Raw genomic sequence first — 72,089 nt, forward strand, 5'->3', positions numbered from 1 at the left:
ATGTTTTATGATGGAAAAAAGAAGTAGACTTTTTTACATAATGAAATTGCATCTCCGAATCATTTACCTTAGAATTTCAAGACAAGACCTGAGGCTCAGTTTACAGGTTTGATCTTTCACTTCTCACATCCTAAAGGAGTCCTTTAACTAGAAGGGTAGGGAAAAAATGGTGATTCTATTATATTCTGTTCTTTCAGTTTCATAGCTTCTAGGGAAGGTATCATTTTGTCTGTAGGGATCACTGACATCTACAAATGAATGAAGAACACTGGAGTGAGAAACTAAGATTCAGGATTCCCTTTACATTAATTTCTTACATCAAGCTGTAGTCAGATAACCGGCTGAATACCTTCTTTGTCTCTTTATGTCCTAATAGCTGTGTTACATGGATTATTGGAGACGTGGGTGAAATCCTATTCATGATGAGGGGTTTTCTACTTCCTAGGCTTTTGTCTCAAACTGCCATCTTTTAAGTTCAATTTGACACTGGGAAGACAATATGAACTTGTTTACCAAAATATTTCAATCACAGATCTATACAAAATCTTGTGAATTACACAACTTCTTTGTACCATGGGAGAGAGTGAAGTCCAGTAGAGAAGCTGAGCATCTCACACTAGTGTTTTCTCACTCAACCTCCCTATCCTGTAGGAGAGATGGGACGGGGTCAGTATAGCAGTCCTAACTGTGGCTGTGTTGTCCTGAGTCTAGACAAGGACTTGTCCAGGCATCTTTCTCTTCTATCACCAGAGGGTTTTTTTTTTTGTGTGAACCTAGATACCATTAGTGCTAAAATAGGGCAGAGAATACCTGATTTTTGACTAGCTTCTTCAGTGTCACTTGGGACCTAACAATGGGCCATCGTGAGTACTCACAATCTGCCTGTCTGGTAGGTTCTCAGGAATTCATGATTTTTGCAGTGACTGATGCATTTGCAGCAATCACACTGATTGGCAGGTTATTTATCCCAACTTACTCCTCTATCCTTATAAACAAGCTTCTCCCTTGACAGGTTTACACTGACTGTCCTCTGTGGTATTTTCCATCATTTTAACTATCCCCATGCAGCAATGGCCACCACCAGTGTTAACACACACTGTGGACCACTTTTCCTGTTCAACCACTTCTAAGACTAATTACATCACTAAAGCCTTTGTCCCTAGAGTACAATGTCCTCAATGTTTTGCATGTGTTCTGAGGTACCACGCACCTCTAGGATCTCTTAAATTAGCCCATAGTAAATGGTGTGACGATGTTTCTACCGATGGGATAATTGTTTCCACTGTACTGGATTCCTTACCAGGTAAAAACAAGGTGTGTTTACTTTCCTCCATTGTGGGAATTAAAAAGGTGTTTTCTTTGTCCATAGTGGCATGCTGTCCAACTTGTTTTGTTTCCAGTTCATACGGCATATGAAGCACATCCGGGACAGCAGCAGGCAAAGCTAGGGTCATTTCTTTTAGGACTTGCTAATCCACTAGCCATTACTCCTCATTTAACTTTTTGACAGGCTATACCACACTACTGTAGAGGGATTGGGTTTGTGTTACAACTGTTTGCTCCTTGAGACCATGCTTCAGTGCTAATTCTACCCCTTCAGCTCTCCTTTCCCAACATTTCAACAACCATGTGATCAGTCCTTCCCCTATTTGCAATTTGTGCTACCTCCTAGGTTGTGCAATGCCACGGGGGTACATGAGCAGGGGTTGAGGTGAAAGTATTAGGGCTCCATAACAGCAGCTAGACTCTCCCATTCCAGTCCCCCAGACACAACCTTGGTCAGCCCCTGGAGCGGACACATCTGCCTTCTCCTCCCCTTGTTCTTCTTTAATAACTGTGATGGGGCTGCTTATCTCTGGGGAATAGAACGAGTACCCTCTCATCACTATTGATCAAGAAGGAGGACTGTACATCCCCACCCTAGACATCAGGTTCCCAGATGGGAGTACTTTGTTTACTACTATCCTGGGTTTGAGTGAGTGGTGGGGTTTTCTGGTAGCAGGGAAGGGGGCTATAGGGGTGGCCCCCTGTGAGAAGCTTCTCGAAGCTCCACCAGCTCCACTTCTGTTTGGAAAACTGAGCCAATCAGCTGCGCCTCTGCAATAACATATTGAAGAAGGGACCTGGTGATGTGCAGTCGGACTTGTGAGGAGGAGTTATGGCAGCTGCGTGAACATCAAGGTCAGTGGAGGAACGGAGGAAGAAAGGAGGGAAGAGGTGTGCAGGAGCAGAGACCCCCTTGTATCCTGTGGTGAGATTGCAGGGCAGCCCCCCCGTGCCACCCATGAAGATCTACAGTGGAGCAGACATTGATTTATGGCCTGTGTTTTTCAGCTGGACGACCAAGGTGCTGTGCCCAAAGAAGGCCAGGGACTTGTGGGAAAAAGTAGACCCTGCTGTTGTAATTCAGCACTGGGAAGACTGCAGCATGCGGGGGTGTCCCATGCCAGAGGAGCTCAGGAAGCCTGCAGCCAGTGAGAGGGACTCCAGTCGGAGAAAGTTGGTGTCCCACACTGGAGGAGTGTAAGGAAATGCTGTGGCCCGTAGGAGGGACTCACATTGGACAAAATTTTTGGAGGACTCTCTCCTGTGAGAGGGGGACCATGATGGAGCAGAGGGAACAAGTTCCAGAAGCTCCCCCCACCGAAGATGGAAGAAGCAGCAACACTGAGTGCACCCCCCATTCCCTGCCCCTGTGCCGCTGGCAGGAGGAGGTAGAGATATTGGGAGCAGAGCTGAGCCTGGGAAGAATGGAGGGGTGGGAGGAAGGTGTTCTTGAGATGGGGCAATGCTTCTCACTGTCCTACTCTGTTAAGTGTTGTTAGTGTCTGTAATAAATCTATGTTCTTTTTTTCTTCCCCTAATGAGTCTGCCTTTTGCTCATGACCATAATGGGTGATCTACCCCACCCAGTCCTATCTGGAGTTCCAAGCCTGGCTCATCTGTCCCTTTTCATTGCTGGAAGAGAAGAGGGAGAGAGTGGCTGCGTGGTGTTTGGCTGCCAACCAGGCTCAAACCACGACAACTACATCACTCTTCCTCTGGTTTGTGTATTATTTTCCATTAAAAAACAGTGCATAAAAGAACAAACCCACAACAAAGCCTCCCATAGGGGCACCAGGGAGTTCTTATTTCTTATCCTGTTCTTACTTTATCACTTAAACATTTTATCAAGTCTCATCCCTACATAATCACACTTTGGGATATGGGGTTTACCAACCAACTTGAGTAATGACTTGTACAAAGGCATCCCTTGCTGCACCAATCCCTTATTGAGAGCAACGTCCTGCTGCAATCTCGAGTCCCAGTTCCTAATACCCATTAGAACCCACAATACAGATACCTGTGGTCTAAATAGTTGGTATCCCACTGAGGACAGTAAACTTCACTACTGAATTAAATGAACTCTTCACCACAGGAGAGATGACACATCCTCGGGGTAAGGTTGAGTGAGTCAGTATGGTAGTCCCAGCCATACATTGCTGGTTGCTGGGCTGTGTGGTCTTCTGCACATTTCTCTCAGGTGCTAGGATTGCCTACTCTGCACAGTTGTTGATCACCCTTCAGGTCTCTGTTATTATTATTATTATTTTTATTAGATAAAAGTGGAAATGGTTTCCTACAATTTATTGTTTTAGCCTAGTGGATAACACATTCACCTGTGATGTAAGTCTTAAACAGTCTTTAGTTCAAAAGATTTGAGCTTGCTTACCAAATGAAGCATCTGTAACTAAGAAGCTACAATACATTACCTTCCCCTGAGTATAGTTTGAATTCTTATTTGCTGAATTTGAAAAGTACTTCCCCTATAACCTCTGGCTGACAGCAGCAAAGGGCTGATGGGGGGAAGGGGACGGGCAGAAAGAGCCTTTTTCTTAGTGCTAGAATTTCACTACAGCTGTGAGAGTTATTATCTGCTTAATGATATTAAATTAAATATAACAGTTTTAAAAATCATGGTGAAAATTGCTTTCTTCAAGCTTACACATTCTTACTCCTGAAAGATTATTCAACTTCTCAGATGTCAGGTTTTACATTATTTATCAGTTAACATAAATTGTTAATATATGCCAGTTAATATATAGAGAGGTAGACTCAGAAGTGGAAAATAAACTAAGAAAATCAATGCCAGAATTAGAAGAACAGGAACAAGATGGAAATAAACGGAAAATAAAATGTTAACTATATAACAAAAAACCTCCTCTGAATACAATAGAATTTGATGAATTATCAGTTTATTACTATAAATATATTTAAATAATAATATTAAAGTAATATTAGTTATATTGAGTGATAGAAATACATATATTCTATACTTATAGAAATATTCAAGAGTTTATTTCATTTTAACTAGAAAATTTATTATTTCCAATCATTGAATAAAAGAAAGGACTATTTCCTCAGTTATTGAGCTTCAATCATCTTAAGGGAGAAATCAATTAAGAATGTCTATTACGAAATATAATGTCACCATTAACATTAATCATCAACTAAGTACAGTTGTAATTTATTTATAAAAGTACCAGCCAATGGTCCAGAAAAAGTCATATAAAAAATTATCTATCCTGATCATGCAATGAAATCACATAAGATTAAGTTCATATAATAAATATCTAGAATATGTTATTAATCAAGTATAACCTTGCAACGCAAAGATTTACAAATTCTCTATACAGAATAGTCCCAAAGGTAATTTATTTCACTTCTGAAAACATATTCTTTACTTATTTTTCAGTATCTTATTTTTGGAATAATGCTTAACTTATTTAATAAAAGCCATATATTGCCATGGGTAACACATTCCTTCAGAATAAACCACTTCAAGTTGATTAGATTAGTAATGAAGTGCAGTAAACCTGAATCAGATGTCTGACTGCTGAAGAGCCTAAAGAAGTAATATTATTATCCTAAACCTCAATTTCCTCAATTCAAAGATGTCACTGGTGATTTTAGCCATATTTGAAAACCAAACCAAATGCTATCAATAAATAAAAATATGCATGATTTAGTGTATATAGGAGTAAGATAGTACTATCATCATCCAAAATAAGAGTAACAAATCAGATAGTTTCCTTCCCTAGTCAGAAACTAGACTTTATTGGTAAAAAATGATGTTGCACATAAAAAATTAAATGTGCTCTCTGGTATTCCTTATTCTTTGATTCTATTTCAACTGTACAGTTGTGCTTAAATTTAATTATGATAATAATTCAACTTCTAGAAACTTTTGGGTGACATCAGGTCACCTAGAAGGAACTGGAAATTTCCAATTCAGCAATTGCATGGTTAAATCAAGATTAAAAGAAGCAAAGAAGGATTGCTAGAATAAGAAAACTGAAGTTTTAAAAAATTGCTTTTAAAAGAGATTTATTTACTTTCTGGAATAAATTAGCATATTCTTACACATAGCATACTTTGGTTTAGCCAATGTATTTTAATTTTAGTCTATAGGATTAATATCTATCTTATTTTTACCCTGGGTATCGTTTTACTCTGGATGTTGATCAGAAGCCTGTGAAAAGTGCCTACAGCGCATTGAACCAATTAGAGAACTGTCCCAGATCGTTAGAAGAATTTCACTCTGTTTTACAGCTGAGGCTTAATCTAGGATGCTAATAGTTACAGAAAAACAAACTTTATTTATAATCCAAAACTAAATCTCCCTCTATAGTGAAGATATTATTTCAGAATAATGTTTCAAATTAAAAGTCCAAAAGTTTCCCACTAGAGAAAACTTTCACAAGTTTGGGATCTGCCTACATCCTGAACAACATCAGCTTTTGCTCTGGACTACATGACTGTTTTGGTTATTTGTAGTGAATACTATTATTGAAGTTTAGGACAAAGCCAAGTATTTCTCTTAAATTCAGGCCATTCTCTGCCCCTTATACATATAGATAAAAGGAAAGTATTCAGTGATGAATTGCACATTTGACTTTAGTGCCTGCCCCTTTAATATCATCTCGTCTTTGTTATTTCAGTTTAGACTATAACTCTGGTACCTGAAAAACAGGCTATTCTAATGATTTCTGTCAAATCTTTGTCCTACAAGAATGAAAAAGCTGCCGATAAAATGAAATAGTAGAAAAGTTTCATGATATATTGGCACTTTTTCCTCATAGCTTGTAATGAAATATTTCTTTGCTACCTAATTATCAGTACAGGTTTAGTTTATCTTTTTTTTTTTTTTAATTTTGATTTTGTATGACTTTACATACAACGTGTTTTTGCTCCAATGAATAAAACCATGGAAGCATCAAAGATCTCCTTCAACCTAGTTAAAAAAGAATTATGTACTTGATCAAAAATTAAGTCAGTTAGATGAGAGTCAATGAAATACAACATGCATTTAACAAAGATAAATCATGCCCAATTTACCTGACAAGTTTTTGGACAGAATAATGGATATTTTACAATAGAAATATACACTTGACCTAATATTCCTAGACATCAATAAAGACCTCGATATATTGACACATTACTAGGAAAGCTGGAGAAGGTAAAGATTTCTCAAGTGAAAAAGGAATTATTCAAAAGGAATAAAAAAATTTATAATGATGAAAGGGGACCACTAGTTGATTTGTGCAGGAAGAAATTCCTCAGCAGTCTTATTTAATATTTAATTCTTTTCACCAATGATTTCTACTAAAATAAGAGTGGAAGAGTTAATAAAATTTGCTGATAGAAAATAAGGAAGTAATAATATTTTGGATGATTGGAATATTACATAGATGATGTTGAGAACTTAATTATAAAGTGGGATTGAATTTCTTATCCAAAAATATAGATCATACACTTTGTGTTGTGGTTTGAGCCTGGTTGGCAGCTAAAGGCCACGCAGCCGCTCACCCACCCTCCCCCCACTTGGGAATGGGAAGGGAACTGGAGGGGCAAAGGGAGACCCGTGGGTTGAGATAAAAACAGTTTAATAACAGTAACAGAACAATACGTTGACAGCAGTATCAGCAGGTAATGTACAATACAGCTGCTCACCACCCACCAAACAACACCCACCTGCTCCCAGCTGGCAATCCCCAAACACAAAGGCACCACAACCACACTCCAGGAAGTGAGAGCCCCTCCTGGCCCACTCCTGCCTTTATATAGTGAGCACAATGTCACATGACATGGGATATCAGCCAATCCGGACCCAGTTCTCCAGCTGTGCTCCCCCCGCCCCCGCACACAGGTGAGGGCACTAGGACCTGGGGAGCCCCTGGGGTCTCAGTGTGCTGCAGCACTCCTCCCACTGCCAAACCAACAGGAACTCTAGTCTAGCCCCAATCAGGACACTTTGGCATCTTAAGAAGTCTTCCTGGTACAGTATGGGGCGTCTTTGATTAGGAAAGACACTTAAAAGAAGATAGATAAGTGTATAAATAATTCAGAGGTTGCTTATAGTTAACAGAATTACAAGGTTGGGAAAACAGCAAAGAGCCTGAAAATGTATTGGGTAAGAAATTTACAGTGAACATAGCTTTGGTCATCTGTCTAATAAAACTTTTTGGTCCCATTCACAAATGAGTAGAAAATTGCCTTATTCTTGGAAGTCACTAAGCACTTTCCAAGAAAATCTGTAAATTAAGTTCCCTCCAAGAAGCACTGATCTCTTACCAAGACCCATGTATATGCATAATGTGTAGTAACTTTTATCATTTGCATCACCCAACAGATAAAATGTGCATCACTGAACATTTTTGATTAAGAAGCATTTATGAAAAATTACTATGTTCCAAGGCTTTATGAAAGTGACCATATCTATAACATATATAAGGCCTCAATGAGATTTGCAAATAAGTAGTATTACCAGCACTTGGGTTTTTTTATAATTTAATGATTGAATTTAACACAATTGCTTTTCAATGGATTGGTGCATTTTCTGTAACTGTTTGTTACAATAATCACAATATTTTTCAGAGGAACTTTGAGGAATCCTTTTCCCTTTAGAGACTTATTTTGCCTCTTCCAGTTGAAAAGTCCCCCACTTAACATAACTACAGTTCCCATACAAATGAACTCTCTCCTTTGATTAAATGAATAATAATTATATAGTAGGACACAAAATACTTCATTAACATTATTAACTGGAGCATCATGGAAAGTCAACTGTTCGGAACCACCATCTCCTTCTGTTCTTCAGTCTTTCAACTCTGATTTCTTTTTCTCTATAGCTTTTCCTATTCTTGATGACTCCTTATCATATTAAGCACTTTGATTTCCTCTATTATAGACCATATGAAAATATATTATTATTTTATAGAATACTATTAGATTATAGAATATATTTTATATTCTAAATATAAAGGCATTTTGTATATCTAAATACATTTACAAATGTAAATATATTTTTATGCCTCTAAATATCCTCTTCCCTTGTGACAGAGGAAGGTTCTTCTTTTCCCAAGGCATTACCATCTGTGACTCTCCCATCTTCTCTGTAGTGTAACAATCTTCAGAAGTCAGTTGTTATGTCTGTTTTGACCCATTAAAATTCATCATGTAGAGTAGTTGCTTATGCAGCTAAATACCAAGCTTCCTTCCTCAGGCATCCTTTTCAATTTTCTCTTTAGTCTTTGTCTTCCCAGATTATTTTACCCTGTAATTTTACCCTAGCATTACCCGGAACTATAAAATCAGAGATTCTCAATCTGTGCTGAAATGTGATCTTTTGGTATTATTTAGTATAAATTTGATTTTTATTTTTGTATTCATATATGAATAAGTGATATTTGACTGTAGGTAATACACATTCATGAGAGACAGGACAACAATAAAATCTGTCCTGTATTGTTTGTACATAAAATTATAGGAGGTCTATTTCAGACATTATTTGCTCATTTTGTCACAACCTGGACCTGAAAGGTAGGCGGATGTGGAGCCAGGAGCCTATCTGTATTTGAGTTCCTTGAGTTGCCAGCAACATTTCTGAGCTGAAACTTGCTGTGAACCCAGTTTAGTTGGATTCTTTGACTTCTAATGATTGCTTAGATTTTTAATGATGTTTAGATGATTCAACAGAAAACTGAACCATGATTGTTCTAAGCTGAAAAACAAATTTTGGTTTAGTGTCAGGTCTGGAACATGCTGCCCTCCTCCTTGGAGTTGGCCTGTCTTCACTCAGTGCCAGTGGTGGGATGCAGCACACTGGTGCAATCTTGGCTCAGACCACTGTGTGAGAAAGAGGATTCACTGGGGTGGCCCTGCTTTGTTCCACTTCATCTGCAGTTCTCTCCCTCATCCCAGAGGTGTGTCACAGCCCTGCTGCTGCCCAACCACATCCCTGCTGTCCCAGCCCTGATTCCCTCTTGCTGACTTTACTTCTGATGTGAGCAGCTATAAAGGCAGTCTGGATAGAAGGGGAAAAGTACTGAGCAGAAGAAAAATATTGCTGAAAAATACTGACAGACTATCGCGCAGGGTGGTGGGCCCCTGTCGGGGCTGCCCCTGCCCTGCCCATGTGGCTGGCACTCCCTGCTCCTAGTGTCCCTTTCTTTACATAATAGCCCAGTATTGCTGCTCCTAGACCATTTAGTTTGGTTGTATTTGATTAGAAATTACTCTCATGTTAAATTAACACTGCAGAGGAAAAATTAAATAATGCAGTTTAAGAATTTATCACTGCCTTCAAGGCAGATGGTTGTAAATGAATCCAATATCCTGGAAAAAAAAAAAAAAAAAAAAAAAAAAAAAAAAAAAAAAAACCAAAACAATAACAACAACAACAAAAAAAAAAAAAACAAAGTCAAAAAACAAACAAACAAAATAAAACAATAACAAAAAATCTTTCCTGTGAGAATATTCCTTTATTTTTCTTTTTATTATTTTGCAGGTGGTTTGATAATAACTATAATTAAATGAATATATTCACAGTGTGTTACTTAAAATTAGTTAGTGAACTGTTAATAAAAAATAATTTAATGAAATTAATTTTCAAGATCAAGAATTATTAAATGAAGAGCATAGAGTCAACTGCAGCTAATTGTAGTTAACTTCTATGAGAGGTACAGCACCCTTCTTCCAGTGTATCAGCTGAAGCCACTGTTTTTGTCTTAAATTTTGTTTCATTATTTTTAAAATTTAAATGTCATTGATAATTTCTTGTTAAATGAAGAATTTTTGTCATACTGAAATTGAAATTGTAGATAGTAAGCTCTCCTCTATCAGTTAAGTGCAAATAATCTGATCTATGTTTCTGTCATACCACAACTTAATTGCTAGGCTAAAGGTTTCTGCTATCTGTCAAGTTTAATAGTGTATGTCCTGCTAGGTCTCATTTGTCAGCACACTGTGCCTGTGTTTTTCATCTCTACAAAGTGTAAATTCTTTTTAAAAAGTAAATTATGATTCCAACTAATAATATTCCAACTTCCTATTGTCTGTCATTGATTTCCTGGTTTTCCAAAACAAAATAACTTCCTTTCAAAGTCTGATGCAACAAATTGGTTTTGAATAATTAGAAAATGCACTGCAGGTGTTAAACAATAGAAGAACAAAATACTGAATGGGATAAAGAGAGAGAGCCTTCACTTTCTTCTTTATACTCAGTTCTCATCACTGATAGTTACAGGTGTAATGAAAAACTTTTTTGTGACGTGTGACCACCCCCGAAACATTTATGTCTTAGGACCACAGAGGAACAGTGCCTGCCCCAGACAGCACCAAAGTTCAAGTGCTATGTATTGCAAGTGGTCTGCTCTATGGAGGGAGCCCTTTGTGCAACTTCCTCGGCATCACATAACTACTTTAAAGACCAGTTAATAAAACTGAGAATTAATTAAGGCAGAGATTTAAAATTTATCCTTAATTAGATATACCGCTATTTAATTTTTCACCAGTTTTCTACTTTTGTGAAGAGTCTCTCTGATGTCTGTCTGGTTCAGCTTGCACTTCCTCTGTACCATCGGCTGATGTTATACATCACCTGGGGCTGTCATGTTTCTCAGCAATGGAAGTTATTACCAGCAGAGATCACAGTTATATCTGCCATGTATTCTTTATTCTTTCATGTCAAATGAGAATCTTTTCCCCATGAGCACTTTCATATCAGTTTTCATGAAGACAATAGTTATATTTAGTCTAATGTTCTTTAAAAATATGTGTGCTGGAATTGCAGTTTATGAACTAATCTTCAAATTCCAGTAAGTGTATAAGATGAATAGGTCTTTTTGAGGCCAAGTGCATTTATCACATCACTGGTTTAATACAAAAGTCTTTAGTCAGCTGGCTGATCACTTAGTCTGCAAGAGAAAGTGCTGATAGAAGCAGCCTTTGGTATCAGAAGGAGGAGCTTAAACACAGTCACTATACATGTCAGATAGTGAGGGAAGGGAAAAGTTGCCATAATATGTTTCTATAAATAGTGTGGAGACTGAAATTATAGACACTACACTCCAATTCCCTGCTGACAGAAGTTGTATGGGAAACTGGGACAGAGGGTAACTTTTATATGACAGATTAACCAAGGGAGATAAGAGTTAATTTCGATAAACTTAATGTTTCTCTCAAGACTTGAAGGAGAGCTGGAAAATAACCAGTCTACAGAAAGGAGAAATAGAAGTCAGGGAAAGCTAATGAATGAAAGAGAATGTCACCTGTGTTTTGAAAAACAGAAATAAATATAGTATTGATATATTCAAGGTAGAGAAAGTGTAAAAAAGGTGTTCTCTGATGAGTCTTAAACAGAATAGATCTCACGCAGATTGCATACATAATATTTTATGATTCTAAATTTACAGGTCTTATTTTCACAGGTATTTGGACAATAATGTCAGAAGGTGTTTGCTAGGTTTCAGCAATATTTTACTGTTAATCAAAATATAGTAATTTGCCTACAGTACTTAGGCTGTTAGATCTTCTCTTTTGATTTTGGGAGTTAAGTAACATATGATAAAGTATTCTGTGACAGCTAATGATAGTTTATAAAAATCGTCAATACAATGTTTTAAGTAAAATCCATCCCTCCAGAGTATGACACCACTTTTTTTTGTGTCTTTTACTGTTACTTGTTGCATACAGAAGTAATTTTTGTTTTGTCTTTTTTTTGCATGAATGGTGACAAGTACTTTAGGAACCAAAAAATAAGAGTGGACAAGATGTTTCTGGGATAATAAGCAAGGATCTCAAATTATCTTTCTCTTTCAGGCAAAACACATTCTACACAATTTTTGTGCATTGTACTGATGCATAATCCAAAATTAGTGTGTAATCTTTTTTTAAGGTAAAAATGAGTCTAAAATATATTCTTTTGTCAATCAATGTGGTTTTTAAATTAAGGAGGAGATTCAGTTTGAAAAACCTCTTGCTCTAGTCAGAAAATACCCCAAAGATTTCACCATAGGCTTGAGTAAAAAAATTCAAATTAAAAGAAAAAATAAATATTAAAAGAGGACAGCTTAACGTTAGAAAAACCTGTTAAAATCCTAGAGAATGGGAATCACAGCATTAACAAGATATATACACAAAAGGACTATAAGTGAGGAAACAGTTAAAAAAAAACTAATCAAGTGTAAAATCATTACAAAGATACAATGACAGCAGGTTGGAAGTAAATATAACTTACATGATTCAAAACAATAGGTAATATATGCATTTAAGATGGCAAAGCAAGTCAGCCTCATCTCTGTGCCTGGTAAGATTATGTAATAGATTGTCCTAAAAGAGATGTCAAACATATGGAAGAGGTGATTAGAGGCACCAACATGGCTTCACCAAGGGAAAATTGTGTCTGACTAATCTAGTAGCCTTGTACTATAGAGTGACTGTCAGTGGACAAGCTACAGATGTCATCTACCTGGACATCTGTAAGGCCTTTGATACAGTCCCTCTCAATATCCTTCCCATTTAGTTGGAGAGATATGGGTTTGACAGATGGTCTGTTAGATGAATAAAGAATTGGCTGGATGGAGGTGTACAAAAAATTGCCGTCAACATCTCAATGTCCAAATGGAAAACAGTGACAAGTGGTGTCCCTCAAGGGTCTGTATTGGGACCAATACAATTTAATACCTTTATCAATGACGTAGACAGTGGGACCAGGTACACCCTCAGCAAATTCAGGGATGGCACCAAGCTGAGTGCTGCAGTTGGTGCACTAGAGGGAAGGGATACCATGCAGATGGACTTTTACATGCTTGAGAAGTGAGCGCATGTGAACATTATGAAGTTGAACAAGGCCAAATGCTAGACCCTACACCTGGCTCATGACAATCCCCAATATTAATAATGCAGGCTGCGGGATAAATGGATTGAGAGCAACCTTGCAGAGAAGGACTTGGAGAACTAGTAGATGAAAAATTGGACATAAGCCAGCAACATGCACTTGCAGCCTAGAAAACCAATTGTAACATGGGCTGCATAAAAAGAAGCATAGCCAGCGGGCTGGGGAAGGTGATTTTGTTTGGACATAAGGAAGAAATTTTTTACAGTGAGGGTGGTAAGACAGGGAAACAAGTTGTCTAGAGAAGTTGTGGATGCCCTGCCATTGGAAGTTTTCAACGTCAGGCTGGATAGGGCTTTAATCAACCCGATATAGTGAAAGATATCCCTGCACATGGCAGGGGAGGTTGAAATAGAAGATCTTTAAAAATCCCTTCCAACATAAACCATTCTATGATTCTATAATTCTGTACAAATACAGAATCTATAGATATTTTCTTGTTACCTTTTATATCACTTGTTAATTGAAACTTGGTTTTCATCTAATCTTTCTGGTTTTGTGCAACCTTTCTTTAGGCCTTCACACTTATCTTCAGTTCTATGTCTTTGTTTCCATTTTTGCACTGACCCTTTTTTCACACCTAGTATTTTCCCCAATGCTCTCATAGTATGCCTTGTTTATCACATGTTGATACTGCCACTGAAATTTAATCTGGTCTATTTCGGAGACTATCAGATTTCCTACATTTCTTTATCTTCCCAAAAGATAAAGCCTCTGAATAAAGAGGCTGATTCCCAGCCTTTGAATATGCTATTCATGTGTTTGCTTGTTTTTAATAATTTATGCTTATTCTTCTCTCTATGCTTATTGCACTTCTAATAATGACCATTTTTGTGTAAACTTCTATCTAGTTTTACATTCTTTAAGCAATTTATCAGTTAACTAGAACAAATCTAAAATATCTACTTCGTTGTTAGCTTCCTCAGTTCTCCAAAACACCATCTTGTCCCCAGCATGTACCAGAACCTGATCATCTGTCAATGTGAGCAGCCATAAAGGTGACTTCATTATAAGGGGAAAGTTACTGAGGAGAAGAAAATGCCCACTACTGACAAAGAAAATTTTTGCCTTCCTGGGAACTAGGCCTGGGAACCAGAAGCATCATTGAGAGGCGCAACTGGCATCTTTGAAGTATCGCTGAGTACCTAGAAACTGGAGACATCCTGCAATACCATCAATAAGTGTAAAACCAAGGAACTGTAATGGCAATTTATTGTCTAAAAAGGTGAAAAATAGTCTTTAAAAATGGGGAAACAACCTAAGAAAGTAAGAATTGATAACTGTTGTTGGCTGTTCTCATTGCAAGAACAGAAAAACAGTTTGGAAAAAAAAATAATTATGTGAGAGTGTAGAAAATATCATCTATCGGATGTTCCAAGTGAAAAACCGAAATTAACATCTGTTGTCTGCTTTTAGTGGTGGTGAGCTGTGTGTGTGGTCTCAATGTAAGAGAGACTTAATTTTTATCTGAATGGAGTTTTTCTCTCTGATGACTTCTCATGCTGCATTCCCTTTCCTAAACAGGTCAGCTTGAATTTTTACAAGAATTTGGACCCTGGCTGGGGACACCTGGCTAACTCCAAACTCCATGACCCAGATCATCTTTAAAGTGAGACTCTGTCTTTTATTCTGTTGGTCCCCCTCTGGGTCTACTTCTGGGGTTGGGTTGGTTTGTCCTTCTACTTCTAGGATGGTTGAGTCCCCTTCTGGGATTGGTTTGTCCTCCCCTCAAACCTCCCTGGGATGGTTTGGCACCCTTCTGGAATATACTTAATGCCATTTATAAAAATTTGTTCATTTTTTTTAAATGATTCTAAATGCTTATGCCTGTTATATTTCAGGTGTATATAATCACCTATGGAGCCAATTATTTAAAATCCATTGAGAACAGTGTTTAATACTGATAGTTTAGTATTTCAATAGATGGTTATATAAACAGTCTTCTGATTGCAAAACATGGTATTTGTCAACTATTTCTGCTTCCACTAAGAAATATCAGACTATTTTTGAGATGTAGTTCTATTTTAAACCATTTTTTCCTTCTTCTTCCTCTTCTTCCTCTTTTTCTTCTTCTTCTTATTCTTCTCATTTACATCAGATGAAAAAATAAAGCTATTTCCAAAACTAGTAGATTTTCCTAGAGTAATCTCAACACACTACTCACAGGCATTCTAAAGATAGTCAAAGTAATAAGTAAAATATATGTTCTATCTGTAGAATCAAAGACTATCAGAATTTTGAGACCAGGGTGCAGTCAGGTTTAGATTTTTTAGTGGTGGATATTTTTTTGCTCTGCAGGAATGAAGCTTAAATGGACAAAACATATGGCAAGTCTTCATCTACAGGATCATCTGGAGAACTAATATTCTTCCCTTAACCTGTCCTGCATCAGTAATGAGAGCAGAGAAAGAGAAATCTTTACTGAAAAGCAGCTTCTTTCCCAATGCTATACTGAGGGGTTTGGTTTTATTTTATTTTTTTTTTTTAACTTTTAGGGAGGTTGTTAATATGCCATACTTCCCACAGGACCCTGTCCATAGAGTACCACTGACACATTTCCATATATAGCTATCCACAAGCACAAACAGCTCAACATGAAACATTTTCTAACATTCCTAGCAGCTGAAGAAAACTTTTACAAGCAGAAAAGAAGGTCAGTGAAAGCACTTCTGTCTCTATTCTGTACAGAACCTAGCAAATTATTATTTTTTCATTCCTTCAAAAATATTTGAATAAAAAAGATATGATTAAGCCCCCTGCAGAAATACCTAAAATTTGACCTACCCCTCACTGCATCCATATGGGTACTAAGCAGACTAGGCTAGACGAATTTTCCATTATTTTGTATTGAGGACAGAACGCTTTTTTCTTTAATTCTTAGAATGTTCTGTATCTATTGCACATACTTCAGACAGCACCTGGAACAGGTTTTCAACACTCTACTTGTAAAATCAGTAGCTTCTCCTAGGGCTTGGTTTATACAGTAAATTCTAATTTTGAATAAATAAACCCACATGAACTAAGACTTTATAAAACACATCCCAAAAACTATTGCTTGAACCATATTCTGTGTCACTTAAATATTTTTTAACAACATGAAAAACTATCATTTTGCACAGATTTTTTAAACAAAGGGAGACATAGCTAAAATCTGATAAAAAACTCAAATACATTTGAACAACAAAGAATTTCCCATATTCAATTATTTCAGCTGAAGGCAGAAAAATAAAGAGCTTTATGTTACTCCAGCAGGATATTTTTTAAAATTAAGAACTTTACAAAGTGAATTTTACACTTAAAATATCAACCAGTTGTTCTCACATGCAGGAACAAAACTTTAATTTCCACTATTCTTTTTAGCATTTTTATCTTTACAGCTATTCCATAGGAATAAAAAATATTTTTGCTGTAACACAGTCAGAATTCAGTACTGAAAACAAGAGGCATGCCTTCAAGTACAATACGGAAATGCCCAAGGCATAATGCTCTGAGCACCCCCCCAGAAAACACTCTTGGGTGAGATAACTGAGTTTAAACATTTTGGAGGAAATGTGGTGGCCCTCCTACTAAATTGACTACTCCTGCTATGTGGATATGAAAAGACTGAAGCAGAGCTGTACAGCAAAGTTAATTTAGCTGAGAAGTGTATCTTTCTTGCCACCTTTCATCTGATATTCAGTGATAAGTAACAGATTTGGAACTGACCATGTGAGCATTTTTTCAGGTGAAACAAGTTAGTAACCTAGAAAAAACTAACAGTTATTCTCTGGGTCTGAGTTGCAAATTGGAAACTAACACCTGAGGGTCAAAAAGGATTATCCCCCTATACATTTCATAACTGTAAATGACTGTACATGTTTCTAGACTGTGTTAAAACAGAACATATGACCTTAAATAGGGTTTTAAACTCATTTTTTGTTTCAAATGATAGGACATACCCATATGCTGCTGTAATACTTAGACTTAAATTTTCTAAAGAAATCCCTAATCTAAACTAATTATAAAGGCTTCCTATGTAGTCAAAAGAAAGAGATATATCCATCCAGAGGATGAGTTTAAGGCCACATCCTACCTTTGCAAAACATACTGTATGGTCAGGCTGCCACATATCCAAAAAACTTTCAGAGACTATAGAGAAAACAAACAAAAGGAAACCTGACTCTTTATTATTAATTATATTTTTATTATAATTGGTGAATAACATTCATAAATATCAGAGCAAACAGTAACTGACACCCTATTACTTAGTGACATGTCCATTACTGCTTTTAGATCCAGCAGTCTTGTACTGCTGATTGTGAAGTGTCTTATCTCAAGCAATAATACTAAGAGGTCTTCTAAAGGAATACACAGTGTCAGTGTTCAATAAAGATGTATGTCCCTTTGTGTTTGGATCTTCATGCATTCCAAAATTCTGAAAAACTCACTCCAAAGTATGACAAAAATGAAGTTTTATTAACAATAATACTAAGAGAAAGATTTTGAGTCTAATTAGGAAACTGACAGAACAGTCATAAGATTTAAAATAATAATGAACATTGTGTTTTCATATATGTCTTTTTTTTTAATCAGGAAGTCATGTTTTTATACCTGTATTCTCATACAAATCCGGTAATTTACTTAAAAAGGAAATACAGTTTAGTGTAATCACAAGGTTTTATGACTTGAACCTCTTGAAAAAGCTGTGACTTAAAACCCCTTGTGATTCATGTAAACATGAATATAAATACATTATAACTCTGAAAGTCCTTCTCTAGTTTAAGTCTGAATGTGGAAATAATATTCTACCTTGAGTTCCCAAACAAGCATTAATGGATCCTACTAATTAGCCCTAAAATAAAGACAATAAATGCTATATCTATAGTTCTTACTGTACTCTGCTTAATGGTTTGTCTCCTTAGGTCTTTGCCTACACTGCAATAAGTGGAACAACAGCTAAACAACAATAGAGGACTATCATCTCAAGCTTGTAAGTCATTTCTCTCTTCATAATAACCTCATGCTGGTTTATTTCCATGACAGACTCCAATTCAACAGTGACCCGTTCTGTATTTATATTTTCTTCTCTTGCATTTTCAATAAATGTTTGAGAACTGCCCAGCATGTGCCAAGAGATAAAGGTCTTACCTCAGAGCTTCATGGACACAAAACTGCTACTCTAGTATTTTCATATGTGAAGGATTGTTTCACCAAATATGATTTAGTTCTTTGTCTCTTCACCGGATATTTTTCACACTTCAAATAATTTTAAAGTAACTTCTTGATCCCGTTCCTTTTTCCCCTAATATTTAAGTAGTCTCAATGTATTGTGCCATTTTGGAAACAGTTACGTTATTCTTTCATATAAATTCTCTATTTTGTGTAGTTTATCTGAGAGTGGTGCTACATGCCCCAGGAATATTTTACTACTGTGAAAATCAGGATTGAATGTTTTGCCTATTTGCTTCTTGGTTCACAGAACCTGGTGTAGCTCTGTCTCCAGATTGAAACCTTTATCTCATAAAAAATTAGTGGCAAAAATGTCATGAGCTCAACTAACATCAGGATTCCAATGTTAAATGTCACAGTGATTTATAGAGAATTATATATTCCAGTTTCAGAGGTTACTTTTCCAATCCCAGCATGGCCTTAATGACATAACCAATGGAAAATCTTCCAAACTGTATAAAATTTGATTTATTCCAACATTATTCTTCATTCTCTTCCATCTGTACTAGAACAATCAAGTCAGCATTATATTGTTTATAAAGCTCTGACACACATATATCTCAGCTAGCTTTAGATGTCTACAATGTAGTTTATCTACATTCTCTATGATGTAGACATCTATATCTGAATCAGTCACACTTGACTCTTTTCATATTATTTCAAAGAAATAGGTATTTTTAGAACATGGATTATCTGATCTGTTTAAATATTTAGCCTGGAGAGTAAAGGGGTTAATTGTGTTCTGTAAGAGGCTCTGTCTCTCCACTGCCTATAAAGTTGTCTGACAGACTCATTCTGTCTACAAAGTGAGAGCAATGAGTCATTTGTTAGCATGATACCCATCAAAAATTCTGGCAAGACAACAATGTTATTATTTGTCTTCAGTCTAACTAATTAGGCAAGGGGCCCAGTAATAGTCCTGTCATGGCTTATATCTTCCTTTAAAGAGAGAAAAACTTCAAAATGACTTGGAGTGAACAGGAGTTGTCATGTTACCTTATTTTTTCCTTCTCACCCATTTGTTACCATATGCTTAAAAGGATTCATTAAAGGAAACAAATTAGTTGGGCACACTTGTGAGTTATGGGCAATAATCAGAGAATGTGAACAGGAAGATGTTGAAAGAATGGAAAAATACTCAGTTATAGGTTCTTGTCTGGCACTGCTGCAAAATTTAAGTCCCTTGTGAGGTTAGTGGCACAGCAGCTGTAGTATGGTGAGATGACATCAAGACTCTCAGTCCTGAAAGTCCATGACTCATCATAACAGCTTGCTTGCTAAGCTCATCAAGAATCAGACTGTGGGTGTTTATTGGTAGAGCATTTATTACTCATTTGGAAAAGGTCCAGCCACGTACCTTTTCATTATACTACTGGATAAACTGTCTCATATTTCCTTGGTGTCAAAGTATAGTGAGACTTGCTGGCTCGGACTTCTAGTTTTCTGGGCTGATGAAGGCAACAGCTACCTATTACTGACCACTTGTTTGTTTTGTTTGTTAGTTTTTTTCTCCCTCCAAATCAGAAAAAAAAAAAAAAAAAAAAAAAAAAAAAAAAAAAAAAAGATGAAACCATGTATTTTCATCAACATAAAGACATATTAGTAATAGTATGAGACGTGGATCTTAGAGGGATCTTACAGCTATGCTGTTGAAACAGTCCAAGAGATATTTGTCTATTGCAAACTGACACAACCAGTGAGAAAAGAAAAACTGATGTTGGTGAGAAAACAGGAGCAGAAAGGTATTTTTGAATGAGAATTACATATCCAAGTATATTACTTTCTCCTTATCTTGAGAAACAAAAGTAGATCAACTCCTATCATCTGCACCACTGTGTCCTCCTAGTATACAGTTTGCTTTATTGACACTGAGAGTGCAATTTCAACTCATATTTAGCTTGTCATCTAGTGTAACCTGGCTAGGTCCTTTTCAGCAAGGCTGCTGTTCAGCCTTTTATTTTTATCTCTTCTCCTGTACCATACATACTGCCCTTGTTTTCTTGATGCTTATAATAACAGCTTGCAAACTACATTTCTTCTCCATAACCTTAGTCATCTGTTTTTGTTTTTAGCTATGTCTTTGTACACTTTCCTCCCTAATCTCATATTTCATCCTCATACAATAAATTCTATGGACAGAATTACCTCAGTTACAGTAATTATCCTGATTCTGTCTACACTTTGCCTGTCTATATTGGTATCATACTGGATTTTTCTCCTATTCATACTAACTACAATTAATTTTACCTTTGTGAATCAAATTACTTAAATCCCAAAGTTATTGCCAATTTGATCTGGATTTCCCTTTTGTTGCTTCATCAAAGTAAGAGAAAATAGGCTGTAGGTAAATATTTTTATTCTTATTCTCCTCTTGTCTTGCACTGCTTCTTGCACTGATATGTCCATTAAATTAAGAAAAAATATTTTTTTAATGTTCTCGCAACCTTTTAAAAACTTTTTCCTTGGGTTAAAAAACAGATTCCCCTAAACTTAAAAAACAAGTTATTAGCTCTTATATTTTTTCATTTATAAGACTTCAAAAATATTTCAGTTTTCAGTAGTGTAAAGAATAACAGAAGTACTCTTCTATCGCTTTCTCTAAAGTTAATATAAATGAGGTCATGCCTAATTAGAAGTAGTTGGTGGTAGTTTACTGCTGGTAGTTTGCTTTTTTCAGTTAAACAGAAGGTGCACCCTATAATAACTTCTGAACTATTTTATTACCATAAATTAAGTAACTACACTAGCCATAAACTGTATAGCTACAAGGCTCTGGGAGCCAGCACTGTGTTCCGTGTTTTCCAGTATAGACATAGGCACTGAAACCAGCCTCTCTCAGTTACAGACAAATGCAGAAAGGCCATGTATCAAAATAAGTCTACAGAATAGCTGTGGCACATGATCCTACTCAACACTAGTTGCAGAACACTTCCAACAGCCTGCAGCAACATAAAGGTCTGAAGTATAAAAGAGGAAAACCACAAGCTGGTATTCTCCACAGAAGAGATGAGACCAAAATGAGGTCTGAAGTTTGCCCAAGGAGAGAATATGGGATCTGATGTGATCCTTGGGAGAGAACTATGCCTCACAGAAGAGAAGACAGCAAAAATATCCAGGAGTTTGTAAATACGAAAATTTTATCTTGATCCCAAATTCAATTCTACAGCTGAGCTGGCTCTCAGGACAAATTGATTAGGCACCTGAAGAATTTTTTGTGCTTCTAGAAGAAAGAGAGCACTTTATTACCTTCATGTCTATCTTATTTCTAGCTACAAACCAGCTCCAGTATTTTAGAGAATAATGAAAAAAAATAGTCAACTTCACATCTTGGGGAAGGGAAATGCCTTTCGGTGCTTGTCTCAAGTATATTATATCTGAAAGCTAAATTGTAATTACAATTGTCCTACTTTATTCATGTTGAGTTTCAAAACCAAAATATCATAAATGTGGTCCCCTTCCACACAATGTGTTTTCTTGATAGTAAAAAAAATAATAAAGAGAATATTTATATATATACACTTTTTTTTTTCTTTTTTTTTTTTTTTTTTTCTTAAGAGTATGTGGACAGCAGATCACCCACAGTGGATACCTGCAATGTGTCTCTGGAAGGTATAAGAACATTATCTAGAGTCGTAAAGGTTTTAATTGCTTTTCATGCTATGAGGTGTGTGTCAGATTATTACACTGAGAAGGATTATTAAACACTACACAAAACCCCAGTGTATTTTGTTTCTTAAGTGGTGAGGGGAGACATTCTTTAGAAGAGGGTAAAAAAAAGCAAATCTGATGTAAGTAATTCTTGACTAATAAAAAATATTCATCAATATACATAAGACAATAATGAACCGCATAAAAAATAGCTTTTCAATCTTATATTTTCCATATATGATTCCATATGGAATTGGAGGTTGGGTTTCCAGTTCTATTCCTCATATGTTCTATGTTTCTTATCCACCCCCTCCATTATTAATTATTTTCAGTTTATCCCACAGTCTGCTTGGTTTTCTGTAGACTGTAAACAGGATTTAAAAAAAAAAAAAAAAAAAAAAACAAAAAAAAACCTGTTAGTAAGATCTCAATTTTAGTTGTATTTGTTACAAATGCTTTATTTGTGATTATATTGATTTTTGCATAATGAAAACATTCTGAATCAAATAAAATCATGAGTGGCTTTATAATTTTGTTTTATTGTTTATCTTATAGATAACTTTTAAAATGAAAAGATAGATCATTAAATATGATTTGTAAAACAGGAACATATTTTTTTAAAAATATTTTTTTGTAACAAGTTACTGAATTTTGAATACCCTATGATTCTGCTGAAATAGTAATAAAGTAAGAGAACTTGTAGTGTATGGGTAATGACTGTGCTTTGGTGTAAGCTAATTCTCATGTTGGTCAGAAATGTTATGACTTAAGCACTTCCATAAATAAAAATTTGCAAGTTGATGAACTTTGCTATTTCAAATATAGATATATCTAGAGTTTAGAGGTCTTTAATGTAAGACCTGCCAATGAACAGGGAATTTTAAAGTAGAAATTGAAATTTGAATTAAGTAAGCCCAAACCTTTCAAATTTAGATACCCAAATTATATGGCGAGAGTCTGAGTTATGTCTCATATAGTAGAAGTACTACATCAGTAAATGAAGCCATATTAACTTAGTTCAGATTATTATAACAATCATTAATTAGTGAATCAGGTTCTACAAAAAAAAAAAAAAAAAGACCATAAGGTGAAGAAAAAATATTAAAATATTGCAGTTTTAATAAGGTAACATGCACTTGTTGTCAAGGAAACATCATCATCTTGTTTCTATAGCAAAGTTACACAGGACACTTGTTAACATTAGTAAAAGTAAAAAGTAAAATTTCCTTACAGACAGAATTTTTTTAGCAGTATAAAATGGAGTCCAATACTAAACAGAAGGGCTTGAATTAAAAACTCCAGCGCCCTTCACACTTCAGCTATTTCTATGATAAAAGTACTTTGTGCCTGCCTTCCACTACAAGTTCTAGGAAAAGAAAACTACAAAAATATTGAAAACTAAAATTATGTTTTCTTTTTGATATTTTTTTAATCTAAAAATAATGTCTTAAGTTTAAAATTCATTTACCACCACCCACACTATCCCACCCTAAAAATGGTTAGCTTTTCTCCTGTCTTCTAGCAGTATAAATCTTTACAGTCTCCTTTATTGACTTGTTTCCATGCTCATAATCTTTGTTTGCTAATAAAACAAGACAACTGTGTTTTTTCTAACTCACACTGTGAGCAGGAGTTGATCCTGCTGGGGAAAGAGTTCAAAATCATTTATGACAATCAAGCACATGAACTGTTATTATCTTATTTTGTTATAAAGAAAGCAATGGTGACTTCTCTAACAGAGAAGCCAGACAACTGGTTTGAAAGCCCTCAAAGAGAAATTATTTGGATTATCCAACCATCAAAACATGATCTCCCTGAATTTAATGTTGTAAGAGAGTTCATTACATAGGGTAAGATTTGCTATTTTTTTCTATGCAAAGAATCTCTTGGCAACACCTCATAGGAAATAATAGATGTAGTCTGGGTATGAAAGAGGAATATAGGTATATGAATCAAGTTATGCATTGCTGTACAGCAGTGAGTTTTATGCATCTTCAGGTTAAGATGGCCATAACAAAGTTTACCTTCTGATTCACTTTCTCTGATTCAAGGACCCAAATTTTACTCAGCATCTAGCAGAGAGGTCTCAAGTTTGCTACTTTCTATAACTGCCAGAGTCCTTCAATATTTGATATACCTTCCATATTGGCTTCTGTACTGTGTGGAGCTTAGACTGAAAAGAAGTTGACTGCTGTCTGAAATGTTTAACAGAAAATTTAGTATACAGTGATTCTATTTCAATGTCAGCCCTAATTTTTTTAGTTGCTGTCAGAATTCATTTTTTGGATATTTTGAAACTTCTCATTGAGTTAATCATAACTGTAGTAGCTGGAATTTTGCATACTGTAGATAAATATTTGATTATCTAAAGGAACACTACCAAATTAAGCAAGTAACACACATTTATATTTTCAAATTTTAACTATAACATTTACCAGAACTGTGAACCGCAACTGTGGTTACAAACTTAGAGGATAAGGTTAATCTCAGATATGAAATAGAGTCTGTTTCTGCATTAATACCTATGTTTCTCACACTCTACTAAAAAAATCTCATAATAGAAAAAATGGTTTACAAGAGACAATATAAAACTTGTCAACTTGTTTAATGTAAAAGGTTTGGTCCTGGTCTTCAAAAAAGTTTTTGGAAGTCAAATGGCATTTTGCTCAAGTACAGGCTACAGAATTAAGTCAAAAGAAAGATATATATTATCCCAAAATGCAAATCTTGGTGTAGATTTTCAGTCAAATAGGAAGATATGTTGTGTTTTATAAAGGGAATTTAGAATTCCTCTATCACACAAATAAATGTCTTAATTTTCAAAAGGTTATATAGTGCAATAAATCAGCTTTCCATCTTCTTCATATATTTTTTTTTTTTTTATTTCCTAAGACCCTGGTTTTCTTGAGCATCTCCCAAAGTTATTACTCATGACCATAACACAATAGTTCTCTGTCTTCTATTCTGTCAGTAATGTGACTCTTCACATAATTCTTTGGTTGTTTTTTATATGTAATGCTGTGGTGACAAAGTCTGTTCAAAGACATTTGGGCTTGTTCTCATTCAGTTCTCTTAGTGCATGAATAAAACACACACAAAAAATAATTTCTGTGCTAGTCTCTCAGCAGATATATTTCTATCCTAACATATGATCTGTATCTCAAAGTTGGTGACCATTTTCTGACAGTACCACATCGAGAATGCTGTTGATCTAGAAATCATCAGCTTTAAGTGCCCAACACTGAATTCCTCAGGTGGATTTTTAGTTATTTTATTGCCTTAAAATAAAAACTAGTCCTCTGAAAGCAATACTTGAGTTTTCTATTCCTCTCTTTATTCTTGTTAATATATAGCTTTCAGATACCTCTGTTAAATACAGAACTAAAATCCTGCAAGCAGGTGCAACTAATGAAAGAAAAAAATCTGTTTGAGTCATTTGATATCATTTTGACTTGGTGATCAAAGTAACCATCAGATAAAAAATAACCTAAAGAATTTAATTATACTTTATTTTGTATAAATCAATCACATCATTTAATTAAGTCTAAATCAATTTCTGATTTGATATCCCAGAAATAATATATGGGTAGTTAATCTATCATAAAATTAATTCAAACAAATGAGCGATATTGATGTTTAATTTAGCTTTAATTATATTGTAGATGTCTTACATAAGAGGGATAGGAATGTAAGGATATTTCTATGAGAATATATAGTCTTATAGAAGGATATACTGATTTTGGTTGGAATAGAGCTAGTTTTCTTCATAGTAAGTAGTATGGTGTTTTGCTTTGGATTTGTGATTAATACGGTGTTGATAACACAGGGGTTTCAGCTAGTGTTAAACAGTGCTTACACAGTGTCACAGTTTTCTCTTTTTCCCACACAGCCCCACTAGCAAGCAGGCTGGGGGTGCACAGGAAGTTGGGAGGGGACACAGCCAGGACATCTGAGCCCAACTGACCAAAAGGATGCCTCATACCACATGGCATTGTGCTGATCAATAAAATCTGGGGGAAGAATGAGGAAGGGGGGATGTTAGGACTGATGTCATTTGTCTTCCCAAGTAACTGTTAAGCATGATGAAGCTCTTCTTCCCTGGAGATGGCTGAACACCTGCCTGCCAATAGGAAGTAGTGAATTAATTCCTTGTTTTGTTTTGCTTGTGCTCACAGCTTTTGCTTTACCTATAAAACTGTTTTTAACTCAAGCCACAAGTTTTCTCACTTATACCTTTCAGATTCTCTCCCCCATCCCATTGGTGTGTTGACTGAGTGAGCAACTGGGTGGGAGCTTAGCTGCCTACTGAGGTTAACCCACAGCAAACTATAAGATAAAGGTCCTATCCTGTTTTGTTGGGGCTTTTTTTTTGTGTGTGTGTAAAGGCTACACATGGCTGAGCTGTCAAAACTCTGAACATTAACAGGCAACTGAATCATTCCTGTGCAAGAGCTGATGCTCATTAAATCAAAAGAATTTAATTTGTTTGCATTTGGCTAAGTCAGTAACTTCATGTAAACATTTGCATGACCAAGAACTGCATTATATTAGTTCCAGTTATATTTTATTTCCCTTCTTGCCCTTTCAATGTGTAGCTAACACAAAGATTCAAACATATAGCCAAAGTTTCATTAGGAGTCACACCTAATAGGCATTTATTTTAACCTCTGTACAATACTGGGGCAATATCATGTATTCTAGCAATGCCGAAAAGGTGTGATGATGGTTGACCTGTTTTTACATTCCATTTCATTTAATTATTGTTTATATACTTTGTTAAAAAACTTAAACTGTGACCTTCCTTGGTTACGTATATTTTTTCACATTTCAATCTGTTATTAAAAAAATATTTTTTGACAGAAATTCATTATATTAATGCAAAAAATAAAAATAAGAATGGAGGAATATATAGGTCAGATGTAATTTTTCTGTATTTTTGTAGGCTTTGCTTAAAAATGAGGTAAGGGTGGACCCCAAGACCCTATGATAAGTTCATGTCCTACATTGGAAAAATGTGGATTTTTTTTCTTTGCAATTTGATCTTCTGTCAATCCCTTGTGAAGAAAAGATTGTAAAAGTGGTAAGTGAATTGGTTTCTAATCGTAAACCTGATGTTACCTGTAGGCCTGTACAATCTGATGTGCTTTGAGCATTTTATAAATCCAGGAACAACTTTGTGCAGTTTCTGAGGTATAGGGTGACAGCGAATGATGTACTTAGAGAGTTGATCAGTTCAACCTTTCCTTTGGTAAAATTTTTAAAGGTGGATATATAATAAGATCCTGATCCCTTGCATATAACTTTATGTGCTAAACAGATACATTAAAGCAGTTGCAACGAGGAGGCAATTTACATGTTTCTTGACTGCAGTGGTTTTAAAATCTCTGTCTTATCTTCATATAAAGTAGATTTCTGCTGTGTCCTTGAAATACAGATTTTCTACCATAATCAAGAAAAAAGATATTTCAGTATGGTAACATTTATCTTGCTGAGAAAAATCATGATTATCTCAGCTAAATAAGACTGATTAGGATTTCTTCATGTAAAAATGCTCCTTATGGTATGTTAATATTCATAATAGTTCTTTTAGCATAATTATAAACTGTCTCATACTTTTCTTAATTTAACTAATAATTACAAGTCTGCTTCATTATAAATATTGTTATAATTAATTGTTTTTAAAATGTGGAAACTCCCAAATGGAACAGAAAATATATAGCAAAATATATCAATGATGCATTGAATAAAATATGACTATGTGGCTAATGTGTAAAGAAGTGCATACTACAGATCTTAAAGTAAACGTTGTATCTGCTATACATAACTGTCATAGGAAAATATAATTATTTTCTCATATCTAATTTTCTCTGAATCTAAGATACAGTTTTTAAGACACCTTATTTCAAACATAAGTCAACATCTACATACACACATGTATATATAAACACATAAATGATTTGCATGAATAAAATGAATTTTCATTCAGATTTGTCTTTGTTCATAGAATCATAGAATGGGTTGGGTTGGAAGGGACCTCAAAGATCATCTAGTTCCAACCCCCCTGCCATGGGCAGGAACACCTTCCACTAGTCCAGGTTGCTCAAAGCCCTGTCCAACCTGGCCTTGAACACTTCCAGGAAGGGGGCAGCCACAGCTTCTCTGGGCAACCTGTTCCAGCGTCTCACCACCCCCACTGTAAAGAATTTCTTCCTTATATCTAATCTAAATCTGCCCTCTTTCAGTTTGAAACCATTACCTCTTGTCCTATCACTACACTCCCTGATGACAAGTCCCTTCCCATCTTTCCTGTAGGCCCCCTTTTAGTACTGGAAGGCCGCTAGAAGGTTTCCCCAGAGCCTTCTCTTCTCTGGCCTGAATAACCCTAACTCTCTTAGCCTGTGCCCATAAGGGAGGTGCTCCAGCCCCCGATCATCTTCATGGTTCTCCTCTGGACTCACTCAAGCAGGTCCATGTCCTTCTTATGTTGGCTGCCCCAGAGCTGCACACAGTACTCCAGGTGGGGTCTCACAAGAGCAGAATAGATGGGGAGAACAAACCTGCTGGTCACATTTCTTTTTATGCGTCCCAGGATACTGGTCACTTTCTCGGCTGGAAGCACACATTGCTGGCTCATAGTCAGTTTTCCATCCACTAATAACCTCAAGTAGTTCTCCACAGGACTGCTCTGAATCCACCCATCACCCAGCCTATATTTGTGCATGGGATTACTTCAGCCCATGTGCAGGACCTTGCACTTGACCTTGAACTTCATGAGGTTTACACAGGTCCACCTCTCAAGCCTGTCAAGGTCCCTTCCCTTCAGCATGTTGACAGCACCATACAGCTTGCTGTCATAGACAAATTTGCTGAGGGTGCACACAATCTCACCATCCATGTCACCAACAGAGATGTTAAATACTTGTCCCAGTATGGACCCCTGAGGAATGCCATTCATCACTGTTCTGCACTTGGACATCAAGACATTGACCACAACTCTTAGAGTGTGACCGTCCAGCCAATTCCTTATCCATCGAGTGGTCCATCCATTCAATCCATATCTCTCCAATTTAGAGACAAGGATATCATGTCGGACACTGTCCAGAGGTTTGTACAAGTCCAGGTAGATGACATCAGTTGCTCTCTTGTTACCTTCAGGACAAGAAAATGAACAAACCATTTTTTTGCTAGTTCTGAAAGTTACACAGAAGTTTATAACAGACTTCCTCTCTAGCAAGACATTCCTTTTCCACAAACATTATTTGGGTTACCACTTCTCTTCCAGTAATTTCCCTGTTCTTGATCTCTTTTAACCTTATGCCTCATAGCTTGCACTTACAATCTAAGTACTGTTACTTTTGAAGGAATATATGTGAACTGAGTTGAAGGTTATATGTACAAAAATATTGGAATTTTCAGTTTAAAAGTATTTAGCTAAATAAGATATTATTTCAGTTTCCAGGGTACCAGATAAATAGTCAGTGCTTGTACGTGTTTGTATGTCTCTGTGTGTGTGTATATATTTATAGGTGTAATTATATATATGATCAGGAAAAGGAACTTAAATATTCTTACTTATTTGCAACTGAGAAAACTCTAGAAAGCCTTATTTCCTCCTGCTCTCGAGGTAAATTTGGAAAATTTCTCCTCAGTGGAAAGGATTTAAGAAGATTAAACTATGCCATCCCTGTTATTACTACCTCCATGTTTGATTATAATGTATAGCGAGTAAATTCTGTAAGGCAATGAAGAATATTGAATAGGTATTGATTTACTTGCCCTGAAAAGTCTATAACCATCGGGTTGTCTTTAAAAACATACACCAATGGAAGGGAGTTTTACTTCATACTTTGCAAGAATTTGGTGGTTGCCATAGATTCTGTGTGAATTCTCACCGTTTTAGAAGGCCAAGCACAGAGCTGCTAATGGCACGGTGGAATTTCCTGTGACTTTGCTATGTGCATGTAGGATTTACTATGATTTGTCTAGCTAGTGCCTTTTTCTGTCTTTAAAATTTATATGTGGAAATTTAAGAGTTCTGAAAATATCTTTTTGCCTGAAGCAATTTATACAAATGCCTTGGTTTCTAATAATTGATTTATCCTCAAAATATTTGACTGGTTTAGTATATTTATGTTTGAGTAAAACTAAGATAGTAAATTTAATACCTAAAAATTTTGTGAAAGATATTTTGAGTACCTTTCTTACATTGGATTTTAGTGTTGCTGCCTTTTCAGGAATTGCAGACTAGGATATCACACGCAGTTATGAAAATGAACATTTTAATAATTTTCTCTAAGTACAATAAGTATTTCCAAAAATGTACAGGGTTCACAATAAAAATTGACAAGCTTAAATAATTCACTGGTTTAGGTACAAAGAATTATGTAATTTTTTGGCAAGTAAATTAAAAATAGAGTAAATGGTAACATTTATTTTTGTAGCCTGACCACATAAACTTAGATGCTTGGGGAGTCTCAAAAGGATCATTTTCAAAGTTGAAGCAAAACTATTGCTGCCATATCTTTACTGAAATTTTTAAGTTTTTCAGGATTTCAGTATTTTGGGAAATGGAGATGATTTTATATATACATATATAAAGATGACATACATACACACACACAATTCAGCTGAAGTACATACAGTTGTCAAAAACAGCATCTGTAGAAGCTTTTAAGGCCTTTAAATAGAGCAAGATTTTCATGTCACTAATATAGCTATGGCGACTAGAGGAAATTCAAAGTAGTTATTTGGCCTTATCTCCATTTAAACCAAGAAACCTGCTATATAGGATTTTCTTTCCCCTTTTCTCTTATAGAACATGTGGAGAGAATTCTCACAATTTTATACTATGAATTTACCACTCAAAAATAGCCAGAGAAGGTGACACAATTTCTTCTGTGTTTTAATACCTTTATTGGCAAGATAAGACATATGAATGGTGCTAACAGTAATGGATGAAATACTATTGTCTAGATCTGTCTACTAGAGCCCTTTCAATGTTAATGGGGTCCTGTAGATGGGTCCTCTGAGGCTTTTTCCTATCTGACTTCACAATGGTTAATATAATGAATTTATGAGGTCTTTAATAACAAGAATACCCACCTCATATTTTTTTATTAAGTAGACCTATTTTGTGCTCTAGTCTATTCTAATTGATATTGGTTTTTTTGGTTTGGTGGGTTTTTTTTTGGTTTTTTTTTTTGGTTTTTTTTTTTTTTTTTATATATATATATCTGAAACAAGAAGTCAGCACGCCTAAGAAAAAAATATATCTTATATTAGGGTATATTTTTACATGTTTCTTAACACTGTTGTGATAAAAAATTGTACTGGAAGAGCTCAGAACAAACATTATTTCTCTCAAAATTCAGCTAGTTCATTATTAGGTATCAGAGTATGGTGATATATACTAATGGTTCCAAATCCTTCATTTACTAATATAGATGAATACTAATTCAGATCTTTACCAGCAGGATCTTTTAGGAAATAGCAGAATAACTCAGTGAGGAGTTAGAGAGGTTTACAGTTGGAAGGCTTGCTAAAAATAATGCCTCCTTTTGAAAAAGCAATCACATGGGAATGAATTTAACTGCTCTTTAACCATAAAATTAACATCCCATCACATCATTTAGCAGTGTTATACGGTTGTAGTATTACTGCTGTCTACCATTTCCAGATGGAGTATGGCTGTGAACAGTCACTACTTCCTGTCCTGAAACACATATAATGAAAGTTTAAGTAGAGTAGGTGGTTGATCTTGCTGTTGACTATATGGTACTAAGTGTAGAATATGCATTATGTTAAATATTATGTATATTAAGCTTTAGTACTTTCAATTCTATGCTATTCATATTATTCTACTTCTGGTGGAAAGACAAGTGAAAATGCACAGCACTTAACACTCTATGATACATGACAGCAACTACACTTCTCTTTCACTAACAGACATTATGCAGTTTCAGTAATTTGTAAGGATTTTGTAATTACTTTTAAAAGAAATATGTAAGATACTATCTAAAATGGAAAATATGGTACAATGCGATGTGCTGCTTCTTAAAATGTATGTATATCAGGACTGTAACAGATCACCCAAATCAAAGTAAGAACTGGTATCTTGAAGTCAAAAGAATGCAAGCAGAATCCCCCCTGGTAGAGACAGGAGCAGGGAAGGTTCCAACTCACTGCACTGAGTGTTGTGAGAATTATTACCTGATCCTTTGGTAGTGGCATGTGTTTGCATACTATGTAAAGTGTGCATGGCTTTCAGAGACAAAAGGCTGCATTTCAAGACCATGAGGTTGTCCTGGTTGGGGCTGGACTAGAGCTCCCATTGGTCTGGCAGCAGGAGGAGCTGTAGCACCCTGAGACCCCAGGGGCTCCCCAGGTCCCAGTGCCCTCACCTGTGTGCGGGGGCGGGGGGAGCACAGCTGGAGGGCTGGGCCCCGATTGGCCGATAGTCCATGTCATGTGACATTGTGCTCACTATATAAAGGAAGGAGTGATAAGGGAAGGACTCTCACTTCTGGGAGTGTGGCTGTGGGGCCTTTGTGTTTGGGATTGCTGGCTGGGAGCAGGTGGGTGTTGGTTGGTTGGTGGGTGGTGAGCAGCTGTATTGTACATTACCTGCTGATACTGCTGTCAACGTATTGTTCTGTTACTGTTAATAAACTGTTTTTATCTCAACCCACGGGTCTCCCTTTGCCCCTCCAGTTCCCTCCCCATTCCCAAGTGGGGGGAGGGTGGGTGAGCAGCTGCGTGGCCTTTAGCTGCTGAGTAGGCTCAAATGATGACAGAGGCCTTTTCTGGACAAACTCAGGACGACAGAGAAAAGTTGATGAACAACTTTGGGCTTATCTTTCAACTACTAGGAAAGCTGCCTCAGTGCTGCTGAGCAATGGGAAGAAAAGCAAAAAAAAATTGTTAGGGATATTACATAATGTTCAGTTTACAAACCAGCATCTCCAGCCTCATGACAGCAAGAAACTGAGCTGATGAAAATGAAAATGACCTCTAGATAAAGAACTGATAGAAAACTACAAAATTATTTGGAATAAAGAGATGACAAATGAGAAACAACTATCTCATTATCTCTTCAGTACTAGAACAAGAACTGAATGGAACTGAAGATAGCAAGCTCAAAAAAATCCCCAAACAAACATTTATTCAATTTTTTCCTTATGCTGTCATTTCTGTCTCATAAAATTAAACAGTAGTACATACAGTCTGTTTCTCTTGCTTTGTACACTAAATGTATAGAGAATTCCTTACTGGTCTCAGGGAAATAATCTGAAGTAATTATACTTGTATCAGATACACTGCATTTACTCAGATCATTTTTTCTAAGAATCTCAATGTCACTATCAGATAAATAGAAATGGTTATGTTAATTAAAGCTATGGGGAAAGTGAGTCACAGAGGGGCTTTGGATCAAATAAATTTTATAAGTAGTTGAGCATAATTTCCCTTGTCACACATTGTACCTTTAGGCATCAAAACAGAAAAATTCTTTAACAAATGCACACAAATTAACAATAGAAATAAATTTCAGATATAAAATCCCAGATTTCCTTCATATAAATTCAGGATTTTTAATGAGGTATCAATTACACAACGGTTGTTCAGGATTCACATTGAACTCAGTGGAAAGAGATAAGCATTCCCCAAATCATCTTGTCATAGTATATGTTTCTCTCATTTGACTGTAATAATAGCTGAGGGAAGACTACAAAATACAGTCATGTTTGCAAAATTCATTGGAATGAACCAAGATGTCAGTCTTTATTTTTAAAAAATGGTTTATTTTCTTTCAATAAGTATGATTACTGACACATTTTTCAGTTGAATGGTATAAAGCAAAATATAGTATCCTTTTTCTTACTTTTTTCATCATTAAGGCAAAATGTTACAGCAGACTTCTGAATTTTCCAGATGACCATATACCAAACTGCATAGATAAGGGAAACAGAGTTCCAATATGTAATTTACTTCCTAATGAGCAGAAGTTTTGCCATCAGCACAGACAATTATGTAAAAATGTTTGTCAAGCATCTTGAATGTTATCATAAGAGTATGAAACTGAGGCTGTTACAAGGTATGAGTAAATCTGATAATAAAATAGAATTTAAATTTTAGTTTACTTTTTGAACTACTTTGGCACAGTACCTACTACTTTGTTTTTTAACATTTATTTTTAAATTAAGGTTTAGTGAGATCAGAGAGTCAGAGAGATCACTCAGCAAGTACTATCATAGGCAAAACATTAAATTTAGGGAAGATTAATTTAATTTAATTTTAATACCTAATTAAAAATCATTACAGATGTTTTCTCTGTTACCCAAGGTATAATGGGAATGAAGTAGATATTTAGATATAGACAATGTACTACCAAGAAATGGAGTGCTGAGACACCTAAGGGGTTGACAGTAGCTCACAAAAATTTTTCCGCATTTTCTTTTGAATCTAGGCTGTTGTACCTTCTTCATACATTTGTATGGTTCCAGAATAAAGAGAGAAATTCTTATGATAGCTGAGACTAAAGTCCCTGAAGCAACCTTTTGGTTATTTAGTTTACATTACAAAGTTAAATACACTAAGGAAAACAGAAGTCAGGCTTCTGTTGAAGATCTGACTTGTATGCCAAACAGGTTTTCCTCGTCTGTTTTGAGGATACCTATATCTTGGAAGTAGTTTCTCAGATTTTACCAAGATGGAGAAGCTTCTCGTAATTAAAAGATATCTGTCATCATCGAAGATCTATATTTCAAAGGCTTGTTTCTTTGTTTTTATGAACCAGTGGTTCAGTGCACTAGATAATCATGAGAACACTGGTATTAGGGACACATGACTTTGCAATGTCTGTTTTACCATTATTTTGATTCATGTGTGTCATGGTTTGAGCTCAGAGGGCAACTGAGAACCACACAGCCACTCACTCCTCCCTTCCCTTCCAGCGATGAGAAGGGACAAATAATACAGGCTTGGGATTTGAGATAGGACTGGGAGGGGCATATCACCCATTATGGTCACAGGCAATAGGCAGACTCGTTAGGGGAAGAAAAAAATAACATAGATTTACTACAGACACTAACAACACTTAACAGAGTAGGACAGTGAGAAACATTACCAAATCCTGAGAATACCTTTCCCCCCACCCCTCCCTTCTTCCTGGGCTCAGCTTTGCTCTTGACATCTCTACCTCCTCCCCTCAGTGGCACAGAGGGCAGAGGATGCGGTGTGCACTCAGTGCTCCCAATTCTTCCATCTTCGGTGGGGGGAGCTTCTGGAACTTCTTCCCTCTGCTCGATTGTGGTCCCCCTCTCACAGGAGATAGTCCTCCACAAACCCTCTCTGACGTGAGTCCCTCCCATGGGACGCAGAGTTTCCTTGCACAGCTCCAGCATGAAACACCAACTTTCTCCAAATGGAGTCCCTCCCATGGGCTGCAGTCCTTCCTGAGCTGCTACAGCGTGGGACACCCCCACATGCTGCAATACTCACAGTGCCAAACTACAACAGCGAGGGCTACTTTTTCACTCAAGACCCTGGCCTTCTTTGGGCAGAGCCACCTTGGTCAGCCATGAGAGGCTCCTCCCAGGCCACAAATCAATGTTTGCTCCACCGTGGATCTTCACGGGTGGCGGGTGGGGTCACCCTGCCATCTCACCACAGGATATAGGGGGGGGGGGTTCTGCTCTGGCACACCTGCCCCCCTCCTTCCTTCCTCTGTTCCTTCACTGATCTTAGCGTTCACACAGCTGCCACAACTCCTCCTCACCAGGTCCCTTCTTAAATACATTACCACACAGGTGCAGGTAATTGGCTAAGCCTTGGTGCAGAGGTGGGGCTGACTTGGAGCTGGGACAGTTTCAAGAAGCTTCTCACAGGGGCCTGCTGCTGTAACTCCCTCCCCCTGCTATCAAAAAAAACTCCACCACTCACTCAAATCCAGGACAATGTGAGATGGAAGTTCCTCTGCATTACTTAATACAAGATTCAAAGGAAACCATAACTTCTGTACCCCCAAAAGTTTTCAAAATGTTGAAAGTCCAGACTACTCTGTTGCAGATATTCGGAACAAATCAATGGCCAGTTTGGTCATCTATGCCATCATTAGATGATTTTAAACACAAGGAATTTCACATATTACTAGATTTGGGCATTCCTAATCTGTAAGAATTATAGGTGATCAATTTTACTTGCATACTGCAACACTGGACATCACAACTTCTAAGTCTTCTTCCCTGACAATCCTTTTTAATTTGGATCACATTGCCTTGTCTGTGAAAATCCTGACCTCTCAGAATTTTTAGTAAGGAGGATTAACATTCTCAACAAATTTATTTCTCAGTATGTACCAGCTGTCACAATGGATCTTCTTCAGTTCTTGAAAGTATTTCGATGTTGGTTCTAAGCCTAAATGCAAGCAGTTCTGAAAGTGCTTTGCACAGTGTTGCAAGTTTCAAATGGCACAGCTATTTTCAAGGAAAGAATCCTTTTAGATGGGTATTTCACTAAATCAGTTTTCTCTGTTTACACGTAACTATTTTCCCTGCTTTATGAATCACTCCATTAATTCATTAGAAATACCATCTTCAGGCTGGTCTCATATTTTTACAATGGGTCAAGATTTTCTTAGACTCAAACTATTCTCTCTTCATGTAAAAGGAACACAAAAAACTTAACTTGAGTACAAAAACAATTGCCCAAAAATGAGAGGAATTAATGCATAGTAAATAAATAAATAAATACCTGGAAAAAAAAAAGGAAGTGTAAATAACTAGCTACATCATTATACTCTAAACTTTTTCTAGGGAAAAGTTCTAATAATAAGCAACCTACATCAAGATTACCTGTAACATACTGCATACATTTTACCTAATGGATTTTATGATGACCTAATTTAATAACTCATAGATATAATTGAAGGATGGTCAAAGAACATCATAAACGTTTCAGTTATTACATTGCATTAATTTCTCTGTTGTTTTTGAGAGACAACATGCACAGTTTTATGTACAAAAAGGATCTTTACAAGGAATACAGGAGGAAGGAAAAGGAAATGTGGGAATACCACTGATGTAGACAAATTCACAGTGTTAGAATGTGAAGCTGCTTCAGTTTGCAGTAAATATATCATAAGAAGCAATTAAGTAGGCATAGTAGGAGTAGTAGTAGTAGTAGTAGTAACAGTAGTAGAAGTAACAGCAGCAATAGTAGTAAAGATCAACTGTGAAATAGCCTACTCATTCTAAAATAAATCGAGCAATTATGTCTACCTGAGTTCTGCAGAAGTTCGTTGCTCTAGTCTGGATAAGAGGATATATCTCCTCTCAGCTATATTTTAGCATCTTCAGGAGCTCAAAAAGATATGTGTAATACTTCAGCTCTGAAGTTTTTTTATTAAAAAATTTGGAACATGCACACAGCTGGACTTAATCTTACTGAATTAAATGCTGAAATATTTTGTACTGAGTGATTATATTGTGATTAAATATCAAAATACTAATTACTTTTCTGCTTTTGTTGTGGTAGAGAAGGCAAATTTACCTCTTAGACTCTTCATTATCTATTCTGATAATGAAGGAAATAGGAAATAAGAGGAAATAAGAGGAAAAAAGAGAGACAAACATGCTAATTGTGAATTAGTTTCTTATGTTTATATTGACACTAAATTATATCTTATTACTTATGTTAAATTCTTTTGTTCTGCTTGGAAATATTTTATACAGGAAGGTGAAAACTCATTACACTAAACAGTTCTGAATGGAAGCTGTTCAGGAATAGACAAATTTATTTTCTAAATTGCTGCAAATGCCACAAAGGTTAGACCTTACTGCAAAGTTTATACAAAGGATAGCTATCACTACGTAATTAAATATATATATATAGATACACACATACAAATAAACATTTAAATTACAACTTAAGTCTACTGAAATTTTTGTCATTTTAAGGACTGACAACAATTTTCACTGCTTCTGCAGGAAACAGTTGCATATTTTAAGTCTATCATTCCTTTCCTTCTCTAAACAAATCATTCTCTACTCATCTTCCATTATCGGTCATGTTTTCTAGGCCACTGATGTTTCTGCACTTTTTCCAGTTAAACCATTACGGCTAACCACCAAACATTTGATCAGGCCAGTTCCACTATCCACTTTAAGCTTCTATGGTACCTCAGTTAGATGCCAGTCAAAGGAGTAGAATTTAAGAACCTTAAACTCCTTCTATACAGGGAGGTTTCAGAAGTCGGATTAAAATACTAAAGTTACTTTTTCAAAGTTTAAAGGTCTGAATATCCCCCAAATGAAATAACATGGCACCATTCATCAAATGTTCCTGCTCAGTAAAGGGGGGTTGGACTAGGTGACATTTAAAGATCCCTTTCAACACAAAATATTCTATTATATGAATCTATAAAATACTAGCAAAATGCAGGTGTACAATGACACAAGTATTCTTCTATAGCTTCTCATTTAGGTAGGATTATTTTATTCCCTTTTTTCCTAGTCCTTATATGAACCTACATTTCATTTCTGTACTAATTGTAGTATTCATCTTTTTAAAATTCTTCTGAGCAGTGATTTAACATTCTAAATTGCTTATGCCTTTACCTTTTCCAGTATAACTGTCCTGGGTTTGAGTGGTGGGGTTTTTTGGTAGTAAGGGTGGGGGCTATAAGGGTGGCCCCCGTGAGAAGCTTCTCGAAGCTCCCCCAGCTCCAAGTCAGCTCCACCTCTGCACCAAAACTGAGCCAATCAGCTGCACCTCTGCGATAACGTATTGAAGAAGGGACGTGGTGTGGAGTGGCTGGAAGAAAATAGGCATGTTATGAGCGATCCAGACCGAGGGGCCTCACAATTGCAGCTGTTGTGAAGGACATATGCAAGGTTGAAAGAGATAACGAAATTGGGGTTTTGAGAAGCTGTCTATGTTGCAGAGAGGTAAGGAGGATGGAATGTAAAAAACAAGATAACAAGAGGGAGAAACAGAATGTAGGTATGGCAGAGCAAGGCGCGTGAACAAGCAGCTTTAACCTATTAGCAACCAAAACGTAATGCGTGTGCTCTGTGCTAGTGTATAAATTGCTGTGTATCCTTTAATAAAGTGGCATTAACTTGACTACATTGATTGTGTATGTTGTGTCTGAGACTTCCACGTCTACATGGTGACGAGCAGTGGGACTTGTGAGGAGGAGTTGTGGCAGCTCCGTGAACACCAAGGTCAGTGGAGGAATGGATGAAGAAAGGAGGGGGGAGCTGTGCCGGAGCAGAGACCCCCTTGTATCCTGTGGTGAGATGGCAGGGCGGCCCCCCCACTGCCACTTATTAAGGTCTACAGTGGAGCAGACACTGATTTATGGCCTGTGTTTCACATGGATGATCAAGGCATCTGTGCCCAAAGAAGGCCAGGGTCTTGTGGGAAAAAGTAGCCCCCACTATTGTAGTTCAGTGCTGGGAATACTGCAGCATGCAGAAGTGGGACTCCAGTTGGAGAAACTTGGTGATCCATGACAGAGCAGTGTGGGGAATGCTGTGGCCTGTGGAAGGATCTCACGTCGGAGAAAGTTTGTGGAGGACTGTCTCCTGTGAGAGGGGGACTGTGATGGAGCAGGGGGAACAAGTTCCAGAAGCTTCTCCCACAAAAGGTGGAAGAAGCAGCAGCACTGACTGCACCCCGCCGGTCCCAGCCCCCTGCACCACTGGGAGAGGAGGTAGACATATCGGGAGCAGAACTGAGCCCGGGAAGAAGGGAGGGGTGGAGGAAAGGTGTTCTCAAGATATGGCAATGCTTCTCACTGTCCTACTCTGTTAAGTGTTGTTTTTAGTGTCTGTAATAAAAATATGGGGGTTTTTCTTCCCCTAATGAGTCTGTCTTTTTCCTGTGACCATAATGGGTGATTTGCCCCTCCCAGTCCTATCTCGAATCCCAAGCCTTGCTCATTTGTCCCTTCTCATCGCTGGAAGAGAAGGGAGAAGTGAGTGGCTACGTGGTGTTGGTCTGCCAACCAGGCTCAAACCACAACAATTACCTGTGTAACTGAAGAGAGTTTATATATCAGAGGGAAAGAAATGAATGGTATATGTAATTATAATAATTCAAGAATCTTGTTTAGTTCCAATTAAAGAGAGGAGAAGAGGTAAGAGAAAAATGACACAAATAAGGAACAGATTGTCTCTAAAGTCACAATTTCAATTTATTTTCAGAATTAATTCAATGTCAGATGTATAAAATAGTCTTTTTACCTCTGCTTCAGTCAAGCCCTTCTTAGTGTGTACTGAATTGAAGAATAAAACTTCTCAGGTGATTCATATAGTCTACTGTCCTGGCTCAATTCATGACAATTTCATAACCAACTTCGAGATCTCCATCGGAATCCTTCTATGCTTAAAACAGAAGGATACTTTTATATATAACGTCAATATATTTTAATGTGTATTCATGTAAGCATCAGATTAATATTTTTTAATGTTAATGAGTATATAATGTATAATGCTACTTGTATTTTAATACCTTTCATTATATTTCAACTTTTTTCCTAATTTCTAATCATCTTAAAGAGACAAAATTATTATATTAGTTCACTTAAGCTTACATCAGATTTTTCTGTGATTAAAAGAAACTTTTTCAGATCACTCATTCTAAAAAAATTTGGAATCCTTTTTCTCACCTTTCCTTAAGTGGCTAAGGTTTTGTTGTTTTTTTTTTGTTTGTTTGTTTGTTTGGTTTGTTTTGTTTTGTTTGTTTGTTTGTTTGTTTGTTTGTTTGTTTGTTTGTTTGTTTTAAAAAAAAAAAAAGGTCCAGTATAATGCACTAGTTATTTTTACACCATGAGATCAATTCTGTTGCCTAGACATAGAGGTCTGTTGACATCTGAGGTATCCTGCAATGTTTGAGAAATTCAGTGAAGATCTAGCAGGTATGGCATAAAACCTATAGGAGACTGGTATTATCTTAGGGAGGCAGCTGAAGAACAGATGGGAAACTTAGACATCTAATGGCATTGAATCAAGTCTATTCAGTTTTCCTGTAAATAAACACTTGATACACATAAAAAAATGTGTCACTGTAGTAGCCCAGAAAATTGCAAGGACTGATTGCTCAAGTTATGAGTTTTTCTAAGTACAGAATATCTTCAGTTCCTTCTCAATACATCATCAGCAACTTAAGATTTCATCACTATATATACTTTTTCCAAATATAAATGTTGTTTCAGTGCATGCAGTATATCCTTCATATATGGGATCCTTGTACCTATGTGCTTACTCATGTCAGACAACTTACATGAGTAGGAGCTGCTCTATTTCCACGATAAACAAAATCTATTAATATGCTGAATGACTACCTAATAGTTAAGTAGACCCAGTATGGTACTAAGTTGATTCTTGCCTTAATTCTGAGAATCAATATAGTTTTTGATGGAGTATCAACAAGGCCATTATTATTTTCTGGAAAACACAAATATCCTAGCAAGTCAAACTGTAAATGAAAAAAAGTTGCCTGTAGTTCCTTTAAAGCATTTAAGAAGAGAGTACTGCCCCAAAGTCACTGAAATTGTGAAGACTTTAAATTAACTCTTTGAATTAATCTGTACTATGAAAGACAGTAAGAGAATTCCTACTACAAAGGTAGTAAGTGGTAAATCTGGGGAAATGGATATACCATTGAAGAAGTAGTGAATCATCAGGACCAGGTGGCAGACAAATACTGAAAATACAAAGGAAATATAATTCAAAACAAACCATATTTTAATGGAAACCTAATAGCTTGTGCAAGATATAGGCTCTTGTATAGTGCTTTATTGCTCACATGAATTTTTTTTCAGGTCAGTTCACATTTTTTTGTTGTCTTAAAACATCATTATGCATTAGACAAATTTATATATGTAATAGGAACCATCTGTACATATGTGAAACATACTCAATAACCCTTTATTTTATTTCTGCTGTTTTAAACAAAATAAAAAATATAAATCCTAGTCTAATTTTCATGCCAGCTATATCAGTTCTTAGAACTTTTCCCACAAATAATCTTTATCTCTGTCCCTAAATTGCTATTCTCTTAAATCTGTGTTTTTAAACAATCTTTCTCTTTTTGGATTGACAAGAACAGATGAACATAAGCCACACTGTCAACCTAAAATCTTACATGAGTAGGATAACATTAGAAAAGTGATACCTCTTACTTTTTTCTTTTCTCAGGAATTTTATGGGACTGTAATATAACATTCTTCCCTTTCGAGTCAGCTAAGAATGAAGACAGATTCTGGATCATAAAATACACCTCTATGGTACATATCTGAGGAATGAATATACAGTTCAGGATTTCAAAACCAAGAGACAACAAAACATGCTTTATCTATCACACATCATTTCATCAGGTACATTATGCTCACTAATCAGGATTTACTACCTTAGAAGATTAAATAATGTGTCTACTACTGTTACAAGATATCTGTGTGGTTCCATGATTTTCCTCTTAAAATAATTACCTTGAATACTTTGTCCCTGAAGATCATGACAGACAACTTCTTTCTTCATTGTCATGCCTTTTATTCTATTAAACAGATAAAATATTATAAATATTATCTTAGTGTTAGAGATAACATGGCAAAACAATTCTAGACAGATAAAGAACATGATTTAGCATAGGAATGTATGACCAAAGCTCTGATAAACCAACATCGGTGTTTCAATATCTACCTTTTTTTTCTTTTTTTCCAGTGAGTGTATTTACAGAAATTTTCTTCAGGCTACAACATTGTCTTAGGAAAATAGATTTTTCTTCCCTGAAGTTTCTTAAGTTGGTTCTATTTTAAACCTATAAGAAATATGCTGTTTTTTAACACTTTTACTGCTTATCACTAAGTGGTTTTGATTTTTAAAAGTGAAATTTGGCAAGTGAGTCATACATATGTCCTGACTGCTTGTAATCTGAGTTTTAAAAAAGGATGTTATGTCTTTTGAGAAAGTAGAAAGTTTCTGAGAATGTTTTGAATATTTTTTTTCAGAAAAATCCATGAGTATTACCTCAAATTTTTGTTAGGAAAAATAGTGATTTGTATCCTTCTGCACACCATCTGATCATTCCAACAAAGTAATGAAGACACCATGTGTTTACTCTTTCAGCAATGTCAGTACTGCCATTGTCAGTGTTGACTTAAACTTATAGAGAAATACAGATGTATAGAAACAGAGAATTATTGACAAATAATGTACAACTGAAAGGCTACACTCCTTGATTTTCTGGCAGATGTATCATTACGAACCAGAACAGTGCATTTATAAAGTCTGCTTGTATTCAAAATATATAAAATATATTTAAATTTTTTGCATCCTCATTTTTATGTCAAACTGATTCTTATATTCATTTTACATTAAAGACTCGACATAGTTCCAAGGGAAGTCTTTTTTAAAGGAAATATTTTGTACCCATGGAAAGCACAGAACATTTTCTGCAACAGAGCATATTGAAGGTGAGTCTAGTAATCACAGAAAGAAGGTTCATTCTCATGATTAAAATATGGAGTGGTCCCTGCTGGGAACTTGATTTTATCCCTTTCTCTGCGGGGGTGCTATGCAACCCTGAAAAAGTGAGTGGAACTAAATATTTCCCACTAGTCACCCATGGGAAGGCTTGCCTGAATCTAGTCTAATTTGCAGTTAAAAACTCTAACAGAACTCTAGGAACAATGAACTGAATAACAATTAATCTGGAAAATCAGATCCACACCTTGAAAAACTGAATGTTGAGATAATTGGCATTTAAACCTGTGTCGTATTTTGAGCTCAGAGGGCAACTCAGTACCACACAGCCACTCACTCCTCCCTTGTCTTCCAGTGATGAGAAGGGACAAATAAGCCAGGCTTGGGATTCAAGATAGGACCAGGAGGGGCAAATCACCCATTATGTTCACAGGCAATAGGCAGACTCCTTAGTGGAAGAAAAACAAAACATAGATTTCTACAGACACTAACAACAACACTTAACAAAGTAGGACAGTGAGTAATATTGAAACATCTTGAGAACATCTTCCCCCCACCACTCCCTTCTTCCTGGGATCAGCTTTGTTTCTGATATCACTACCTCCACCCCAAAGCAGTGCAGGGGTCAAGGAATGGGGGGTGCAGTCAGTGGTGATGTTTCTTCCATTTTCAGTGGGGGGAGCTTCTGGAACTTCTTCCCCTGCTCCATTGTGGTCCGACAGTCCTCCACAAACTTTCTCTGATGTGAGTCCCTCCCATGGGCCACAGTGTTCCCCACACTGCCCCAGTATGGAACACTGATTTTCTCCAACTGGAGTCCCTCTCACGGGCTGCAGCCCTTCCTGAGCTACTCCAACATGGGACCCCCCCACATGCTGAAATCATCCCAGCACAAAAGCACAGCAGCAGGGGCTCCTGTTTTCACACAAGGCCCCAGCCTTCTTCGGGCACAGCCACCTTGTTCAGCCATGAGAGGACCCTCACACGCCATAAATCAGTGTCTGCTCCACCGTAGATCTTCACGGGTGGCAGGGGTGGCTGCCTTGCCATCTCACCACAGGATACTGGGGGATCTCTGCTCTGGCACACCTCCTCCCTCCTTTCTTCCTCTGTTCCTCCACTGACCTTGGTGTCCACGCAGCTTTCACAACTCCTCTTCACATGTCCGACTCTTCCTCACAAGTCCCTTCTTAAATACATTATCACAGAGTTGCAGCTGATTGGTTCAGCCTTGTTGCAAAGTTGGGGTCAACATGGAGCCGGGGGAAATGCCAGAAGCTTCACACACAGAGCCACTGATGCAACTCCCTTCCCTGCTAACAGAAAAAACCCCACCACTCATTCATACCCAGGACAACCTAGTTGTTGGATAAGCTGTTCATTAGAATTCAAATTGAATATCTTCAAGGAGGCAATCCAGTCTTGATAAGATTCATCTAATAATTAGTGAGAGTCCAGCAGAACCCTTTATACTTAATAGCAATAGATTTTAATTTGGTAGGCCAACTCTTAGAATCACCGAAGCCCTGGCTGCAATGTGCATAGCTTCTCATTAGTATGACTTCTAAAGAGTTATTAGGAACAGTCTTGGTTCTGGTGGAACCGGAGACATGCATATACATTTTTCCAGAGTATTCAACTCTTTATGGTTTTGATTTAGAGGAAGAATAAAATTGAAGGAAGGCTATTTTAGGGAGAAGTCAGATGTCAAAATCCTTCATGAAAGAAAGTGACTATGACTATGTGTAATTAAATTCCAGTGGAAAAAATTAATTTCATTTTCTCAGTATCTATAAAGTACTACTCATAATGTCTCTTCTCCTCATAACACCTTTTACGCATATGAATTCATCTTTAAAGTATTCAAATAGAATAGATATGGTGATGAACATCACAGATAAGTCCTGTGAGAACGTGAGTAACTGGCTGTTCAGAACAGAGCTAGAATAATATGGGCTAGAGCAAAGAAGACAAAATATTAATAATTAATAGATGCTTATGAAGGAAAATCCAACATCTTTTGACTAAGAGAAAGGTCCTCTAGGGAAAAATATTGATAACATAATTAAAAGACTAGTTCATAATGTGCATGTATAGATGGTCACATGAATGCCTAAAATGAGATTGCATGATCCCAGGTGTGCTGTTGCAACAGGACACTAAGACACTAGTTTCTCCAAGAGGTTTTAACTGAAATTTACACCTTGAAAATAGATATAATCTCAAAATTCTCTCTAGATTTTCTGAGGCTGAGAACTACACATATTTTGCAACTGATTCATAGGAACAACAAAAGTTATATCTCCAATTCAAAAAATGCACCTCAATAACGCATTTCAGGAATATACTGGAAAATACTAAGGCAATGAAACATTATTTTTCCTTTAAGTGTTTATTCAATACAAGCATTTCCACTCACAGCATACCTAATTAAAAGTTTGCAGTTAGAAGTTCATTAAGTCTATCTTTTCATAGGCCAATCAGAGTCTGGATAACCAGACCAGCAGGTCTGTTGGTCAAGAATCAACAAAAATCCAAACCCAAAGCCTTAAAACCTGGCTACCTAGGAGACAAAAGCTGTCATTCTGCCCATTAAATTTCCTAATGTATTCTTCCTATCAACACCATTGAAAGGCACCCTTCTTTTAATTTTCCAGGTGAGAAAGGGAAGCAACACAGATAAAGGTTCTTCAGTCACCAAAGGAATTCTTGTATGTCTTGTCCTTGTTGATTATGGTCAGTATCAGTCTGACTAGAAATCACAATACCAACCCAGTTACATTAATTCCCTGCACAATTCAGGAATGTTTAGTTCCTCTCAAACTATATTCACAAACCCAGCACAAAGGTAACCTCAGCCAACAAATAATGTAAAAACTATGGACAAGAAGAATGCAAAATTTAATTTTTAAAGAAGAGGAGAAAAACAGTCACTGGGTCCATGGTTTGACCATGTCACCTTTAAGTTAAAAGTAGAGTGGTCCTGAGTTCTAGTGTTTGCTCCCAGAATTAGTCACGGAATTTATACTGGAGAGTGAGTTCACACAAAGTAAAAAAGATTGTAAAGAAATGGAGTCCAGAGTCTCTGGAAGGCTTGATTAGGCTAGAATTTTTCAATAAACTTAAGTTCTGTGGGGAACGTTCCAAAAAACTAATAATATAGTTCCAACATATGTTAGCTCCCCTTTTCTCAGGCTTCATATCCATTTATAACATGTTATTAAATGCTTTTGATGATACAAATTATCTGCTACAAATTCCAGAGAACATGAAGAAATGTTGCACTAGTAGCCTCTTCCTTTGGTGTTACTTTATTTGCCTCCTCTTAAGATGATGATGACAATGTCTGAGACAAAAAGCTGTCTATTTTGCTTCTTTGTAAGAAGATGGATTCTAGGACATCTAGCTTAAGATATGGATGTTCAGCATACAGACTCCTAAAATTAGAAATGACACAATGGAATGTATAATTTTAATTCTCTATGGAATAAGTAGTCTTGCAGAAATAAACATTTTGAACACTCCTAAGACCCAGTTTTATAAACCACTCCCTTTCATGTTAAATGACTGAAGAGGGTCCCAATACGGAGAGTGGCCCAAGTAACGACAATCACCCCGATGCGGCTACATGTCATCCCCCTTTATTGCCCGAATCGCTTGGTTATATCCTTTGCACAGCAAGCACCTGCTGTTCACGCGCCCCATACCCCTTGATTATTGGTCATAGGAAACTTATCACGCACCCAAAGGGAAACTGTGATAGGCAAGCATCTTGCGGTTTGCTGCATACTTGTGCTTAGCTTAGCCAGATACATAGCTGAGAAAATTCCTCATTAACAGATACAGTTCCTCACAACACAGCCCTTCAAGGTCATCCTCATAACACAGCTGTTGTTAGCAGTCTAATCTCAGGCCTGGATTGTCCAAACCTTGCAACAAAATATCGTGGCCATTCTCTGTCAGAAATTCTACTACATATCCCCCTTTTTCTTTTTGGACAATGCAGACTTGATTCATGACCTTTGTCAGCCCTTTTCATATTCATGAAATACAAAACCAAACAGCTAACAATATAAGCAGACAGTAAAGAAACAAGCGAAGGCCTTCTCTTAATAAGCTAGCTAACCATCCACTGATTACAAGACATTGCTATGGTCGCTGATTTAAATCAAGTGTTAGGAACACATCATATCCTGTTGACCCAAAACCTGTGTCTCCTCGAATGTCGGAAGGACCATTCAGAAGTGATTGATGCAAGGGATGTTTTGCCTCTAAAGCAACAATTTGAGCAATTTTACTACCTTTTGGAACAGTTACTGGTGGTTGTAATGCATATGCCATAATTTGGATTTGACCTGTTTAATCTGCATCAATGACACTGATACAGGGCCAAGATAGGAACAGGGGATGTAAGGGTTAACATGAGAATAGCAAGAAGGGGAGAATAGCAAGAAGGGGATAATAGCAAGAAGGGAATAACAAAAGAAAATAGTTCAAGGGAAATAGTTTAGATAACGGTTAACAGTTCTGCTTAGTGAACAGACAGTTTGTAAAACACGGTGAGCTCTCTAGGCTTTATCGGTACTAAGCCGGTTGGAACTAGACCCGCGGTTTGGACAACAGCCAGTAAGAAACTGAGTCTGCGCAAAACCTAGGGTCACAGAGCGGACAGGAGGAAGAGGAGCTTGACTTCATCCCCAAAGACCCCCACGACCACCACCAGAAGACACTGCGCAGACTCAACTAGGAGGAGATTATGGAAATGCTAATTATAATACGAAGCGGGGATAGGTGTTGCATATGTATAGGCGTATTGCGAAATATTATGAATATGTAATCATTTGCTCTATAAATCTTAGGTAACAGCACCATACGTTGGGTACACAATAGGAGGAGTTATCCCCTGTGTACCTCAGCGCTGAATAAACATACCTACTTTACAATCTATGTGGAGTCTATTTCCGCACGTCAACACCAGGGAGCACAACAATGCCCTGCTTTCCCGTGGATGATCGACCAATTAATAACCCACCCACTGGGGAATCTCTAGAAAACAAAGGTCCATATACTGTGGTTGGTATAAGCATCACAGAAGTACTGGTTAATGTGGTCTCTACTGCTGTTGTCACATCAATTCCAAGGCTTCCTGGGGTCGCTGGTGTGTGGTTGAGTAGGAAACCTTGGGGGGTTGAGACCTGGACTTGTGTTGTCGTGCGAGGTCCCTTCGCGCTGCGCCTGTCATCCCGACTTTCTGCAGACCATAGTTGCATGAGTATCTGTATTGCAGGTATGGCACCAAACAGGCTTGGTGCATCTATGTTTCCAATGACCTGTCTCACCACAACGATAGCATGAACCTGTGGTCTGACTAGTTTTAGCCAGCTGCCTCTTTGGCTGTCCTCCACTACTTCTCAACACAGCAGCCATTGCCATAAATGGTTGATGAAAAGTTTCCTTCATGGCTGCCGAGAAAGCTGCAGCTTGGTTCAATTGGTCAGCCCGAGATGTTAACAGCAACATGTCATCTACCCCCGATCCTTGCGGAAGTGTGGCTATTAGGTGCTTGGTGGTTGCATTATCATTGGCAAAAGCTAGTGCACGGAACAACTGTGTCTGCATGCCTTCAGTGAGTTCCGGAGCATCTTTCAACGCTGCATGGAGTCGGTCGACAAATTGGCTAAATAGTTCAGTGGCCCCCTGTCGCACTGTTACCTACGATGGTGCTTTCTTCTTATCTGGTACCACTAAAAATGCATGATGAGCCAATGATTGTGACTGCTGGTGGACCGGAGTCGGCAGAGCTAATTGGGAAGCTATTGTCAAATATTGTCTGTCCCCAATTAGCATCTGAGCTGTCACTCCATATAGTGCATCTCCCTGTTATCGGGGAACACTGGTTTCTACCACCTCTAGTCTCTTCCAGTCTTTCCCACAACAAAAATTGTGATTGTGATAGAAGCAGTGATGCTATCTGCTTACTATTATTTGGACATAAAACATCAGCTGTAAAAATGAACTGTATAATGTTTCTCGCTGCCTCAGATCGTAGCCCATAAGTGGTCACAGTTTGTTTGGCCTGGTTCAAGATCTTCCAATCATGAGGTTCCCAATTAGGACCCCCATTCGTTGTCACTACTGGGCAGGCCAACGCTCCAGCAGCATGCCAGTCCCCTTTTAACAAGGCATCACGAATCACCCCACTCCATTGGGACTGAGCTAAAAGCGGAGCTGGTTTTGGTAAGGGTGACGGGAGTGGGTGTGGCGGGGCTGCCAGCAGCGCTTCCTCTTCTTGTAATTCTAAATGCAGAGTTCTGTTCTGTAGCTTGACTTCTGTAATTTTCTTTCAAGTTCTTGGACGTTGTCACTGTCCTTTTCTGATGTTTGATTCTCTTGCTTTAATTCGGACATAGCCACCATCTTACTCTCTGAGCCAGGCGCTGTACCGCATTCCGCGGGCACTCCCCCTTTTCCTCCCACACCGCCTGATTTCTCTGCCGCTTCTTGCGTGGTGGAGCAAACAGGAATACTTGGTGATGTGCCCTTAATAGAGTGGAGCTGTTGATTAAACCCAAAGAAGGTGGCTAATTGTGATGGACGATTGGTTTCGGCAGGGACTGGTGGAGTTGGTATAGCGCCGATAGCCTCAATAGCAGCAGCGGCGACTTTCTTCTCTGCTTGCATCTCCCCCAGAGCTTTTACGATCGTTCGCCAGAACACCCCTTGCTGTTGTGCTTCACTGCCTTTATTGCCTCCAGTGATAGTCTCATCCCACAATAAATCACCTACTTCGCGCCACTCCTGTTGGCTAAATATTAGCGAGGGGTCACCCATTCTGTCCCGTTTTCTAGCCCACTTAACCACATTGTGGACATCTCCTTCTTTAACTTTTTCACCTCTCTTAGAGAGCATACTAAGAAGCAGTCTTATTGCCGCGTCTGTTTCCATCACGGTCTTACCTCCTTGCAAGGGTCAGTCGGCCAGCTGACTCAGTTGCTCACGTCTCCTTTTCGCAGCAACTCACTTGTTCACCACTCTCCGGCTCCCAAATCGAAAGTTCATTCGATGCTGAAGAGTCTTTGATCCGTATTTAAGCATCCGACTTCAGAGGCTATACAGCGTCCTAGTCAATCTGAGGGTCCCTGTTCGGGCGCCAACTGAAGAGGGTCCCAATACGGAGAGTGGCCCAAGTAACGACAATCACCCCGATGCGGCTACATGTCGTCCCCCTTTATTGCCCGAATCGCTTGGTTATATCCTTTGCACAGCAAGCACCTGCTGTTCACACGCCCCATACCCCTTGATTATTGGTCATAGGAAACTTATCACGCACCTAAAGGGAAACTGTGATAGGCAAGCATCTTACGGTTTGCTGCATACTTGTGCTTAGCTTAGCCAGATACATAGCTGAGAAAATTCCTCATTAACAGATACAGTTCCTCACAACACAGCCCTTCAAGGTCATCCTCATAACACAGCTGTTGTTAGCAGTCTAATCTCAGGCCTGGATTGTCCAAAACTTGCAACAAAATATCGTGGCCATTCTCTGTCAGAAATTCTACTACAAATGACAATAATATATAAACATTTCAAATCTGCCTAAGAAGTACATACAGAAAAAAAAAAAAAAACAAAACACTAAAAAAATGCGTCACTGTTGCTATGTGAGCACTGTTTTTAAAAGATAAGCAAATTGCCTCTATGCAGTGCTACAAATAATGATTAACTGAGTAAATGCAAAGCATTTTTAACACTGGCGATTGTGATGCATGCCTTTTAGTCCCCAAAACATGATAACAATCTCAGCCTGATGACTTGCTACATAATTTATTTATTAAAAAAAAAAAAAAAAAAAAAAAAAAAAGGATAAAGCAATCATCAAAAAGTAAACCCCTGCAACTCCTCCTCATTTTCCTGCTGTAGGGACTGTTTCATAGACATGGAGATTGAATAACATCTTGTCAAGACAGGACTGTGTGACATGAATATTTTAAGGAACACATATCAGTTACGCAAAATTTTTCCCATGTTGCCTTCAAATGGCCATTTGTACCACTTGTCACTAAAAAGGATGTGAAAATCAACACTGCGAACATACTTCATAAATGAATCTATCCTTATGTGCTGTGATTTAGCTGTTGTAATTTCCCCATGGAAATAGGATAACTGCAAACAAAACAAAGTGCATGTAGATGCTTTTGTTTCCTCCAAGCAGACAATTTCTTATTAATTGCCACTCAGGACGTTATTTTGCATAATTTGTTTTCTGAATAGTCCAGGAACAGAAGCAGAAATTAATAAAGAGGGAAACTTCTGGTTTCATGCTGAGTGGCAATGTCAAGACAGATACCAGACACAAAATAAAACTAACAATAAAGTGGGGTTTGCATCTTTCCTCAAAGGCACCCAGGAGGGAGTATGATATTGTGCTCATATTTCCTTTAAGCAAGTAGGTGAATTTGTATTTTACAGTCTCATTGCATGAACGGACATTTTCCAAATTTAATTAAGACAGATGATTTTTTAATGTTCTTTTTGTACTTCATATAATTAGAAGGAGTCATGGAATCTTAATACTTGATATTTGGTGAAAAGAGGTATTGTTATAGGGGGAGATAAAAACAACAACAAAACCTAATAAATCACTCATGTATGTAGAAAAAATATTAATGAGGAAGGAAACAAATACTGAGACTTCTGCTTAATAATGCCTGTTTCAATTATTTATAAGCTGTTCTATTGTGCTTCTTATGGTAGTAACTGAATGTCTTTTATTAATCAATCTTTTCCCAAGATCTCTGAGAGGAAAGTCCCCGTCCCCCCCCCCCCCCCCAATATATATTTCACGTTAGCGTACACTGGGGTGATTGTTTATTCATTTGTTGTGTTCTTTACCAGAAATAGGGTAAAAAAGTAGACGAACTTCATGGAGACAGCAAAAGAGCCAGAGATATGCATATAAGGTGATTGGAGAAGAAGGCATTTTAATTTGTTGCATACCTTGAGAAGAAAAAAGCAATAGAAAAGGAGTCATGGTATGCAGAGCTGTCTAGAGAAGATCCCTGAATTAAGCTACTGACAAGACAAATGAAGCAGCCTCGGTGACATTTTAGGACAACATTATGCAGTGGTAGATTTTATACTGCTGGAGGAGTTTAAACTTTTGTATAAGCCTCACTTCTCATCTGAATCATGGTAATTATGTATGTTCTTCACCTCTTATGTGATCCAACATGTTCATCCACCACTACAGAATGCAGTGTTCCAAACACAGCACCCATCCCTCACAAGAATTTACACAGGACTGCTGGACATGTAAGAAAAAAAAAAAAAAAAAAAAAAAGATGCTTCTCTGCTGTGGAAATGAAAGGGCTTCTTTCTTTCCATCTCACTATTGTGTTTCTGAACTAAAGAGATTCAAATGTTAAACTGGCCATTTTAAACTCAGATATTTTAAAAGTACTGTTCTGTAGTCCCTTCACTAGAGTAAGTCAGAAGAAAACTGCGTTCATTTATAGTGCTATATGTTGAAAGACCAGTAGAAATGCTTATAAGATACTGAGTGCTTACCATCTCTTTGTTGACACTTTAAAAACATTTCTTAAATATATTTTAAAAACATCTCTCTGGTTAAAAACAACTCTGTGGGATGTGTTGCCTTCAGTGTCAGAAAACCCTATACTGCTCTAAGAAAACAAAACTACAACTCAAGCAAAAACATCTGAAAGGTCTGTAAATTTTTGCTTTCTGCCACATGGAATTTAAAAGAAAAAGTGTTGAACAGCCATCTGGCATGATCTCCATAAGCATATGTAAATTTAATTGGAAAAAATACCTGCTGTTATGCACATTGCACATGAAACTATCAGTAATAGTTTTTGCTGCCTGTTTTCTGGAAAATTGATCTGACTTGGCTTGCGAATTCATTGTTTATAGATTTTGTAAACCAGAAAGCACATGTATAACTCTTAATATGAAATCTTTATTATCCATGTTGTTATATATAACATTTAAAAACTTAAAAATGTAGGTAAATAGAAGAAATTAAAATCTTAGCAAGTTTCAGCTGAAATCTCTCAAGATGGAGGCTCAGATAGATCCTGTCTTTTAATTTGCCATGTTTCTTTAGGAAATAATCTGCAATCTGACTCAAGAGCATGAAGATATAAATTATGTATGTATAACTGGCATATATGAGCAACCTCACAGGGACAGCAAAAGAATCAACTAGGATTTATATCCGAACCTGAAATGAAAGACACCTAGATCTTCTATTTATGTGTTGAAATTTTTTTCTTCTTTTTTCTTTTAAACATGGACTACTACAAAACCAAAATAGAGTGAATCAGAGTGCATAGAAATGTGCAACTAACTAGGAGTTTAAATAGTCTTCTATAATCTAAGAGGCTTTCTATAGAAGATGAAAATAATTATTTTTATCCCATTTTCCTAAAGAGGTGAAGCGGATACCATCATCCTGCATACAATTTGCCTGTTGTTAACTGTAGTATCCATTAACAAGCTTGACTAAAGGAAGCCTTTTCAGTTACACTCTTTGTAAAAATGAGAAAGGAGTTAAAAATGAGGAGAAAGATCTATGAGTGCACATAAAATGACTGATCAAGTGAAAAGATTCAGAATGAGGTCATGTGTTCTTAGAAATCAGAGAATCCAGAGAGGAAAAAGACTTCACAAACGTGGTAAAAGTTCAGCAGAACAGTGCACAGTCTTAAAGAACAAAATCAGTCATTGACAGAGCCAGAATTAGGCCTCATTGGGTTGAAAGCTTAGGAAGCTTCTTGATTGCTTATGAATACAAATTTTGAAAGTCAATGTTACTGACTGGAGTTGTGAAGAACAAAGTCCATGATACCCTTAGAAAATATTCTGTCATTGATAAAAATAATTACTTATATTTTTAACAAATGTTTAATGTATTTATATTTTTAAACCTCTTACAGAAAATTAGTTACAGTTTAGAAAAGCCAGAAATAACAAAAATCGAGTAAGGAATTTTATAGTTTTTTCTTTTCCCATGATTTTAGACTTTGATCAGTGTTGGAGGTTTATTTAAATTACTCTTAATATATTATTTGAATTATCTTTTTTTTTTTTCTTCCTTCTATATCCATTATGCTCACCAGAAAAAATAAAGTGAGAGTCAGTATTTTCCTTATTCACCCTCATGCTTACAAGGTAATCACCACATGTACAGTACAGGTTTTGCTGATTTCAAAAACTTACTGGTTTTGAAAAGCCTTTAACATCAAGCAGGACTAAAAACTTTGTTATGGGCTATCAAAAAGACAATTACAGTTAAGAAATTGAGGAATCCAAATTAGTCAGACATATTATTCCTCCTGAGGTCTTCAAAGACAGCTACTTACTTTCACTGTTTCTCCAAAAGAGTTAAAGATTTCCCAGTCCAATTTGCTTTGGAGCTGGGATTGGCGATAACATGCATACTGCTCATAGTGCAAGAAGAAAACAAGTCACAGAAAGATGCTGGGGGTCATACTGTTTTAATCAAAGGATATTAAGTTATGCTGGGAACAGATCTCACTATTCTCAAGGTAAGAGCTACCCCTGGATATAATTTATTTATTGGTCTAGTTTGAAGATGTTGAAGAAGGCAAACTGTCCTGTTTCTGATTTAAACAGTTAGATCTTCCTTATAAATGAGATCTGACCCAAATAATTCCCCTGTTGTGACATATAAATAATAAGAAGTGTACAAACTAATCTCCATAGTGATATTTAGTTACTAAAATAACGTTATGCCTAAGTCATTCTTCTCTCTAGGCAAACAAGGATTAGCATTTTATGATTTATGTTATTTTCTTCTGCTTCATTTTGCTCCAATTAAAACATAACAAGACTGTTAAATCTTATCAGTTGTTTAAAATAATAGATTTTTATGTTGTTTCCATTTTTCTTAAATATTCTTTTCTTCATTAATGATTCATGCTCATCCTATGTGATCTTTTTGGCTATGCAGAACACCTTGACTTTGTTTCTAGAGGGAAATATTCATAAGTTCATAATTCAACTAAAACCAATACTAAAATCTAATAATTTTTTATTGTATTGCTTTTAGTGTAAAAATCATGATTTATTTTTATCATCATGTTTCCTGGCACAAAATTAAAATAATTGCATGGTGTTTTTCATGTCTAGGCAAAAAGGGAAAACTTCCTCATGCCTGAACACAATGATAAATATTTGATAGTTACAGAATAGAGACAAAATTATAATAAAAAACTGTTCATCTTGAGTTTACCTGCTTAGACTCACAACGGTATACTACTGCACCCCAAATTGGATATGCATAGTATGTTGTCTGGTTACTTTTCCTTGAAAGTATCTGATGAGATTTCAGAAATCTGCAGATCATGGTTTCTAACAATGAATGAGGCTAAATATGGTGACCTTACCACTTCCACACTATACAGGAATCATTAAGAAAAAATGCAAGATCAGGCAAAGCTCTGAACACAGGTATACAACTTGTTTTTTTGGGGGGATTTGAGAGCAAATATTTTACTTCACAGTCTATATATCTTTCAGAAAAACTGCTGACAGCTTACTGGTAATACACAAAGTCTTAGGTTAATCAATCCTAACTTAAGACATTTAGAAATAAAATTATTACTTCAAAGTATCTGTTCTAGACACTAAAGAGTGACCTGAAAGATACAAACATAGGATAATTTTTGTTCACTCTAAAGCAGGCAGCTAAGGCTATACAAATCACCCTTTGCAAATCCTCTTGTATTAAGACCATCTGAGGCGACCATTTCAGATTTAAACACACAACTTTTGGACATCTAATGTTAAACTACATTATTCACTTCCTTAGACTACTAGTGCTACATCTATGTAGCACTACAAGGACAGAAGAAAAAATGCCAGAAAATTGTATATGTGATGATTTTGGCTGGGGTAGTGATAATTTTCTTCATAATAACTAGTATGGGGCTATGTTTTGGATTTGTGTTGAAAACAGTGTTGATAACACAGGGACATTTTATTTATTCCTGAGCAGTGCTTACAGAGTCAGGGCCTTTTCTGCTTCTCACCTCACCCCACCAGTGAGGAGGCTGGAGGTGCACAAGAAGTTTGGGAGGGGACACATCTGGGACAGCTGACATTAACTAACCAAAGGGATATTCCATATCACATGACACCATGCTCACCATATAAAGCTGCGGGAAGAAGCAGGAAGGGGAGGACATTCAAAGTTATAGCATTTGTCTTCCCAAGTATATGTTACATGTAATGGAGCCCTGCTTTCCTGGAGATGACTGAACACCTGTCTGCCGATAGGTAACAGTGAATGAGTTCTTCATGTTGCTTTTCCGGGTGTGCAGCTTTTGCTTTACCTGTTAAACTGTCTTAACTCACGCGTTATCTCATTTTTCTGATTCTCTCCCCATCCCTTCTAGGGGGGAGTGAGCAACTGGCTGTGTGGCGCCTAGTTGCCAGCAGGGGTAAGCCACAACAGTATAGCATTCAATAGTTCAGTGATAAATAGTTAGTATACACTAATTTATGCTTTTTAACTTCAGCAAAATATATAGCAAGTACTATGTTTATGAGTTGTTCAGTATACTCATAATTATTGTGTTCTCCTGTTAAAATGGAGATAAAATAATTTATTTATAAGTAGTGTGGTTCCAGTAGCTAGGGATTTATCTTTTCACCAGCTGGTAGACAAAAACTATAGATAGTAGAATATTATTCACTTTAGATGTCCACAGAGTATATCTTGTTAAACTGAAAAATGCTACAAACATGATTGTCTTCCATTCCTCCTGAAAAGATAAATGTTCTTCTCTCTCATAGACAAGTTAAATCATAAACCTATGACTAATAGCCAACTGGAATATACATAATTGGTATTATGTGTCTGTATTCTATGTCTCCTTTCTATTTTTAATTTTCAGGTATTTCTTTAGTTGCAAATGAAGATAAATTTTATACTTATGCAATTCTTGATTCCATATTTGTGGTTTTTTTCTAGAAAATTTAGTATTACAGTCAAGCTACATAAGATTTAAGTTTCCTTCATGTGAGTTATTCACTTCAGTGTCTTGAGACATACCTTAGAAGAAACCAAATTGAACTGTGAAAATCCTTATTTCCACCGGGAATTTTATTTTTAGATTTTTTGCTCTCCCTCCATCTGCCTTTGAGTAATTTTCTGTGCTTCAAGCATGAACAAGCAATATTAATTCAATTTATAGTTTCTGTGAGGCACATGAAGTTAGATCAAATGCACCTCAACTCACCTCTTTAGGAACTATACATTTATTTAACTGTTTCTTTGTCTCACTCCCATTAAATCTGTGTAATAAACAGCTATATACTGTGAAAAATACAGATTTTTCAGAAGCAAATGTGGAGATGAAAAGGAAAAATAAACAAGTAGGCATCATATTGCTTTTTGCCAAAGGAAAGATTCTACACTGATTTCCAAACTAACAATCTCTCAGAACCATTGCATTTTAGAACTATAATTCAGTGAACATTCAATTTACTCACCAGGTAAGGTACAACAGCAGTACGGTTAGTACCTGTTCTTAAAAACACTTCAAAGAATATAAAGCAAAAGAAACAAACCACCAGTCTCACCGTTCCCCCTTCCTAGCTTTCAGTCGGTTACAGCAGGAAGAAATGGGGTTGTTGGCCTTTTCCTCTTCCCCATTCATAGGGCAAGGTACTACCTTCTGTCCTCAGGAAGAGAAACAAGGTTGATCAAAGCATTTCTAACTTTACCTTGCTTCTCTTAATTGAGATTCACATTTTCTTTCTGTTATATCATTATTCCTTACATAATTTGCATCAATTTTTTACTTACAGGTAGTAAATATTATGAAGAAATATTTCAAGATATCACTTGATCTGCATGAAAATAAACCTCCAGCACACTTGTATTTTCATAGATGTTACTAAATAGGGTTTATAATTAGTCTTTATAATTAGTCTTTCCTCAACATTACATTTACACAATATCCATCAGAATAAAATGGTATGCTGAGGTATTATTTCCATCTATATATTGTTGGTCTCATATTACTATTGATCTTACTTCTATTCTTATTAAAGGAGTCCATTACTTTTCCATGTTAGATGTGTTGTAGATATTTGAAAATATTCCTGTAATGGCTGATGGGGAGGTCTAAGCAAAGCCAAACTAAGTTAAACTAAGTTAAGCTATAACTGGTCTACAAATGATGCATTCTATTGACTAACCAATAAACCCCCACAATGGAAGGCTCAGAGGAGATGGGCAGGGATGATGGGCCCAGGAAGCTCAGGGAATAATGTAGGGTGTGACTAACTACAGCTGTGACTGACTAAAGCTGGCTTTATCTCAACACAAATGGGTCCAAAGGGTGGCCTTTGTTTGAGATAAACAGTTATATTAGTTGAGTGGGTCAAGTGACTACATCACAGCTGGGTAGATCAATCTGTGGTGTAAATGTTTCACCCTGAGTTTATTAAAAGAGTGTAAATATCCACCTGAGTTAGAGCATCATGGAGAGGAGTGAATACATGTCTCAAGTTCAATACAGAGTATAAAAAAATGAACAACTAACAAAATAATTTTGAAGAGAGCAGTGGGCTTGAGCTGGCTTCAACACATATTCCTTCTCAGCAGCTGGGGACCCTGTTGTGTCATGTTGGTGAACATACTGTAAATGGGGATAGGGATGGGGATAACATTGTGATTGTGTCTGAATTGTGGCTTGCAATTGCTCTATTTTGCAAAGTGTAACTTAAGCTTGTATTGTGATTTCAGTACACTTTGCATCACTGCTAAATCAAAAATCCAGTTGTCTTCAAATAAGTAAATTTGATATTAAATATTACACCATCTATTTGTAGAATATCTAATAGAATGTAGTCAGAGAGTATTAGACTCTAGCATTTTGCTCAGAGTAAATCCCTGGAAAACTGCCTTTTTAAAATCTTTCCCCTCTGTTTTTTAACCTAGGCAGCTTGGAGACAGAGGCCTTCTGAATGTATTTGAAACTTCATCACCCAAATCCTACTTCACATACCTTTTGATAAGTAGTTTGATTCTTACAGACTATTTTACAGACAAATTGCTTAAAAAGAATGTGTGAATTTAATATGTTTGTGGTGTTTGGGTTTGGGGAGTTTTTTGGTTGGTTGTTTTTGTTTTTTTTTTTTTTCCAAACGGATATGCAATACTGTTTTGCCAATTGACGGGGTTAACACAAAGGACACAGACACCAAGCTAAAGAAATAGGCTTATTTTACTTTAGTAGAAATAGAAATTTTACTATAGGAGAAATAGCAGAAAGAATAAGCAAGGTAATGCACCTAGACATTACTATTTAAAGCTAGCTATAGTGATTAAGAAAGATACATCACCAATTGCCCTCATACTTTACCATCATCCAGACCCGTGCATCAGCTGGGGAGCCCCGTCACAGCGAAGGGTCGGAGAGTCTTTCCCGGCAATTGGGAAGTCCTACGCAGTGTGTCCACTCGTAGGTGAGGTCTCCATCTTTGCTGTGAGAGGGTCCAGCTTTTATACAGTTTAACAAACAAGTCTAAACAAAACGCACAGGAGATATCTGGTAGATTGATATGCCTCACTCAGGCATGTCCGGATCTGGCCAGGATCCGGGCATGTCTGAGGAGTTTCTGTTTTTCTTTACATTTGGGATTTATAGTTACTTCCTATCGTTTACTTATAGTTCCCAGGGATTGTTCCCAGGGTTACATTTTCATGCTGATAAGATACTGGTTGCTTCAGTCTGCTGATAAGATGCTGATTGCTGGTCAGGGAATTCACTCAGAAGTCAACTTTGGTTTGAGGCCTATTGTTTGGGCCCCTTTTTGTTTCAGATACAAACACTCTAAAATATGTGATGGTCCACTAAGACACACCAAGTAAGAATAGGGATGTCTTTTTTTACTTTCTTATTGATATTTATTATTTTAATTTAAAAATGTGTTTATTAGATTATTTCTTATTTGATATTTTAAAATTATACAATATATATTTATATATAAAAATATGTTATATATTATATATTTTGTATATTAAACATGTATATGTTTTATATATATGTATATATAGTTTTAAAGTTATTAATTCAAACCAGGAGGGACTAATTTGTAGGTCACTATACCAGAGAAGTGGTTGTAGGTACTGTTGCTTGACACATTTGCTAATTTTTTGCTGTTATGGTAAAGAGCCTTTTTTATAATTTCCTTCTTTAATTAATAAGTGTGTTACTAGATTTCACAAATATTTGAAAAAAAAAAAAAAAAAAAAAAAAACCAAAAACAAAATCAAAAGACAACAAACAAAACAGTATCTAACTGGAGAAAGCCCAAAATCCAATATCAGGTTCTGTTATCTTGGTATAGCCTTCAGTATAGGAAGATTCTCTCTTTCCCTTCTCTCCTACATGTCCCGGTAACCTAACATGCAGAAGACCACCCTTATGAAATGGGTTGTTGTTGGGGGTTTTTTGTTTTATTTTTTCCTTACCTTTTCATCTAAGGAAACCTCAATTACAATTCCATGTCTTTCTGTCCCCATCCTATGACTCTTCCTGAAGAAAATTCCAGTAGTTCGTGATAGATGGGAAACCGTACCCGTAGATCAAGAGCTCTTCTGGTGATATTCCTTCACTGAGACATAAAGTCTTTTTATTGGTGAATTATCAAAAAACGTAATATGATGTTTAACCCCTAGAAGAGGTCACTTGTTTATCATATTCAAAATTGAGCTTCTCATGTATCAGAAATAGCGTGGCCAGCAGGACTAGGGAAGTGATTGTCCCCTTGTAGTTGGCAGTGATGAGACTACATCTCAAACAGTGTGTTCAGTTTTGTGCCACTCAATACAAGAAAGACACTGAGGTGCTGGAGAGTGTCCAGCAATGAAGTTGGTGAAGGGTCTAGAGAACAAGTCCTATAAGAAGCTGCTGAGGGAACTGGGTTTGTTTAGCCTGTAGAAAAGGAGGCTTGGGGGAGACCTTATTTCTCTCTACAACTACCTGAAATGAGGTTATAGCGAGGTGGGTGTTGGTCTCTCCTCCCAGGTAACAAGTGATAGGACGAGAGGAAATGGCCTCAGATTGCACGAGGGGAGGTTTATATTGGATATTAGGATAAATTTCTTAACCAAAAGTGTTGTCAAGCACTGGAACAGGCTGCCCAGGGAAGTGGTTGAGTCGCCATCCCTGCAGGTATTTAAAAGACATGTAGGTGTGGCACTTAGGGACATGGTCTAGTAGTAAACTTGGCAGTGTTAGGTTAACAGTTAGACTCGATGATCTTAAGGGCCTTTTCCAACCTAAATGATTCTATGATTCTACATTAGTCAAAGTTTTTAATGGAGCACTAATATTATTTTCTTAAGCACTCATACAAATAGCAGAAGTGAACGATAAAAGAGATCTAGTGGAATATTCTGAATATTTTTCCTAATCTCATAGTGCATTTCTTAGAATCTGTGCTGTTGCCAAAATCTCTGCACTTTAAAAACTAGAGGAAAAAAGCAGAAAATACTAAGCTTGAATACATTAGAAGCCTTTAAAAAATTGCAGTGAAGGAACACACAGGCAAACAAACTATTCAAGAGGTCTATTTTGTCTCTTTTACAGGAACCTAAACACATTTATAAAATAAAACCACAAAATTCTTATCAGTGAAGCTAGGGATTTTTTTTGAGTGGAATTTTTAGTAAATTGATGATAGAAATTGATTAGAAAATGCATCTTCATCACGCATTTTACAAATATCCTTTTTCTTCACTCTAACAAGTGCATTGTTGTTTCAAAATACAAAAATGTATAAGAAAATAGTTTAAGACAAACTGAATTTTATGGAAATTGAATTACACACTCTGTAATTCACAATATAAATATCAACTGCTAGCAAGCCAAAAGAAGGAACACTACCAATGTATCTGTTCGTTAAGCAGAAAAAGGCAGAAATTAAGCCTTCTCAGTTTCTCTCCAGTTCATACCTCCCATGAACTGAGAAGAGACAAAATTGTAACTTAACATAATACATGATTGGAGGAAAATCTATTTATGGAAAGTTGGTTGTCTAACTGCAAATACATATGTATACAAAAAACACCCCTGGATTCATAACTGAAAGTACTGAAGGCATTAATTTCTAAATCTTGGAAGAAGAAACGGATACTCCTCTTTTCTTTGATATGAATTATTGAAATTTCAAGGTTCTCTTAATTTGTGTTTTTATTTTCTATTTTGTCTAAAAGACATAATGATTTTTTAGACTAGTTCAGGAGTTGTATATGCCAACACCTCAGATGCAAATACCAAAGGACATTTGTTAGGAATGCTCTGGAGGCAGTAGGAACTGGAAAAACAGGCAAATGTTTTCATCTGATCTTTTCTGCTGTTGTCATCCCTGGAAAGCTGATGACCTTACTACTCAGAGCAGGTGAGAAGGTCAGTAGCTAGAAACTGCAAGAGGTGTTATGAGACATTACTGGAAGGCAGAAAAAATCTGAATGAACTCATGAAAGGAATGGTGTTCCTTGTTATCACTACAAGTCTAGAATTTGCATATCTTCAGAAATGTGTTTCCTTCTATTTTACTAAAATTACGGTGTGTCTGCTTTTCAGATCTCTTGCACACAACTAACAAGCAAGTGTATTTCGCAAATACTGTGAATGACTCTAATGAAGTGAGTAGAATTAGTTACAAAGTTTCTGAGCTGTAATAACATGTAGTCTTAATTTTGCTCTCTGGATCCAGTGTCAGTGCAATTTCTTTTTATGAACTTTATCAGCCTTCACTACTAGAATAACATGTTAAAATGAATTAATTCCCCCAGCATTCATGTATAGAAAGTTAATATTACTTACATGCACACCATTTTTGTGTTTTGACTGTCACCTCTGACTGTAAAAGGAAAGGCTGTGTTCACATTACAAAATGGTGTTGCTTGGGAGTAGTAAATTTTACCCAACACCCACATTGTCTGCCTTCTGGAGGAGTGAAAAAGAGTTTGTTAGGACTGAGTCTAGTCAGACCCCATGGGCTAAGTGCTGTTACTGGTTGGAGATCTCTAATTTGTATCTCTGTACCACATCTTCCACTTCAGTTTAATCTGAGAGGCATTTTGTCAGCTTCACTCTGAGGCTTTTCTACGATGTGATCCAAAGCATAGTGAGGAAGCACAGATAAGAGATTAATTTTAAAAATGAAGTGATGATATGGGTTAACATGCTAATGTTAATGCAATTGATGTCAACCAAACCATGGTTTGGGGTAAATGAGTCCGTTGGAATCCACTAGACATGACAGATACAATGTAATTTTAAGCAACGTCAATACTGTGCAGAAAAGACCAAGAGGGAATTAACAAGTCTACCATTCACCTGACTTTCATAGCTTCCATTTGAAAAGTGGGCTAAGTACTGACTGAAGGTACTTCCGGTCAAAAACTAGAGAAATACATGATATAGTGCTAACAGTATTTATTCCAAAAGTATGATGTTGTTTCTTCCAAATCATTCTAAGTCTAATGGTATTAATTCAGTGTTTAATTATATGCTTATAAACAGTTAGATTAGATATAAAGAGAAAGGAAGGAGGAAATCATTTAAACCACTGAGAATGGAATTGGTTTCTGTGTTCACAATATTGTATCTTGCCAAGCCACAGATTCCAATTTTTGGTGGCTGTGAATCAAGCTTTTCTAAAACACTTTGAATGGCTATTTCAGAGAATGAACAAAGACTCACCAGTAGGTAACTTACAAGAGTTCTGAAGAATAGGTGGGATTAAGTCCTAAGTTTTTTTGATCTCTAATTGTATTATCCATTAACAGAGTATTTCAGCTACCTCAATTTCTCTCAATGTGCTTGGTTTCATACCTATTCAGGTCAATGACAGAGCTCCCACAGGAGAGTCAGAATCAGCTTCCAAAAGAACAGAAACACATTTTTGAGCAATTCTACCTCTATGACTAATTTTGATGTTTGATGCCTTTCTGCAATTATTTGATAAAAATGAGATGTTCACAGCAATTTGAATATCAGAAAATACTGAATATTAGATTTTAGGACATCTACCTGATTTATACTTCTTATTGATAAGGAAAATAAAATTCACTGTAACAAAGAAAATTTCTCATATTCTGAGACTAACAACAGTCAACAAGTTGGACAATACAATATCTCTAAATGTGAACCTTTTCCTATTTTAATTAGAAAAGTTAGAAGTGTTTTCTGTAGTCAGGAGTATGTCACATCCAATTAACAAACTGTGGAACTAAAATTATCCAATGGGTTCAATAAAAATTGATTTCCTATATTCCATTTGCATTAATTTCTTATTATGTCTAGTACATGTGCATGCCTTGCAAATTGTTCTGTATATTTGCCAATGCTATCATTTTTTGTGTTAAGCACTTTGTGAAATGCCTGCACTATTTACTATATTGAATATTTGACTATTTCTCTGATAAGCTAAAAGGTATAGTAAATACTTTCTCTCAATATGGACTTTATCTTTCAAAAAAATGACCGACTACAACAGATCTAAACCATGAGGACATTTTCTTGTTGGTGTTCAGCTATGATAAACTAATTTCTGAATATAGATTAATTTTTCCATGGTTCTATATAACACTAAAGGGGGGTGATTTTCTTGTTTGTTTTCTGAATAGCAGATACCACTAAATAGAACAGTTTATAGTACTAGCAACATGGGTGAACTCCCATGTCTTCAAACATTTGACAAAATCATAACCGCATACCTCAGTAACATAAAATCAAACATTCTTTCAGTGAATAGGATGGCTGTTAGGGATGTATAGCAAGCTCTGTTCAACACAGACACACATGCACAGTAGTGTCTGTTCTGGACAAAACAAACACACCAGTGTCCTGGGTGGAGTTTTTTGGTGGCAGGGGAGGGGGCTATCGGGGCGGCCCCCTGTGAGAAGCTTCTCGAAGCTCCCCCAGCTCCACGTCAGCTCCACTTCTGTTTGGGAAATTGAGCCAATCGGCTGCGCCTCTGCGATAACATATTTAAGAAGGGACGTGGTGACGTGCAGTGGGACTTGTGAGGAGGAGTTGCTACAGCTGCATGAACACCAAGGTCAGTGGAGGAACGGAGGAAGAAAGGAGGGGGGAGGTGTGCCGGAGCAGAGACCCCCCTGTATCCTGTGGTGAGGCGTCAGGGCGGCCCCCCCCCGCCACCCATGAAGATCTACGGTGGAGCAGACATTGATTTACAGCCAGTTGTTCCTGCTCGGATAATCAAGGTTCTGTGCCCGAAGAAGGCCGGGGTCTCATGGAAAAAGGTAGCCTCGCTGCTGTAATTCAGTGCTGGGAGGATTGCAGCATGTGGGGGAGTCCCACGCCGGAGCAGCTCGGGAAGGGCTGCAGCCATGGGAGAGAATCCAGTTGGAGGAAGTTAGTGACCCATGATGGAGCAGTGTGGGGAACGCTGCAGCCCATGGGAGGAATTCAAGTCAGAGAAAGTTTGTGGAGGACTGTCTCCTGTGAGAGGGGGACCACGATGGAGCAGGGGGTAACAAGTTTTGGACACTCCCCTCACCGAAGATGAAGGAAGTGGCAGAGCTGACTGCACCCCCCATTCCCTGCCTCTGCGCCACTGGGGGAGGAGATAGAGATATCGGGAGCAGAGCTGAGCCCGGGAAGAAGGGAGGGGTGGGGGGAAAGTGTTCTCAAGATGTGGCAATGCTTCTCACTGTCCTACTCTGTTATGTGTTGTTAGTGTCTGTAATAAATGTATGTTCTTTTTTTCTTCCCCTAACGAGTCTGCCTTTTGCTCATGATCATAAAAGGGGGATTTTCCCCCATCCCAGTCCTATCTTGAACCCCAAGCCTGGCTCTCTGTCCCTTCTCATTGCCGGAGGGGAAGGGAAAGAGAGGTGCTGCATTGTGGTTAGCTGCCATCAGGCCTAAACCACAACAACCAGTTATGTTCTCCAGTGCAGCTGTGACTGACAACATGGACTCAGGGTTATAGGCCACTCTTTCATCCAACAGGTCAAGGTGTCCAAGTTCTAGCTGGCAGACTGGTTTCATGTATAATGGTTCTACCTTGGACCCAGTCTTCAGTCACTGGTACAATGTTGGAAGTTCAGTTGTATGTTGCCCTCAACCCCTGTGGAATTATTGTTTTCTATTTCAATTTTTCAATTTTCTATTTCCATTTATTGCTTTCAAATTTAGATGCTCTGCATAAACTGCCACAGTCCTCTTTGATCAGCTGAGACAAGGCCAAATTGCCTGACTTTCTCTACATCTAAAGCCAATTAGTGATCACTGCTGGGTCACTATCACCTTCTGGCATTCTGCCCTAAATATCTTATAAGGATATAAAGCTCTTAAGAGTTCACATCTGTTTCTTTGTTTCTTTTCCAGAAAGAAGTAATTTCTTTGCTTTGTCTGAGCTTTAAGTAAACCTCCCCCATAAGAATTACCTGTGCTTGGATTGTTTTCCCAAGACATCCCAAATTCATCTAATGAATTAGAGTTGGGCAGATGTAGTAAAAATCTTACATATATGTGTGGTTCTTTTGGGTAGGCTTCATCCTTGAATATATTAATGGTTGTTCTGAGGGAAAATATTTTCAGATAACCTGCAGAAAATTTAGATTCAGATCTCTGACTGTGTTGAAAAGAGCAAATGAATGTAGAAATAATATTGTTTCTTAATATTTCAGTCAAGCAAATTATACAAATACACACACACAAAGTTAATGAAAATTAACTGATTAAACTAAAAAAAAAAAAAAACACACCACAAAACACAATACCCCTCAAAAAAAACCCTGCCTTTTTGATGGTGCCTGTATAATTAATAGGCTATTCCATAACTTCACTGCAGTTAAGGTTGCTTATATACATTCTGTTTGTTTGTATGTGTGAAAAAATATCCTTCTCCAGTAATAATTACTTTCTTGTTTGTTTATATTAGGATCATAGGATGATTCATGCTGGGATCTCAGGACATCTGAGTCCAACCACCTGATAAAATCAGGACCATCTGTGAGATTAGACCAGGATGCTCAGGGCTTTGTCCACCTCAGTCTTGAAAATCTCTGAAGATCCAAAGATAGAGACTATACAACCTCTCTGGGTAACCTAATCCACTGCCTGTCCTCACAGAGAAAAGGCTTTTATCCTTATAACCAGTCTAAACCTCTCTGGTTTCAGTCTCAGTCATATGCTCCAGTACCCGTAGCATCTTGGTGACTATTTGCTAAATTTTCCTCTTTTTTGACGTCTTCCTTGTATTATGGAGTCCAAACTGGATGCAGTATCAGGATGAGGGCTGAGTAGAGGGGGATAATCATTTCTCTTGATCCACTGGTTATGCCTCCATTAACACAGCCCATGATGCTGCTGTCCATCTTTGCTGTCAAGACATGCTGCTGGCTCATGTTCAGCTCACTGTTCCCCAGAACCTCCAGCGCCTTTTCTCCATAACATCTTCCCAGTCATCTGCTGTCACCTTGTATCACTGCCCAGGGACACTTATGTCCCAGGGGCAGGACTTCATGTTTGTCCTTGTTGAATTTCATTATGTTCTCTCTAAATGACAGTGTTGCCTTCGACAATATTGCCTGATTTCTGTGCTTATTAATTTGAACTTTCCTCCCTGTTAGACATCAGTTAATACCAATACTCTCTTGAATGATACACTGGCCTTGTACAATGGAATTAAAAACTTTGTGACTCTCTTGAACATACTTAACTTAATCTATCCTAAAACCATATTTACCATTTATGTTTATATCAGCCTTATGACTGACCACTACAGCCTGGCTTTTTTAACTCTTTTATTTCCATCTGTGAACTTTAACTTAACTCAGAAATCCCTGTTATTCTGTTAATAATTCTTTATCATATGACTTAACTTATCCCAATTTTCAAGAAGGGTAAGAAGAAAGACCCTGACAACTACAGGCCTGTCAATCTCACTTCAGTGCCTGGTAAAATTATGGAGAAGTTTATTGAAAAACACTTGAGATACAATGCAGTCATTGGTCATAGACAGCACAAAAGGAAAGTCCTGTTTAATTAATTTAATTTCCTTTTATGACAGAGTCATCCATCTAGTTGACCAAAAGAAACTAGTAGATGTGGGCTTTGGGGTTTTTAGAAAAACTTTTGATACTGTCTCTCACAGTACCCTTCTGGACAAAATGTCCAGCATACAGCTAGACAAGTCCATAATATGTTGGGTGAGCAAATGGCTGATGGGTTGGACTCAAAGAGTCACCAGCAGTATTTCCCAGGGCTCAATTTTAGGGCCAGTATTCTTTTCTATAAATTGTCTGAACATGAGAATTGAATGTACATTAAGGAAGTTTGCTACCAACACTAAACTAGGAGGACCTGTGGACTATCTCAAAAGTAGAGAGGCCTTACAGAGAGATATGGATAGACTAGAGAACTGGACAATCACCAACCATATGAAATTTAGCAAGAGCAAGTGCCAGATTCTCCACCTGGGGTGATGTAATCCTGGTTATGCAAATTGAGGGACAAGAGACTGCATAGCAGCCCTGCAGAAAGAGATATGTGGGTTTGGGTTAATGGCAAGTTGAATATGAGTGAACAGTGTGCCCTGGCAGCCAAAAGGGCCAACTGTGTCCCGGGTGCATCAAGCACAGCATATTTAGCTGATCAAGGCAGATTGTCCCACTCTACACTGCACTGGTGTGGCCCCACCTCGAGTACTGTGTGCAGTTTAAGGTGCCTTGATATGAGAGGGATATCAGACTATTGAAGTGTTTCCAGAGGAGGGCGATCAAGATAGTGAAAGGTCTCAAGTGCAACAGTTAGAAGGATCAGCTGAGATGACTTTGTTCAGCTTAGAGAAGACTGAGGGGTGACCACACTGCTGAGAGATGACTTCATCACAGTCTACAACTTTCTTAAGGGGGACTGTAGAGGCAGAGGTGCTGATCTCCTCTCTCTAGTGACCAGTGATAGGACATGAGGAAATGGAATGAAGCTGCTTCAGGAGAAGTTCAGATTGGACATTAAGAATAGGTTGTTCACTGGGAGGGTGGTCGGTCACTGGAGCAGGCTCCTCAGTGATGTGGTCATGACACGAAACCTGACAGAGTTCAAGGAGCATCTGGATGATACTTTAGATATATGGTTTAGTTTCAGGAAGTCCTGTGAGGGGCAGGGACTTGGATTTGATGATCCTTATGGATCCCTTCCAACATGAGATATTCTATGATCCTATGATTCTATGAGCTTTGTATTGTTGAATTAAATATCTCTGTTATTTCAGTGCTCACAACTATGCAGTTTACTTTGAGACTGCTGTTCAAAGTTTTTCCTGTCTTGTCATCATCACATTTCACAGGAACACTTTTTTTGTGTCAAGATCATTAAAATACTATATAAAATAATTTCCTTAGTCAATCCTTTTGGAACTCTGTTCCCTCAGATGCTAACTTCTTACAAATAAGAAAATGTCAATTAGTATTTCTGTAGAGTACTTCTTAGGTATTATGTTAATAATAGTTTGCTGGAATGGAACATATTTGTAATAAACTTGCAAACAATTACTTGAAATACTTTTTCAGAAATTCAGGAGTGAATAGGAGTACAAATGAAAAATGAGAATGAAATAAAAATATGATATTAAAGTCATAGATATTCCCATTACATGGAAAACTTTTTTTTTGTGCACAATAATATTCAACACAGGTTTTTACAGTCTGGTAATTGTTAACATCTTTTAAATAGTAGCAGTAATTTATTTTGCATGTTTTTTCATAATAATATTGCAGAGTTCTAAAAATTTAATATTTTATGTTTTGTGAAATCATGAAGTCTAGAAAACCTCCTTATTAATGTTGATAACAATAGAAAGTTGTAAATTTTTATGAGTTGTTCCTGTATTAAAGTAACATCCATTTAAATCTGTGGAGTGTAACCATGTTTTAGCTGTCATAACTAGTTTTTTGCTCACATTCAGCAGATCTTTTCTTTTACACTGTTACTCTTTTCAAAAAATGCTCCCTGAGATTCATTGAGATAAATTGAAATCAGTATGTTGACATTATTCCTTCAATTACATGCTTTATCATGAATAAAATAGATGAAAGATTAAAAAGAAAAAATATAGATTAATGTATGATGCTAACACAAACAAGTTAACATAAATTCAGACGTGCATCTAAGGATAAGCCCCAATAATCAATCTTAAGTATTCCAATGGTCTGTTAATGAAACTTGTGGTAGCACCTGTGATCAAATCCTACTTAGTTTTCCTTGGCAACCTTTCATGAGTTCTTTGCTGCTTTTTGAAAAAGGTGAATCTAAGGTTGCCTAGAGTACTGCGAAAAACAGATGCAATGGCTGTATTACTAAAACAATGATCTGGAAAAGATAAAAACAGAGATTAAATTTATATAAGATGCTCTATTTCCAGTGACATATATTGCATTGTGACTACCTCTGGAATACACAACCCTACTGTTATCTTAAAACTGTTCCTGGGAGATGGGCAGAAGACTCAAATACATCTTGACCTTTACTGATTCACACAAAGTTTTCATGAGCTACTTGAATCAGTTAATAAATTCTTTAAATCACCCTGGGAAGAACTATGGATGGTTTTGTTGCTCCACTCTGATGCCTTTGCCTCGCCATATAACTAGAGCTCTAGATACAGCAGATTAAGGTAATATACTTTTCCCAGCTATGACTTCTGTCTTGTGTGTGTCTACATGATTGATGGGCATGTTATTTAAAGTTAGGCACATCGAATGCCTTTAGACCTTTGTCTCTGAAAGAGAAGCAGGTACTGATTACCAGCCTCTCATTTCCTAGGAGAGTGCTCTAACAGTAAATTATTATTGTAAAGGGAGTAACACCAGTTCCTGTGTAGTCAGATTCCTAAATGTCTTTGCAGCAGAACACAATCTGCAATGTACTTGACATAACCAGTGGAAGACATGTTTATACAAATACTGAATAAACTATAATCATACTGCAGATCTAAATCCCTGGTTAGATAATTGTCAGGCAGGGAACTAGCAAAAAGGTGGCCTTTTAATAAAGAATGTGTTACTTGTATTTAACTCTTAATACAAACTATTCAGGCAGTTATAAGTCTGCAGCAAGGAGGAAGAACTGTTGAGTGTTGACTGGGCATGTCAGGCAGGAAAGATGGATGAAAGAAATAAGCTCTGCATATCACCTGGGAGCCTGCAGAGTGTCTCATGGACACGGCTCATAACATTATAGAACAACGCATGGACATGGACTACTTTGTGGTGAAAAATAAGGTCTGACCTAGTCATACTTCACTGTGACTTTATTTGTTGTAGACACTGAGTAATTTATCATATTAACAGCTTTTGATAATAAAGACACACTGTATGTAAGTGCACTCTAATTGAATTCTTCAGAGTCATGGTGGGCTGGCGCAAGAGTTTCCTTTCCCTGTGTGGGTGGCCTTATCCAAATCCTGTAAATACAATTTGATAAGCA

General features: G+C 37.0%; 1 long non-coding RNA gene across 1 annotated transcript; it reads right to left on the bottom strand.

The window, feature by feature from the left end:
• Nucleotides 1–16,539: 16,539 nt before the first annotated feature.
• LOC116963267 lies at nucleotides 16,540–35,752 on the bottom strand. Its single transcript, XR_004408056.2, has 3 exons — nucleotides 35,672–35,752; nucleotides 31,730–31,735; nucleotides 16,540–16,551 (listed from the first exon to the last, which is right to left on the bottom strand). It is a non-coding gene; the product is annotated as an uncharacterized LOC116963267 (long non-coding RNA).
• Nucleotides 35,753–72,089: the final 36,337 nt, after the last annotated feature.

The sequence above is a fragment of the Tyto alba genome, unplaced genomic scaffold (genome assembly GCF_018691265.1).
Source record: "Tyto alba isolate M040663 unplaced genomic scaffold, T.alba_DEE_v4.0 Super-Scaffold_45, whole genome shotgun sequence".
NCBI classification, from domain to species: Eukaryota; Metazoa; Chordata; class Aves; order Strigiformes; family Tytonidae; genus Tyto; species Tyto alba.